The sequence below is a fragment of the Mustela putorius genome, unplaced genomic scaffold, assembly GCF_011764305.1.
Source record: "Mustela putorius furo isolate JIRA1106 unplaced genomic scaffold, ASM1176430v1.1 tig00003869_pilon_pilon_pilon, whole genome shotgun sequence".
NCBI classification, from domain to species: Eukaryota; Metazoa; Chordata; class Mammalia; order Carnivora; family Mustelidae; genus Mustela; species Mustela putorius.
The window spans coordinates 29737812-29809900 of record NW_025422021.1 but is presented as its reverse complement, the minus strand read 5'-3'; the positions used below and the strand labels follow the sequence as shown (position 1 = coordinate 29809900).

Below are 72089 nucleotides of genomic sequence, written 5' to 3'. Positions count from 1 at the left end.
ATAGGGGGTTAAGGGGGTAGAAGAAGAATAAATGAAACAAGATGGGATTGGGAGGGAGACAAACCATAAGTGACTCTTAGGTTGGGAGAAGGGGGGTGGGGTTATGGACATTGGGGAGGGTGTATGTGCTATGGTGAGTGCTGTGAAGTGTGTAAACCTGGTGATTCACAGACCTGTACCCTCGGGGATAAAAATATATGTTTATAAAAAATAAAAAATTAAAAAAAAAACAATCTGAGGGGTTTTAAGTGGTGGGGTGTGGGAGGTTGGGGGAACCAGGTGGTGGGTATTAGAGAGGGCACAGATTGCATGGAGCACTGGGTGTGGTACAAAAACAATGAATACTGTTATGCTGAAAATAAATTAAAAATAAATTAAAAAAAAAGAATTACAACAGATTAAAAGAATCTCATGGTAACTCTAACCATCCAAATATTTTTAAATAATAAAATAATATCAGTAAGAAATCAAACTTTGTGCATATGTCTTTGGACACATGCACATAAATGTCGTTATTTTGTTTTTTAGCGCAACCAGAGCCTTCCAGACCTGTCAAGACTACCATCAATACATTTCTTTCTGATTCATTCATATGATCAATTTCTAAATCACAAATTCTGGTTAAGGTATTTATAATATTCTGGATCTTCACTAAACCATGAAAGTATTTGCCTATGTTGAGCAGGATATGAATTATAAATGATAAAGATCTTTCACTATTTAGGAATCATTCTGGGGGTTGCAATATTAAGAATTTTACTTTCATCTACATTTTATTAGTGGGTCTGAAAATAGTGATCTTCTAAAACCAGAGCTCAATGGCATCTGGAAATTGCAGTTTCCAAAGGCAACAGAACATACTCTGAACAGCCTGCCATATATGCTTGTACCATCATGTCTTCCCATTTATGACCTAAAAAAATATCTAAAAGTAATCATCCCTGAAATCACTTTAAGGGACATTTAAATCACTTCCCATCATCAACAGCCCTTCCTTCCTGTATATTTTAATACAAAAGCTATTTCCAAAAGTGAGACACTTGGCCAGTAATTTTCATAAGGCAATGCAATATGAAAGAAAGGAACTTTCATATTAAACAAACAAACCTGGGTTTGGGATCCTAGCCCATTACTTAAAAACTTTGTGTCCTTAATTTTTATTTTTTTTTCCTGAGTTTGATTTCCTCCTCATGAATTGGAGATAGGATCACTTACCCCATGCCGTTTTTGTGAATATTAAATGAGATGCTTATGTAAATTTCAACAGAAAAAACGTCTGTGCAGAAAACTGTTAATTCTATCCTTTACGGACTTATAAATAGAGTCATCACAATAGACTTGAACAAAGGGTCAACCTTCACAATAACCTAGCAAAATCTCCCCAAAGGGAACTATTTAGCCTCAGGTAGGACTTTTTAAGACTTGGCTACACAAACACACAGCATCTGTCCCTATAAATATACTTTTCAAATCTCCGTTTTCCTTATAACCAGTGTATGTGTAAATCTTAAATATTTGACGTAGAATTCTGTTGGATCCAGTGTTTGTGTGTTGGGTTTAGAAATACTGCCCACCTAACTAAAGGAAAACTATTTAAAAAGGCAGTCAACAATTTCTGACGAATGTCTCTGAGCATGTAATGGCCAAATAAATCTAAAGCAGTGAATTCCATGATTACCTCCGTTAACACGCTGTTTATTAACGGCTGGTGGGAGTATTTCGCTTGTTTTTTGTGGATGTCCTGAATTGTGTGTGATGGTATATTTCCCTCTCCAAAGTTGCAATTAGATTGCATCCCTTGAAGTGATTGTATTAAATTTTTAGGGAAATCCATTTGGGTGATAATTTTTATTGCTTCTATGTCCACAAAAGTGGACATCTTTAGAGATCAGATAACGATTGCAGCTCAAATTTACAGACCTTCTTCATAGGAAGTTTAACAAATGACTTGTGTATGTAATTTCCTCTAAACCTAACAGTGCTCCCATTAGATGGGTGTTATTACAGACAGAAAGTAGCTTGTCCAAGAATGGAAAACTTACAAGTGGCAGAACTAAGATTCAAACTCAGGTGTTGTGCAAAGCTTTTTTTTTTAAAAGCCATGATGCTACACAGTTCTTTGATTTCCCAATGATGTCTAGATTCCTGAACTCAATATTTCGTGGCATGATGTTTGAGATTTTCAGAAGCCTAAAGCAGATTGGAACTTTAAAAATGAGCATGAAAATATCATGAGCCACCTGACTTCCTAGAACCAAATGGAAATGAATATCAATAGAGAGAACAAAAGATAAGTAGACCCTTACTCCCATAAGCTCTGTTGAGGAAGTCTGTGGGCACTATTTCCAATGGGGTTGAAAATCTTTATTGTTTCATTACCAATTCCAACAGGTCCCCCGCCCTGGAGTACAGAAAATCAGTGGGTTAAATGGTAATGTCAAATTCAACAATGGAGAGTTTCAAGGATTCAGGTTAGTTGAGTGAGGTACACCTACCATTCAATTCTGTCTCCTCAGTACTGACTGTTCTCTGAATTCTAGATTCCCATCTCCCCTCCCAGCTAGATATTCCCATTTGAATATTCACCACCATTTCCCCTTCAACACATGTAAAGTTAAAAGGGCTAAAACCCACAAGGGAGTACTTGCTAATGGGACCATCAGGAGAGGCATTAGATTCTGGGGCCAGATCACTGGTATTCCAGTCCTGTCTGTCCCTCATGATTCTGTGACTGAACACATCTGCCAACCTCTTTTAGCTTCAGGTTTCCTAACTGCAATGGAAATACTACTGCCGACGTCATGGGGTTATTATGAAAGCTAAAGGAATTATTACATGTAAAGCTCTTAGACAAGTGCTGGGCATTCAGTAAGCACCATGGAAATGTGGTTGCTATTATTATTGTTAATATTATATCATGGATCATCCAGGCTAAAAACTGATGTCATCTGTTTGGATTGCTAGATGTTGGGAGGATGTGGGAGCATAGCAAGGAAGCAGTCAGCCACCACCTTCTTTTAATTCTCCTTTTGGAAGACTCCTCTCATTTTTAACAGCTACTGCCCTAATTCAGGCCTCTCTTACCTTTGATCTTCTCCATTACAGTAGCAGTCTGCTCATTTTTCTCTCCTACAATTTATGCACTATGCCCGCAGATTGATCTTTTCAAACTAGAGTTTATGGTATTATTCTCTACCCAACAACGTTCAAAGTCTAATGCAATTGCAGGGAGTGCAAACTTGTCATTCTGGGACAGAAAATCCTTTCAGTACATCCCAGCCTAGTTGTTAGCCTCATCTTCCTCCCTTGCATGTCCATTTGAGATTAACTGCCTCTTCCAGGTCACTAATTCATATCCCAGTGTCCCAGGAGAGTTAATTTATTTCCCATCAGTGACCACTTGACTCTGCAAAGGTATTTTAACTCACTGGGGCTTAATATAGGACAAATCTTATTACTATAACTTAGTTATTGCAAGAAAAAAAAAAGTTTCCTGTTTCTTTCCCAGCTTGTTTCCTCTTTGCCAAAATAGAGTCTTCATTTTGACCATACCAGTGATTTGACTCTATTTGAACAGCTTCAGTCTCTGGTCATTTATGTTAAGATTGTGTGACATTTAGATATGGAATTCATATTATTTAAAATAACTGTTATTTTTTCACTCAAGTATAATTAGCATACAGTGTTCTATAGTGTCAGTGTACACTATGATGATTCATCAGTTCTCTGTATTTCTCAGTGCTCCTCCAGATATGTGTACCCATGAACCCTTTGTCTCTTTCACCTAATGGCCCAACAGCTTCCCCTCTGGCAACCAAAGGAGATCTTTGTATTCATAGGTTTGGTTTTTGTTGTTGTTGTTCAACATGACATGTTGTCCAATGACTGGATGAAGTCATATAGTAGTTGTCTTTCTCTGACTGACTTACTTCACTTAGGATTATAACTTCTAGGTCAATCCATGCTGTTGCAGATGGGAAGATCTCATCCTATTTTAGGGTTGAGAAATACTCCATTGTATGTATATACCACACCTCCTTTTTTTTTTTTTTTAAAGATTTATTTATTTGACAGGCAGAGATCACAAGTAGGCAGAGAGGCAGGCAGAGAGAGAGGAAGGGAAACAGGCTCCCTAATGAGCAGAGAGCAAGATGCGGGGCTCGATCCCAGGACCCTGGGTTCATGACCTGAGCCGAAGGCAGAGGCTTTAACCCACTGAGCCACCCAGGCGCCCCACCACACCTCCTTTTATCCATTCATCTATGGATGGACTCTTGGTTGCTTCTATATCTTGGCTATTATAAATAATGCTACAGTAAATAGAAGGGTATCTGTATCTTTTCAAATTGGGCTTTGGGGTGGTTTTTTGGTGGGGGGCAGGCAGGGGTTAACTCCCTAATAGTAAAATTATTGGGTCATTTGGTAATTCTGTTTTTTATTTTTTGAGGAACATCTATAGTATTTTCCACGGTGGCCACACCAGTTTGCTTTCCCACCAACAGTGCATGAAAGTTCCTTTTCCTCCACATTCTTGCCAACATGTTATTTCTTGTGTTTCTGATTGTAGCCATTCTAATAGGTACATTGTAATATCTCACCATGATTTTCATTTTACTTTCCCTGATGACTAGTGATGTGACACATCTTTTCATGAGTCTATTGTCCATCTGTATGTGTCAGTGGAAAAATGTCTGTTTAGGTCCTCTACCCAGTTTTAATTGGATTCATTTGAAATTATTTTGGTGTTGAGTTGTGTAAGTTCTTTATATATTTTGGATATTAACTTGTGTTGGATATATCACTTGCAAATATCTTCTTCCATTCAGTAGGTTGTCCTTTGGCTTTGTTGATGGTTTGTTTCTCTGTGCAAAACCTTTTTATTTTGGTATAGTAGCAGTAGTTCCACTTGCTTTTGTTTCCCTTGCCTTAGGACACGTATCTAGAAACATGTTTCTACAATGGGTGTTAAAGACATTACTGCGTATGTTTTCTTCTGGGACTTTTATGGTTTCAGGTCTCATGTTTATGTCTTTAATTCATTTAGAGTTTGTTTCTGTGTATGGTGTAAGAAAGTGGTCCAGTTTCATTTCTTTGCATGTAGGTGTCCAGTTTTCCAGCACTCTTTGTTGAAGATACTGTCTTTCCCATTGTATATTCTTGCCTGTTTAGTTACAGGTTAATTGACCATGGGCTATCGGCTCTGTAGCACTGTCTAATTGTTGTTTGTTTGTTTGTTTGTTTTTCACTGCCATACTGTCTTGAATACTACAGCTTGTAGTATGTCTTAAATTGTAGGATTGTGTTATCTCTAGCTCTGTTCTTCCTCCCAATTACTTTGATTATTTGGAGTTTTTTTGTGGTTACATACAAAATTTGGACTATTTGTGGAGTGCCTGAGTGGCTCACTGGTTAAGCATCTGTCTTCAGCTCAGGGCAAGATCCCAGATTCCTGGGATTGAACCCTGCATTGGGCTCCCTACTCAGCGGAAAGCCTGTTTCTCCCTCTCCCACTCCTCCTGCTTATGTTCCCTCTCTTGCTGTCTCTGTCAATAGATAAATAAAACCTTAAAAAAAATCTTTTTTTGGACTGTTCTAGTTCTGTAAAAAAAGAAATTGTTGGTGTCTTGAGAAGGATTGCAATGAATTGTAAATTGCTTTGGATAGTATAGACATTTTAGCAATATTTGTTCTTCCAATTCCTGAACATGGAAATCATTGCAGTTGCTGTGGCACCTTCTAATTCTTTCATCAGTGTTTCATAGTTTTCAGAGTACACGTCTTTCAACTCATTGGTTAAGTGTAATTCTTTATGGTCCAATTCTAAATGAGAAAGTTTTCTTTTTTTCCTCTTTCTGTGCTTCATTATTAGTTTATAGCAATGTGACAGATTTTGTCTATTAATTTTCTATCCTGCAACTTCACTGAATTTATTAGTTGTATTTTTCTTGGTGGGGTGCCACTTCCTGATGGTGCACGGGAGAAGAATGAGGCACAAACAAGTCAGCTCCAAGAGTAGGAGAGCAGGGGAACAACAGTAGAAAAGACTGTTGCCCCAAACAACTCCTCAGTCCCACTTTTATTAAATATAGACAGTAATCAGCAGAAGAGCCGAAGAAGGCCAAACATTAATCATATGCCTTGTAGATAAGAAGGAAGGCAAAATATGTCTGGTCAAGCATTATAAAGTTAATAGTTGAGCAAGCACATTCAGAGGACTTCAGAGGACACAGGCTCTCTCAGGGGGAAAGGGGAGATAATGGATTAATGAAGCAGGCGGTGTTCTGCCCTGGGCTAGCCAGGCATCCCCAGCTGCTCGGCTTCAAGGCCATATATCGTCTTCTCCCCCAGAGGCCTGTTGCCAGTCTGTGTTTTTTTTGAGGCTCTATCTAAACGTGCTTGGTAACTAGTAAAACTTCCCATGGGTTGTATTTTAAGCAATACATTGTTCTGAGGGACAGTTACAGTGGAGTCTTTAGGGTTTTCCCTATAATATCTTGTCATCTGCAAATAGTGAGTTTTACTTCTTCCTTTTCAATCTGGATGTCTTTTATTTCTTTAGTTGTTTGGTTGCTGTGGTTAAGACTTCCACTATTATATTGAATGAAACTGGTGAGAGGGATATCCTTCTGTTGTTTTTGATTTTAGAGGGAAAGCTCTGTTTTTCACCAGTGAATATGAAGTTAGCTGTGCATTCTTCTTATATGGCCTTTATTATGTTGAGATATGTTCCCTCTAAAACTACTTTGTTGAGGGTTTTTATCATGAATTTTTTTTTTTTTTGCATCTATTGAGGTAATAATGTGATTTTTGCCCTTTCTCTGTTAATGTGATATATAACTTTGACTAACTTGTGAGTAGTGAACCACCCTTGTGTCCTGGAATAAATCCCTCTTGATCATTTATGAATGATTTTTTTTAAATTTCTTTTCAGCGTAACAGTATTCATTGTTTTTGCTCCATAACCAGTGCTCCATGCAATACGTGCCCTCCTTAATACCACCACCTGGCTCCCCCAACCTCCCACCCCCCACGCCTTCAAAACCCTCAGGTTGTTTTTCAGAGTCCATAGTCATGGTTCACCTCCCCTTCCAATTGCCCTCAACTTGCTTCTCCTTTCCATTTCCCCATGTCCTCCATGTTATTTGTTACACTCCACAAATAAGGGAAACCATATAATAATTGACTCTCTCTGCTTGACTTATTTCACTCAGCATAATCTCTTCCAGTCCCGTCCATGTTGCTACAAAAGTTGGGTATTCATCCTTTCTGATGGAGGCATAATACTCCATAGTGTATACGGACCACATCTTCCTTATCCATTCCTCCGTTGAAGGGCATCTTGGTTCTTTCCACAGTTTGGCGACTGCGGTCATTGCTGCTATAAACATTGGGGTACAGATGGCCCTTCTTTTCACAATATCTGTATGTTTGGGGTAAATACCCAGTAGTGCAATGGCAGGGGTCACAGGGAAGCTCTATTTTTAATTTCCTGAGGAATCTCCACACTGTTTTCCAAAGTGGCTGCACCAACTTGCATTCTCACCAACAGTGTAAGAGGTTTCCCCCTCTCTCCACATCCTCTCCCACACACATTGTTTCCTGTCTTGCTAATTTTGGCCATTCTAACTGGTGTAAGGTGGTATCTCAATGTGGCTTTAATTTGAATCTCCCTAATGGCTCTTGATGATGAACATTTTTTCAAATTTGTATGGAATCAGAAGAGACCCCGAATCGCTAAGGAAATGTTGAAAAACAAAAATAAAATTGGCGACATCACATTACCTGATTTCAAGCTTTACTACAAAGCTGTGATCACCAAGACAGCATGGTACTGGCATAAAAACAGACACATAGACCAGTGGAACAGATGAAAGAATCCAGATATGGGCCCTCAACTATTTGGTCAAATAATCTTCAACAAAGCAGGAAAAAATATACAGTGGAAAAAAGACAGTCTCTTCAATAAATGGTGCTGGGAAAATTGGACAGCTATATGTAGAAGAATGAAACTCAACCATTCTTTTACACCATACACAAAGATAAACTCAAAATGGATAAAAGACCTCAACATGAGACAGGAATCCATCAGAATCCTAGAGGAGAACATAGGCAGTAACCTCTTCGACATCAGCCACAGCAACTTCTTTCAAGATATGTCTCCAAAGCTAAAGGAAACAAAAGCGAAAGTGAACTTCTGGGACTTCATCAAAATCAAAAGCTTCTGCACAGCAAAGGAAACAGTCAACAAAACAAAGAGACAACCCATGGAATAGGAGAAGATATTTGCAGATGACAGTACAGACAAAAGTTTGATATCCAGGATCTATAAAGAACTCCTCAAACTCAACACTCACAAAACAGACAATCATATCAAAAAATGGGCAGAAGATATGAACAGACACTTCTCCAATGAAGACATACAAATGGCTATCAGACACATGAAAAAATGTTGCTGTTGTTTTTGTAGTGTCTCTATCTAGTTGATGTCAGGATTTTGCTGGCCTCATGAAAGAATAGGTATTAGCCCTTTACCTGTTTGGTAGGAATTACCTGTGAACTCATTTTGTCATAGATTTTTTATTTATTGGGATTTTTATTTTTTTACTGATTTAATGTGACTGCTAGTAATTTATTCAAATTTTCTATTTTTTCCTGATTCAGTTATATGAAGGTTATATGTTCATAGAAATTTATACATTTCTACTAGGTTGTCCAATTCATTGGCATATAATCTTTCATAATCTCTCACATTCTTTGTATTTTGAGGTGTCAGCTATTTCTCCTACTCTTTTTTTTTTTTAAAATTTTACTTGAGTCTTCCCTTCCCCCATTTATCTGGGTAAATGTTTATCATTTTTTTTTCATCTGTTCAAAGAAACTGCTCCTGTTTTCTGTCTTCTTGTTTTTGTTAGTCTTATTTCATTTATTTCTCTTCTAATCTTTATTATTTCTTCTACCAGTTTGTGCTTTCTTCATTCTTCTTCTAGCTCCTATGGGTCATTTGAGATTTTTCTTCCTTCTTGGGTAGACTTGTATTTCTATAATCTCCTCCCTTAGAATAGCTTTTGGTGCATTTCAAAGATTTTGGACAGTTTTCTCATTTTCTTTTGTCTCCAAGTATTTTTTGGTTTTCTCTTTGATTTCTTGGTTGATGCATTCATTTTTTAGTAGCATGTTATTGAGCTTCCATATATTTGTGTTCTTTCCAGATTTTCTCTTGTGATTGATTTCTAGTTTCACACCATTGTGGTAGAAAAGATGCGTGTTCTGTTTTCAATTTTTTGGAATTTGTTCAGACTTGTTTTGTCGACTAACATCATCTGTTCTCTTAGGTTCATCTGGTCCAGTATATTGTTGATTTTCTCTTTGGATGATCTACCCACAGATGTAAGTGGGGTATTAAAGTCCTCTTACTAGTACTGGACTGCTCTCAATTTCTTTGTTTATGTCTCTTAATAGTTAGTTGCTCTATGTCTTTAGGTGGTTTCATGTTGGGTGCATATTTACAGTTTTAGTATCCTTTTTGGACACACCCCTTTATGTAGTATCCTTGTCTCATTACAGTTTTTGTTTTAAAGTATACAATATACTTTATAAGTATATTATGGTATACTTAAAAAGTATATTATATTATTATATCTTATAATAAAAGTATATATAAAGTATAGTATATATATAAAGTATAATAAAGTATATTATATAATATATATTATAATATTATAAAGTATGCTTTATAAATATATAATTATTGCTACCCCAGCCTTCTTTTTACTTCCATTAGCATGCTTTTCCATCCCTTCACTTTGAGTCTTCATGTCTTTAGGTCTGAAGTCAGTCTCTTGTAGAGAGCATATAGAGATGTCTTGTTTTTTTTTTTTAAATCCATTCAGTCACCCTATGTCTTCTGATTGAAGCATTTAGTCCATTTACATTCAAAGTAATGAGAAGTGTTATTGTCATTTTGTTACTTATTTTACATTGTTTTTGTAATTCTCTGTTCCTTTCTGCTCATGTTCTTCTCTCAGTTTGATGGCTATTTTTAGTGATTTGCTTGGATTCTTTTCTCTTCATTTTTGGATATCTGTTACAGGTTTCTGATTTGTAGTTACTATTAGCATCTTATGCATATAGCATTAACATCTTATGCATATCGCAATCTATATTAAGTGGTTGGTCACTTAAGTTTGAGCCATTCTAAAAGGATTGCATTTTTGCCTGCCCCCACATTTTATGTATATGATGTCATATTTGACATATTTTGTGATTGTGTTGATTGGTTTCTATATCTATAATTGATTTTACTGCTTTTGTGTTTTAAACTACATACTGGCTCCTAATAGATTAATTTACTAATTTTATTATGTTTGTGTTTATCTTTGAGATTTTTTTCCCTTTCATAATTTCCTTATTCTTGATTATGACCTTTTCTTTCCATTCAAAGAATTCCCTTTAATCTTTCTTGTGTTGCCATCTGAGAAGTTTTTTGGCATTGGGGATGGGTAGTCAGATCGAATGTGTACTGTGGCTGCGGTCAAACTTGTGTATATGGCTATATTCAACTCTCTCCAGGGCACGAGTCACTTTGGTGTGATACCAGCCCCTGAAAGGGCTGCTTGCAGGATGTGATACCACAAGGGCTTCTTAAGAATGACTCCTATTGAATAGGGTGGGTTGGGATAGGAGGAGCCACAAGGTAATGTCAGGATGGGGCACATGTTGTTAGCAATGTGGTAGATTGCTAACCATGTTCCACTGGTTCCCGCAAGTGTCAAGCTATCTAGTGTGGGAAGTGGGGAGTGTGGAGAGAAATGGTGTCTGACAACTTTAGTGTTCTTGTTAAGGTCTAATGATTCTTTCCCCTCCAATACACATTCTGAGATTAATAAATCTCCTTCATATATACCCCATGAGCTTTTCAAATTTGCTTCTGTTCTGTATCTCTGAGGTGTTGTTTGCTATGTTCTTTAATAGCAGGGACTCCGTTGTCTATTGTCCTCAGGCTCCTCCAGGCATGAGCCTGTCAATTTTTAAAGTACCCTAGATCAACTGCACTGAGTGTAAAAACTCAAGAAATTAAGTTTTCAAAGCCAAATGGTATAAAAACTCATCTTCCTGATGTGGGTCCCCTCTCTCTGGGATGCCTGGTGTGCTTTCTGCTCTTCTCCCTTCTCCATACTCATGGTATCCCTCCTGTTTTGGTTAGCCTCACCTGGAGTTTAGTTCTGGACTGTGTCTCGGCCCCTCCTTCTCTTTCAGTGTGGCCCCCTAATATTAACAGTGGATTGTCTCTTCTGCCAGGGTTAGGGTAATTTTTGGGTTCGTTGCACTGATGTGGCTATTATCTAGGTGTGTCCATGGGATGATGTAGGCTTAGGATCTCCCTACTCACCATCTTCCCAGAAGTGCTAAAATAAATTTAAATAATGGCAAATAAAGTCACATGCTGTGTAAGCAAATGACAAATGGATTTCTTGTCCTTCTGCAATCAAATAGAAATCTGGAGAATCAAATTCTTTTTCAAAATGTTATTGTGTCTAATGTTAAGGATGTAACTTAGTTTTTGAAGAAAAATAGGAGAAGGAAAAAAAGAACAATTAATAAACTATAGGAACCATGATCTTTCAAGGCAAAAACCTGGGAAAAAAATGGTAAGTCATGGAAGCATTAGTCAATTCTGAAAGTGCTGGTTATTCAAGGTCATCAAATCTTGTACCCTTTTCAACTCTAGTAAGTATTTGTACATTAAAAAGAAAAACCTTCAGTTTGCTATTCTATTAAATTTCCTCTGTAATCTCACATTACAAGTCACTGTTGTTTGGATATTGTAAATAATGCTGCAATGAGAATGGAGGTGCACATATCTCTTGGATATAGTGATTTAATTTCCTTTGGATATATAGCCAGAAATAGAATTACTAGATCATATGATAGCTCGATTTTAATATTTCAAGACACTCTATACTCTTTTCTATCATGGCTGGACAAATTTACATTTCCAATAAAAGTGTACAGGGATTCCCTTTTCTTTAGATCCTTGCCAGCACTTGTTATTTTTTGTCTTTTTGATAATAGCTATCCTAATTGGTGTGAGGTTTTATCTTATTCTGATTTTGATTTGCATTTCCCTGATGATTAGTGATAGTGAGAACCTTTTCACACTTGATGGCTATTTGAATACCTTATTTAGAAAAATGACTATCAAGGCCTATGTCTATTTCTAAATTAGAGTATCTGAGTTTTTTGTTTTTTATTTGTTTTTTTCATTGGGTTGTATGAATTTATTATGTATTTTGGATATTAACCCCTTATCAGATATGTAGTTTGCAAGTGTTTTCTCCCATTCTATAGGTTGCCTTTATTACTCCATTGATTTTTTTTTTCTTGGTCACTTTTTAAAGTTTTTATTTAAATTCCAGTTAACATACAGTGTGACATTAGTTTCAGGTGTACATTATAGTGAGTCAACACTTTCATACAACATACAATAGTCAAGACATGAAAACCTAAGTGTTTATTGGCAGATGTATGGATAAAGACAAGGTGGTGTGTATATATGGAATATTATTCAGTCAGAAAAGAAGGAAATCTTGCCATTTGTGATAACATGGATGAATATTGAGGATGTGATGCTAAGTGCATTGTCAGACACAGAGAGATGATTTTTGCATGATGTCACTTATATGCAGAATCAGAAATACTGAACTTACAGAAACAGAACAGACTGGTAGTTGCCAGTGAGAGAAATGGGTGAGGGTAATGAAAATGTATGAATTCCAGTTATAAGACATGAGAATGAATTGATACATTATACAGTATGATTATTATAGCTAACAATAATGTATTATTTATATGAAAGTTTCTCAGAGAGTTGAACTTAGAAGTCCTTGTCGCAAGAAAAAATAACTGTGAGGTCATAGGTGTTAACTAAAGTTATTGTGATAATCATATTGCAGTATATTAATATATTAAATCATTATGGTGTATGCCTTAAATTTATATGATATATGTCAATTATATTTTATTAAAACTGGAGAAAGGAAAAATCACTGTTTGATAGCAATGCTGTCCTTCACTTAGGGTAACCAGATTTTGGAAATAAAAACAGAGTACACTCAGATAAATTTGAATTTCAGATAAAAAGTGACTTTTCTTATTGTAAGTAAATACCATGTAATATTTGGGATTTAGACAGTGTATTTCATTAAATGTTCCAAATGTGTTGCAATTGTAAAACTTGTTGAACCAATCTGAAACTAATTGGGGCTCTTTCTACACAAGGTTTTCTGATTAAAATGGACACAAAGACAAAGTTTCAGTTTGACCCCATCAAATCTGAATTACTTTTCTGAATCATCATTAGATTAGCATCAATTTTACAACATCTGTTAGTGAACATTTATGTGACAGGCACTGTGCTGAAGCATTCTTCCAGCAAAAGAACTGGACCTCTGGCAGGCACTTGTTCATGGGGTTTGTGACAAGAATGGCTTTTTACTCTTCAAAACTACTGAAAATTCAACTAGGAAAACAGTCTGGGCTATCAGTACAAACCAGTATTTAAAAAGTTTAAGGCCTATTTTTGTATCATTAAATTGCCACTCATCTTTAATAACAGGAATGTTGCTCTTTATACTAGAATATGTAAGAAGTTATAATTTAAATATAATATTACACAAAACAAAATTAAAGCAGTTAGAGCCTCTTTTTTATAGTATAGTAAGGTCCAAACAGACTATAAAATTGCAGTTTTATCTGTTTTGCCTGTTTTCCTTTTAAGGAAGCAAATCTAATAACCATGGCATGACAAGTAAATACACTGATGTAAAATTGCAAGTGTAACCAAAATGAAACATTTTGTGAAATAATTGGATATGATGAAACAACTGTTAAGTGGATTAATAATTAAAGAGTAAAAATCTATGAGGATGACTGAATGTTAGAAACTCTAAAAGAGAATGATTTAAGTATCCAAGGGTTAACGGTTTTTGGAAAACCCTTAAAGCCCTTAGCAAAATTGATCATGTTATAAAAAATGTAAAATATGTCTAATATAATGGTAATAAAAATGAATTGGTTTGCCAACTTGTTGCTTTATTTAATCAAAGAATTGATGGATAGTTGAACTTATACCTAAATATTTTAAAAGAAAAAACAGTTTTGGTTTCACCATTTTTTCAGAGTTAACTTTAAATTTTAATTCCTTTTTAAAAAACTATATTGCCGAAGGGTATTTTTATGGTACCAGTTATCTTTGGGTAGGCTCACACTATTTTTAAGAGTAGATTAGGTTGTATATTTAAAAACTTTCTATTAAAGTTGTAATATGCATACAAAAAAGGGTACATAAATGTACCACTTATTTGCACAGCTAAATTACCTAGGCAGTCAATACCCAAATTCAGAAAAGAGTATTACCAACACCTGGGTGTCACTCCAGTCTTTCTTTCCAGTCACTACCATCCACTCTCAAGGGTAAGCATCATCCTGATTTCAAGAAGCTGTTTTATTTTTGTACTTTATATGCATGTAAATATATAGCATGTAGTCTTTAGTATCTGGCTTCTTTCACACAACATTGTTTGTTAGTGTCATCATTTTGATGTGAATAGTCATAAAGCATTCATTTTCATTACCATAATGTATGCTGTTGCACGACTATTCCCCAATTGATATATCCATTATAGTGTTGATGGGTATTTGAGCAATGTCCCTTTTTTTTTAAATTTTTTATTTTTTATAAACATATATTTTTATCCCCAGGGGTACAGGTCTGTGAATCGCCAGGTTTACACACTTCACAGCACTCAACAAAGCACATACCCTCCCCAATGTCCATAATGCAATGTCCCTTTTTTCGTTATTATATATTGTGGTGGTATAGACTTTTATAGGAGTATTTGTCTTTTGTTGAACAGATGTGTGCATTTCTGTTGATCTATACCTTAGGGTGGAATTACTAGGTCTTAGGTATATGGTAAGCTTTAGAATGGCCAAACTGTTTTCTGAACTGTTTGTATCATGCTCGCTTCAGCAGCACATACACTAAAATTGAAGTGTTTGTTTCATTTTCCAACAATCTGTGCTTGCTGTACATCTGTCAACACTCGGTATCTTCATCTTAGCCATTCTGGGGTTATGCACTGATGTGGTACTGGGAGTTTAGTTTGCATTTATTTTTTTTTAAAGCTTTATTTATTTATTTGACAGAGATCACAAGTAGGCAGAGAGGCAGACAGAGAGGGAGGGGAAAGCATGCTCCCCGCTGAGCAGAGAGCCCATGCGGGGCTCCATCCCAGGACCCTGAAATCATGACCTGAACCAAAAGCAGAGGGTTTAATCCACTGAGCCACCCAGGTGCCCCTAGTTTGCATTTCGGATGATTAATATAGTAAGAGCAGCTTTTCATGCTTACTGGCCATTTGGATATCTTTCTTTGTAAGTGTTTATTTCTTTATTTTTTCCTCACAGATTTTAGAACTTCTTTATATATTTTGGATATGAGTCCTTTGTTGGATAGGTATGTCTGTATATAATCTATATGGCTGGATTGTTGTATATGCATATCTTCAACCATTGTTTGCCTTCTTTTTCATTATGTCTTTTGATTAATTAAAAATTCTTAATTTTAATATAACAAAATCAACTTTCACCCTGTATAGTTTTGCGTCTTGTTAAAAAAAAAAAATTCCTGCCTACTTACAAGGTCACAAGGACCATTATTTTCCTCTCCTTTTTAAAAGCTTTAATTTTTCACATTAATGAATTTTTTTTTAAAGTTTGAGTATAGTTGACACATGATGTTTCATCAGTTTTAGGTATACAACATAGTGATTGAACAACTCTATATGTTATGCTCACTGCAAGTGTAGCTATCATATATCCCCATGCACTGCTATTACAATACCATTGACTATATTCTCTGTATTGTGCATTTAGATTTACAACCCATTTGGCAGTGATTTTTTTGCATATGGTATGAGGTAAAAGCAAAAGTATATTATCTCCCTATATGAATATCCAGTTGACTCAGCCACACATATTGAAAAGATCATCCTTTTCCACTGCACTGCAATGTAGTATTGATCATAAATTGAATGACCACTTATGTATAGGTCTGTTTCTTAGATTTTTCCTGTTCATCAGTCAGTTTGTCTATTCTTGGGCTGTAGTCTTAATTACTACATTTTATAGTAGCAACATAGTTTTAAGTGGTTTTAACTTCCAGTAACATGATTGGAAGTCATATGTTCAAAGCCTGAATTTTAATCTTCTGGATAATTAAGTTATGGCTTACATATATTGTATTGACACAAAGTGGGGAGGGTAAAGAAAACTTATGAAAACATTTAAAATACCCTGGCTAGTAACAAGAAGATGAGAATGAAGATTATTACTGCATGTTTAGTGCTGTGTCTAAATGTAGTAGGGAGTTGTATCCCTACTTATCAGGTATGAGAGGAACAATTTAAGACAACAAAAAATAACCAAAAAAAATTGTGTACAATTTGTATAATCAAGCACAAGACGATGTAGTGTAAACAAAGTGATACACAGATGAAGGAAAAGAAAGGACCAGTGAGGGATGGAGTTGTTAGGAAAGGCTTCATAGAGGAAGTGTGGCTTGAATAAATGCTTGAGTTGATTTGGACCTGATTAGGTCACACTTTAAGTTTTTTATTTTAATTCCAGTATAGTTAACATACAGTGTTATATTAGTTTCAGGGTACAATATAGTGACTCAAGTATACTATACATTACTCAGTGCTCATCATAATAAGTGTATACTTTATCATCTATTTCACCCATCTCCACCACCACCTCCCCTCTGGTAACCATCAGTTTGTTCTCTATAGTTAACAGTCTGTTTCTTGGTTTGTCTCTCTTCTACCTCACCCTCCTACTTTTGCTCATTTGTTTCTTAAATTCCACAAATGAATGAGATCCTATGGCATTTGTCTTTCTCTAACTGGCTTATTTCACTTAGCATTATACTCTCCAACTGCATCCATGTTGTTGCAAGTGGCAAGATTTCATTTTTTATAGCTGAATAACATTACTGTGTGTGTATGTGTTCTTTGTTCATCTATTAGTAAACACTTAGGGCTGCTTCCACAATTCGGCTATTGTAAATAATGCTGCAATAAATATATCATTACATGTATCCCTTTCAATTAGTGTTTTGTATTTTTTTGAGTAAATATCCATAGTGTAATTACTGGATCACATAGTTCCATTTTTTACTTTTTGAGGAAATTCCATACTGTTTTCCACAGTGGCTGTACCAGTTTGCACTCCTGCCAATAGTTCATGAGGGTTCCTTTGTCTCCACATCCTCTCCAACACTTGTTTTTTGTGATTTTTATTCTAGCCAGTCTGACAGGTATGAGTTGATATCTCATTGTAATTTTCATTTGCATTTCCCTGATAAGTAATGAGCATCTTTTCTTTAGTCTGTTGGTTATCTGTATGTTTTCTTTGGAGAAATGTCTGTTTATGTCTTCTGCCCATTTTAAAAATTGGATTATTTGGTTTGGTGGTATTGTTTTATAATTTCTTTATATATATATTGGATACTCTTTTTTGGATATGCCATTTGCAAATATTTTCTCCTATTCTGTACGTTGCCTTCTAGTTTTCTTTTAAAGATTTTATTTATTTGACAGAGAGAGAGAGAGAGATATCACAGTAGGCAGAGAGGCAGGCAGAGAGAGAGGGGGAAGTAGGCTCCCTGCTGATCTGAGAGCCCGATGTGGGGCTTGATCCCAGGACCCTGAGATCATGACTCGAGCTGAAGGCAAATTCTTAACCCAGTGAGCCATCCAGGCACCCTAGTTGCTTTCTAGTTCTGTTGATTTTTGTTTTTCATTGGGCAGAAGCTTTTTATTTTGATGTAGTCCCATAGTTTATTTTTGCTTTTGTTTCTCTGGCCTCAGGAGACCTATCTAGAAAAAAAGGCTTTATGTCTGATGTTAGAGAAATAACTGCCTGTGCTCTCTTCTAGGATATTTATAGTTTCAAGTCTTACATTTAGGGCCTTAGTCCATCTCGAATTTATCTTTGTGTATAGTGTAAGCCATTGTTCCAGGGCCAGTCTCATTCTTTGGATGTCACCATCTAGTTCTCCCAATACCATTTGTTGAAAAGGCTGTCTTTTTCTCCTACTGTGTATTCTTTCCCCCTTTGCCCAAGATTAATTGACTACATAATTATGGGTTTTCTGGGCTTCTTATTTTATTTCACTGGTCTATGTGCCTGTGCTCATGCCAGGACCATGCTGTTTTGATTACTATGTGTAGTATATCTTGAAAGCTATAATTGTGATTTCTTTTTCAAGATTGTTTTGGTTCTTTGGGGTCTTCTGTGTTTCCATACAGATTTTAGAGTTTTTTTCCAGTTCTGTGAAAGTGTTGTTGGTATTTTGATAGATCACATTAAATCTGTAGACTGCTTTGGATAGCATTTTTTTTGTTTTGTTTTGTTTTTTTTTTTTTTTCTCTCTTGTCTTTTTTTCCTGAGAGAGAGAAAGCAAATGATGGGGAGGGACAAAGGGAGAGGGAGAGAATATTAAGTAAGTTTGATGCCCAGAATGGAGCCTGATGCAGGGCTTGATCTCGTGACCCTGAGATTATGACCTGAGCTAAAATCAGTCAGATACTTAACCGACTGAGCACGTAGGTGCCCCTGGATAGTATGGAGATTTTTTTTTTTATTTAATTTTTTTTTCAGTGATCCAAAATTCATTGTTTATGCACCACACCCAGTGGACATCTTAACATTTGTTTTTCCAATCCATCAAAATGGAATATCTTTCTACTTGTTTGTGTCCTCTTCAGTATCTGTCATCAATGTTTTATACTTTTCAGAATATAAGTCTTTCACCTCCCTGGTGAGGTTTATTCCTAAGTATTATCTTTGGTACAATTGTAAATGGGATTGCTTTAATTTCTCTTTATTTCTTTATTAGTAGCAATACAATGCCACAGATTTCTGTATGTTAATTTTTTATCCTGCAACCTTACTGAACTTATCAGTTCTAGTAGTTTCTCAGTGGAGTCTTTAGGGTTTTCTATATACAGCATCATGTTGTCTGCAAATAGTTTTACTTCCTCCTTACCAATATGAATATCTTTTATTCCTTCTTCTTGTCTGATTGCTGCATCTACTAGGAATTCCAGTACTAATTAAATAATAGTTGTGGGAGTGGACACCTCTGTCTTGTTCCTGACCCTTGGGGAAACACTGTTTTCTATCAATTGGTATGATGTTAGTTAGGGTTTTTCACATATGACCTTTATTATGTTGAGGTATGTTCCCTGTAGTCCTATTTCATTGAGGATTTTTATAATGAATAGATGTACTTTGTCAATATTTTTTTTTTGCATCTATTGAAATGACACAACTTTATCCCTTTTGTTGATGTGATATATCATAATTGATTGACTTGTGACTATTCTATTGAATCAGCCCTCTATCCCAGGGATAAATCCCACTTGATTGAGGTAAATTATTTTTATTTACATGTATCATTAGATTGAGATCGATAGTTTTGTTGAGGAATTTGCATCTATGCTCATCAGAAATACTGGCCTGTATAATGGGTGTGTGTGTGTGTGTGTGTGCATGTGTCTTTATCTGGTTTTGGTATCTGAGTAATGCTGGGTTCATAGAATGAATTAGGCTTTCCTTCCTCTTCTCCTTTTGGGATAGGTATTAATTCTTCTTTAAAGATGTTTGGTAGAATTCCCCTATGAAGCCATTTTGCCTTGGACTTATGTTTCCTGGGAGTTTTTTGACTGATTCAATTTCACTGCAGGTAATTGGTTTAAATTTTCTATTTCTCCTTGGTTCAATTTTGGGGGTTATATATTTCTAGGAATGTATTTATTTCTTCTAGGTTGTCCAACTTGTGGGCATATAATTTTTCAGAATATTTTTACAGTCTTCTGTATTTCTGTCCTGTCATTTGATATATCTCTTCCATTTCTGATTTTGAGTTTTTCCCTATCCCCAACACCCATTTATTTAAGAGTCTGGCTAAAAGTATATCAACTTTGTTGATCTTTCAAAGAACCAGCTCCTGGTTTCATTAATCTGTTCTATCGTTTTTATTAGTTTCTATTTTATTTCTGCTGTAATTTTTGTAATTTCCTTCCTTCTACTAGTTTTGGGTTTTGTTTTTTTTCTGGTTCCTTTAGAAGTAAAGGTAGGTTGTTTATTTGGGATTTTTCTAGTTTCTTTAGGTAGGCCCGAAGTGCTATAAACTTCCCTTTTAGAATAGCTTTTGAGGGGGAGGGGCCGGCTCCCGGCAAGCGGCGGAGCAACCGCGCACAAAATCAGGACTTTTAAAAGTCTGTTCCGCTGAGGGACATCGCTCCAGAGGCTAAACCGGGGCGAAGCCCACGCGGGGTCAGCGTGGCCTCAGGTCCCGCAGGGTCACAGAAGGATCGGGGGTGTCTGAGTGTCGCAGAGCTTGGGGGTATTGGAACGGGAAAGCCGGCTACAGAGACAGAGCTGACAGTAAGCTCGCAGCTCCGTGTTACCTTGAACCGGTCGCAGGCTCGGTGAGCTCGGAGCGCGGCCGGAGGTCAGGCAGACGGGAGTGACTGGGCGCTGTTCTCTGAGGGCGCACTGAGGAGTGGGGCCCTGGGCTCTCGGCTCCTCCGGGCCGGAGACCAGGAGGCCGCCATTTGTATTCCCGTCCTCTGGAACTCTACGGAAAGCGCTCAGGGAACAAAAAAGCTCCTGAAAGCAAACCCGAGCGGATTACTCACCCCGGCCCCGGGTAAGGGCGGTGTAATTCCGCCTGGGGCAAAGACACTTGAGAATCACTACAACAGGCCCCTCCCCCAGAAGATCAACAAGAAATCCAGCCGAGACCAAGTTCACCTACCAAGGAGTGCGGTTTCAATACCAAGGAGAGCAGCAGAATTCCAGAGGAGGAGAAAGCCAAAGCACGGAACTCATGGCTTTTTTCCTGTGATTTTTTTTAGTCTTGCAGTTAATTTAATTTTTTCTTTTTCATTTTTTTTTTCTTTTTTTTTTTTTTTCTCGCCTTCGGGTAAAATTTTTTTTTTTAACTGTTACCTTTTTTTTCTTTTTTAACGATTTTTTTTACTAGTTTATCTAATATATATATATATATATATATTTTTTTTTTTTTTTACATTTTTCTTAGGTGTTTTCTTTTTTTAAAATTCTTTTCTTTTTTTCTTTTCTTTTTTTTTTTTTTTTTTTTTTTTTCTCTCTTCCTTTTTGAACCTCTTTTTATCCCCTTTCTCCCCACTCACGATTTTTGGATCTCTTCTAATTTGGTTAAAGCATATTTTCCTGGGGTTGTTGCCACCCTTTTAGTATTTTACTTGCCCCTTCATTTACTCTTATCTGGACAAAATGACAAGACGTAAAAATTCAACACAAAAAAAAGAACAAGAGGCAGTACCGAAGGCTAGGGACCTAATCAATACAGACATCGGTAATATGTCAGATCTAGAGTTCAGAATGACAATTCTCAAGGTTCTAGCCGGGCTCGAAAAAGGCATGGAAGATATTAGAGAAACCCTCTCGAGAGATATAAAAGCCCTTTCTGGAGAAATAAAAGAACTAAAATCTAACCAAGTTGAAATCAAAAAAGCTATTAATGAGGTGCAATAAAAAATGGAGGCTCTCACTGCTAGGATAAATGAGGCAGAAGAAAGAATTAGTGATATAGAAGACCAAATGACAGAGAATAAAGAAGCTGAGCAAAAGAGGGACAAACAGCTACTGGACCACGAGGGGAGAATTCGAGAGATAAGTGACACCATAAGACGAAACAACATTAGAATAATTGGGATTCCAGAAGAAGAAGAAAGTGAGAGGGGAGCAGAAGGTATACTGGAGAGAATTATTGGGGAGAATTTCCCCAATATGGCAAAGGGAACGAGCATCAAAATTCAGGAGGTTCAGAGAATGCCCCTCAAAATCAATAAGAATAGGCCCCACCACCCCGTCACCTAATAGTAAAATTTACAAGTCTCAATGACAAAGAGAAAATCCTGAAAGCAGCCCGGGAAAAGAAGTCTGTAACATACAATGGTAAAAATATTAGATTGGCAGCTGACTTATCCACAGAGACCTGGCAGGCCAGAAAGAGCTGGCATGATATTTTCAGAGCACTAAATGAGAGAAAAACATGCAGCCAAGAATACTATATCCAGCTAGGCTATCATTGAAAATAGAAGGAGAGATTAAAAGCTTCCAGGACAAACAACAACTGAAAGAATTTGCAAATACCAAACCAGCTCTACAGGAAATCTTGAAAGGGGTCCTCTAAGCAAAGAGAGAGCCTACAAGTGGTAGATCAGAAAGGAACAGAGACCATATACAGTAACAGTCACCTTACAGGCAATACAATGGCACTAAATTCATATCTCTCAATAGTTACCCTGAATGTGAATGGGCTAAATGCCCCTGTCAAAAGACACAGGGTATCAGAATGGATAAAAAAAACAAAACCCATCTATATATGTTGCCTCCAAGAAACACATTTTAAGCCCGAAGACACCTCCAGATTTAAAGTGAGGGGGTGGAAAAGAATTTACCATGCTAATGGACATCAGAAGAAAGCAGGAGTGGCAATCCTTATATCAGATCAATTAGATTTTAAGCCAAAGACTATAATAAGAGATGAGGAAGGACACTATATCATACTCAAAGGGTCTGTCCAACAAGAAGATTTAACAATTTTAAATATCTATGCCCCCAATGTGGGAGCAGCCAACTATATAAACCAATTAATAACAAAATCAAAGAAACACATCAACAATAATACAATGATAGTAGGGGACTTTAACACTCCCCTCACTGAAATGGACAGGTCATCCAAGCAAAAGATCAGCAAGGATATAAAGGCCTTAAATGACACACTGGACCAGATGGACATCACAGATATATTCAGAATATTTCATCCCAAAGCAACAGAATACACATTCTTCTCTAGTGCACATGGAACATTCTCCAGAATAGATCACATCCTCGGTCCTAAATCAGGACTCAACCGGTATCAAAAGATTGGGATCATTCCCTGCATATTTTCAGACCACAATGCTCTAAAGCTAGAACTCAACCACAAAAGGAAGTTTGGAAAGAACCCAAATACATGGAGACTAAACAGTATCCTTCTAAAGAATGAATGGGTCAACCGGGAAATTAAAGAAGAATTGAAAAAAATCATGGAAACAAATGATAATGAAAACACAACGGTTCAAAATCTGTGGGACACAAACAAAGGCAGTCCTGAGAGGAAAATATATAGCGGTACAAGCCTTTCTCAAGAAACAAGAAAGGTCTCAGGTACACAACCTAACCCTACACCTAAAGGAGCTGGAGAAAGAACAAGAAAGAAACCCTAAGCCCAGCAGGAGAAGAGAAATCATAAAGATCAGAGCAGAAATCAATGAAATAGAAACCAAAAAAACAATAGAACAAATCAACGAAACTAGGAGCTGGTTCTTTGAAAGAATTAATAAAATTGATAAACCCCTGGCCCGACTTATCAAAAAGAAAAGAGAAAGGACCCAAATAAATAAAATCATGAATGAAAGAGGAGAGATCACAACTAACACCAAAGAAATACAAACTATTATAAGAACATACTATGAGCAACTCTACGGCAATAAATTTGACAATCTGGAAGAAATGGATGCATTCCTAGAAACATATAAACTACCACAACTGAACCAGGAAGAAATAGAAAGCCTGAACAGACCCATAACCAGTAAGGAGATTGAAACAGTCATTAAAAATCTCCAAACAAACAAAAGCCCAGGGCCAGACGGCTTCCCGTGGGAATTCTACCAAACATTTAAAGAAGAACTAATTCCTATTCTCCTGAAACTGTTCCAAAAAATAGAAATGGAAGGAAAACTTCCAAACTCATTTTATGAGGCCAGCATCACCTTGATCCCAAAACCAGACAAGGATCCCACCAAAAAAAGAGAGCTATAGACCGATATCCTTGATGAACACAGATGCGAAAATACTCAACAAAATACTAGCCAATAGGATTCAACAGTACATTAAAAAGATTATTCACCACGACCAAGTGGGATTTATTCCAGGGCTGCAAGGTTGGTTCAACATCCGCAAATCAGTCAATGTGATACAACACATCAATAAAAGTAAGAACAAGAACCATATGATACTCTCAATAGATGCTGAAAAAGCATTTGACAAAGTACAACATCCCTTCCTGATCAAAACTCTTCAAAGTGTAGGGATAGAGGGCACATACCTCAATATCATCAAAGCCATCTATGAAAAACCCCACCGCAAATATCATTCTCAATGGAGAAAAACTGAAAGCTTTTCCGCTAAGGTCAGGAACACGGCAGGGATGTCCATTATCACCACTGCTATTCAACATCGTACTAGAGGTCCTAGCCTCAGCAATCAGACAACAAAAGGAAATTAAAGGCATCCAAATCGGCAAAGAAGAAGTCAAATTATCACTCTTCGCAGATGATATGATACTATATGTGGAAAACCCAAAAGACTGCACTCCAAAACTGCTAGAACTTATACAGGAATTCAGTAAAGTGTCAGGATATAAAATCAATGCACAGAAATCAGTTGCATTTCTCTACAACAACAGCAAGACAGAAGAAAGAGATATTAAGGAGTCAATCCCATTTACAATTGCATCCAAAACCATAAGATACCTAGGAATAAACCTAACCAAAGAGACACAGAATCTATACTCAGAAAACTATAAAGTACTCATGAAAGAAACTGAGGAAGACACAAAGAAATGGAAAAATGTTCCATGCTCCTGGATTGGAAGAATAAATATTGTGAAAATGTCTATGCTACCTAAAGCAATCTACACATTTAATGCAATTCCTATCAAAGTACCATCCATCTTTTTCAAAGAAATGGAACAAATAATTCTAAAATTTATATGGAACCAGAAAAGACCTCGAATAGCCAAAGGGATATTGAAAAAGAAAGCCAACGTTGGGTGGCATCACAATTCCGGACTTCAGGCTCTATTACAAAGCTGTCATCATCAAGACAGCATGGTACTGGCACAAAAACAGACACATAGATCAATGGAACAGAATAGAGAGCCCAGAAATAGACCCTCAAATCTATGGTCAACTAATCTTCGACAAAGCAGGAAAGAATGTCCAATGGAAAAAAGACAGCCTTTTCAATAAATGGTGCTGGGAAAATTGGACAGCCACATGCAGAAAAATGAAATTGGACCATTTCCTTACACCACACACAAAAATAGACTCAAAATGGATGAAGGACCTCAATGTACGAAAGGAATCCATCAAAATCCTTGAGGAGAACACGGGCAGCAACCTCTTCGACCTCTGCCGCAGCAACATCTTCCTAGGAACAACGCAAAAGGCAAGGGAAGCAAGGGCAAAAATGAACTATTGGGATTTCATCAAGATCAAAAGCTTTTGCACAGCAAAGGAAACAGTTAACAAAATCAAAAGACAACTGACAGAATGGGAGAAGATATTTGCAAACGACATATCAGATAAAGGACTAGTGTCCAGAATCTATAAAGAACTTAGCAAACTCAACACCCAAAGAACAAATAATCCAATCAAGAAATGGGCAGAAGACATGAACAGACATTTCTGCAAAGAAGACATCCAGATGGCCAACAGACACATGAAAAAGTGCTCCATATCACTCGGCATCAGGGAAATACAAATCAAAACCACAATGAGATATCACCTCACACCAGTCAGAATGGCTAAAATCAACAAGTCAGGAAATGACAGATGCTGGCGAGGATGCGGAGAAAGGGGAACCCTCCTACACTGTTGGTGGGAATGCAAGCTGGTGCAGCCACTCTGGAAAACAGCATGGAGGTTCCTCAAAATGTTGAAAATAGAACTGCCCTATGACCCAGCAATTGCACTATTGGGTATTTACCCCAAAGATACAAATGTAGTGATCCAAAGGGACACATGCACCCGAATGTTTATAGCAGCAATGTCCACAATAGCCAAACTATGGAAAGAACCTAGATGTCCATCAACAGATGAATGGATCAAGAAGATGTGGTATATATACACAATGGAATACTATGCAGCCATCAAAAGAAATGAAATCTTGCCATTTGCAACAACATGGATGGAACTAGAGCGTATCATGCTTAGCGAAATAAGTCAAGCAGAGAAAGACAACTATCATATGATCTCCCTGATATGAGGAAGTGGTGATGCAACATGGAGGCTTAAGTGGGTAGAAGAATAAATGAAACAAGATGGGATTGGGAGGGAGACAAACCATAAGTGACTCTTAATCTCACAACAAACTGAGGGTTGCCGGGGGGAGGGGGTTTGGGAGAAGGGGGTGGGATTATGGACATTGGGGAGGGTATGTGATTTGGTGAGTGCTGTGAAGTGTGTAAACCTGGTGATTCACAGACCTGTACCCCTGGGGATAAAAATATATGTTTATAAAAAATAAAAAATTAAAAAAAAAAAAAAAAAAAAAAAAGAATAGCTTTTGATGAATTCCACAGATTTTGGAACATTGTGTTTTCATTTGTCTCCATGTATTTTGTGATTTCCTCCTTGATTTCTTAGTTGACCCATTCATTGTTTAGCAGCATGTTATTTAACCTCCATGTATTTGTGTTCATTCCAGGCTTTCTCATGTGGTGGATTTGTAGTTTCATAGCATGTGGACTGAAAAGATACATGGTATGACCTCAATCTTTTTAAAATTTATTGAGACTTGTTTTGTGGCCTAATATGTGATATGTTCTAGACAGTGTTCCATGTCCATATGCACTTGAAAAAAATGTGTATTGTGCTCTTTTAGAACAGAATGTTTTGAATATATCTGGTTCCATGTGTCCTTCATAGCCAGTTTCCTTATTGATTTTCTTTTTGGATTATCTATCCATTGATGTCAGTAGGGTGTTAAAAGTCCCCTACTATCATTGTATTACTGTTGATTACATCATGTTTGTTATTAGCTGCTGTATTTGAGAGCACCCATTTTGTGTGCATAGTTTTAAAAAAAATTTACATTTGTTTTATCTTGTTGGATTTTACGATTTATGATTATATAGAGTCCTTTGTCTCTTGTTACAGTTTTTAAGTCTGTTTTGTTTTATAGAAACATTAACAATGCTTTGTTCCTTTTCATTTGCAATGATAAATGTGTCCTCATCCCTTCACTTTCAATCTGCATGTTTCTTTAGGTCTGAAATGAGTTTCTGGTAGGCAGCATATAGACAGATGAGTCTTGCTTTTTTATTGATTCCATCACCCTGCCTTTTAATTGGAGCATTTAGTCCATTTTCATTCAAAGTGATTATTATGTGTGCTTTTACGGTCATTCTGTTACTTCTTTTATGGTTGTTTTGTAGTTTTTCTGTTCCTTTGTTCTCTTGCTCTTTTCTCTCATGATTAGCTGGCTTTAGTGAAATACTTGAATTCCTTGTTTTTAAAAAATATCTATTACTGTTTTTGATTTGTGGTTTCCATTTAGTTTATATATAAAATCTTCTGCATATAGCAGTCTATATTAAGCTGATGCTTGCTTAATTTTGAACTCATTGTTTACTCCTCTCCTGTGTTTCAGATATTTGGTATTATATTTTGTATCTTTTTAAAAAAAGATTTTTATTTATTTGAAAGAGCAAGAATGTGCACACATAGGTGGGGAAGGAGGAGCAGAGGAAGAAGCAGAAGCAGACTTCCTGCTAAGCGCCACCAGGCTCACCCATCCCCCTACCTCCCTCCCTTCCAAAACCCTCAGTTTGTTTCTCAGAGTCCACAGTCTCTCATGGTTCATCTCCCTTTCTGATTTCCCCCAATTCACTTTTCCTTTCCTTCTCCTAATGCCCTACATGTTATTCCTTATGCTCCATAAGGAAGTGAAACCATTTGATAATTAACTGCTTGACTTATTTCTCTAAGCATAATCTCCTCCAGACCCATCCATGCTGATAACAAAAGTTGGGTATTCACCCTTTCTGATGGAATATATATACTCCATTGTATATATAGACCACATCTTCTTTCTCCATTCATCTCTTGAAGGGCATGTTGCCTCTTTCCAGACATTAGCGACTGTGGCTATTGCTGCTATGAACATTGGGGTACAGATGGCCCTTCTTCTCACTACATCTGTATCTTTGGGGTAAATACCCAGTAGGGCAATTGCAGGGTCACAGGGTAGCTCTATTTTTAATTTCTTAAGGAATCTCCACCCTGTTTTCCAAATTAGCTGCACCAACTTGCATTCCCACCAACAGTGTAAGAGGGTACCCCTTTCTCCATGTCCTCTCCAACTCTTGCTGTTTCCTATCTTGTTAATTTTGGCCATTCTAACTGGTATAAGGTGGTAACTCAATATGGCTCTGATTTCAATTTCTTTGATGGGTAATGATGATGAACATTTTTTCACGTGTCTGTTAGCCATTTGTATGTCTTCTTTGGAGAAGTGTCTGTTCATGTCATCTACCCATTTTTTGACATGACTTTTTTTTGGGTGTTGAGTTTGAGGAGTTTTTAATAGATCTTGGATATCAGCCCTTTGTCTATAGTGTCATTTGCGAATATCGTCTCCCATTCCGTGGGTTGCCTCATTGTTTTGTTGACTGTTTCCTTTGCTGTGCAGAAACTTTTGATCTTGATGAAGTCCCAAAAGTTCATTTTCGCTTTGCCTTTGGAGACATGTCTTGAAAGAAGTTGCTGTCGCCGATGTTGAAGAAGTTACTGCCTATGTTCTCCTCTAGGATTTTAATAGATTTCTGCCTCACATTGAGGTCTTTTATCCATTTTGAGTTTATCTTTGTTTATATGGTGTAAGAGAATGGTCGAGCTTCATTCTTCTATACATAGTGGTCCAATTTTCCCAGCGCCATTTATTGAAGAGATAATCTTTTTTCCACTGGATATTTTTTCCTGCTTTGTCAAAGATTATTTGACCATAGAGTTGAAGATCCATACCTGGGCTCTCTGTTCTGTTCCACTGAACTATGTGTCTGTTTTTCTGCCAGTACCATGCTGTCTTAGTGATCACAACTTTGTAATATAACTTGAAATCAGGCAATGTGATGCCCCCAGCTTTGTTTCTCTTTTTCAGCATTGCCTTAGCAATTCGGGATCTCTTCTGGTTCTGTACAAATTTTAGGATTGTTTGTTCCAGATCTTTGAAAAATGCTGGTGGAATTTTGATTGCGATGGCATTGAAAGTATTGATTGCTCTAGGCAGTATAGACATTTTGACAATGTTTGTTCTTCTGACCCATGAACATGGAATGCTTTTCCATGTTTTGGTGTCTTCTTCCATTTCTTTCATGAGTGTTCTCTAGTTCCTCGAGTACAGATACATCCTTTATCTCTTTGGTTAGGTTTATTCCCAGGTATCTTATGGTTTTTGGTGCTATAGTAAATGGAATTGATTTTCTAATTTCCCTTCCTATATTTTCATTGTTAGTATATAAGAAAGCAACTGATTTATGTACATTCATTTTGTATCCTGCCACATTACTGAATTGCTGTATGAGTTCTGGTTGTTTGGGGGTGGAGTCTTTTGGGTTTTTCATATAAAGTATCATGTCATCTGCAACGAGAGAGAGTTTGACTTCTTCTTTGCCAATTTGAATAACTTTTATTTCTTTTTGTTGTTTGATCACTGTTGCCAGGACTTCCAGTACCGTGTTGAACAGAAGTGCTGAGAGTAGGCCTCCTTGTCACGTTCCTGATCTCAATGGGAAGGCTGTCAGCTTTTCCCCATGGAGAATGATATTTGCTGTGGGTTCTTCATAGATAGATTTTATGAAGTTGAGGAATGTTCCCTCTATCCCTATACTTTGAAGAGTTTTAATCAGGAAAGGATGCTTTATCTTGTCATATGCTTTTTCTGCATCAGTTGAGAGGACCATGTGGTTCTTCTCTCTTCTCTTATTTATTTGTTCTTTTACATTGGTTGATTAGTAAATGTTGAACCTCCCCTACATTCCAGGGATAAATCCCACCTGGTCCTGGTGGATAATCTTTTTAATGTACTGTTGGATCCTATTAACTAGGATCTTGTTGAGAATCTTGGCATCCATACTCATCAAGGATATTGGTCTGAAATTCTCCTTTTTGATAGGGTCTTTGCCTGGTTTGCGGATCAAGGTAATGCTGGCTTCCTAGAAAGAGTCTGTTAGTTTTCCTTCTATTTTTTGAAACCGCTTCAGGAGAATAGGTGTTATTTCTTCTTTGAATGTTTGATAGAATTCCCCAGGGAATCCGTCAGGTTCTGGCCTCTTGTTTTTTGGGAGGTTTTTGATGACTGCTTCAATCTCATTACTAGATACTGGTCTTTTCAGGTTGTCATTTTCTTCCTGTTTCAGTCTTGGAAATTTATAGGTTCCCAGGAATGCATCCATTTCTTCTAGGTTGCTTAACTTATTGGCATATAACCGTTGATAATAATTTCTGATGATTGTTTCTATTTCCTCGATGTTAGTCGTGATCTCTCCCTTTTCATTCATAATTTTATTAATTTGGGTCCTCTGTCTTTTCCTTCAGATTAGTTTGGCCAGTATTTTATTGATCTTATCGATCTTATTGATCCTTTCAAAGAATCAGCTTCTGGTTTTGTTGATGCGTTCTAGTTTCTATTTCATTGGTCTCTGCTCTAATCTTGATTATTTCCCTTCTTGTGCTTGGGGTTAGCCTAATTTATTGTTGATTTTCCAGTTCTTTGTGTAAGGAGAGTTGGTGTATTTGGGATTTTTCAATTTTTTTGAGCGAGGCTTGGATGGCTGTGTATTTATTTCTCCCTTAGGACTGCCTTTGCTGTGTCCCATAGGTTTTGGACTGATGTGTCTTCATACTCATTGGTTTCTATGAATTCTTTTAAGTTCTTCAGTGATTTTCTGGTTGATCTAACATTCTTGAGCAGGATGGTCTACAGATACAGAACATTCCACCCTAAAACAACAGAATACTCATTCTTCTTGAGCAGACATGGAACTTTCTCCAGAATGGACAACATACTGGGTCACAAATCAGGGCTCAACCAATACCAAAAGACTGAGATTATTCCCTGCATATTCTCAGACCACAGTGCTTTGAATCTGGAACTGAAACACAAGAAAAACTTTGGAAAGAATACAAACACTTGGAAGCTATCTTTTTTGCCATTTTAATTACGTGTCTTGGTATGCAGTTCCTTGGGTTGAATTTGTTAGGGAAATCTCTCTGCCTCATGAATCTGGATTTCTGTTTCCCTCCCCAGATTTGGAAAGTTTTCAGCTTTAATTTTTTTTTTTTTTTAAAGATTTTATTTATTTATTTGACAGAGAGAAATCACAAGTAGATGGAGAGGCAGGCAGAGAGAGAGAGGGAGGGAAGCAGGCTCCCTGCCGAGCAGAGAGCCCGATGCGGGACTCGATCCCAGGACCCCGAGATCATGACCTGAGCCGAAGGCAGCGGCCCAACCCACTGAGCCACCCAGGCGCCCCACAGCTTTAATTTCTTCAAAGACATTTTCTGCTCCCCTTTTTCTGTGATAGTCCTATAATGCATATATCCTTAGATTTGATGGTGTCACTGAGTTCTCCTAAGTCTGTTCTCATGTGGTATCGTCTCTCACCTGTTCAGCTTTAATGTTTTCCATTACTGTATCCTCTAGGTCACATATATTTTCCTTGGCTTCTTGTAGCTATTTATTCATGTATTGAGTTCTCTATGATGTTTTTTAACTTGTCAAGGGTCTCATGCATTTCCTTCACCCCTTTCTGAAGTCTAGTATCTTTATGATCATTACTTTAAATTCTCTTATCAGGCATATCACTTATTTCAATTTTGCTTAGAACTGCTATGATTTTGTCCTATTCTTTCATTTGGGACATATTCTGTCTCATTTTCTCTACTTGTTTCTCTGTTAGGAAGGTCAGTTACATTTTATGCTCTTGAAAGTAGGTGCTTTATGGGGCACCTGGGTGGCTCAGTGGGTTAAGCTGCCTTTCACTCAGGTCACGATCTCAGGGTTCTGGGATTGAGCCCCCACATTGGGCTCTCTGCTTGGCAGGGAGCCTGCTTCCCTCTCTCTCTCTCTGCCTACTTGTGATCTGTCAAATAATAAAATAAAATCTTAAAAAAAAAAATAGGGGCTTTATGGAGGATAGTTCTTATAGTGCCCTGCAGTGCAATGTTCCCTGTTCACCATAACCTGGCAATCCAGGGAAGTGTCCTCTGTGCTACTTGCATCCTGCTATTGTGTCTGGATCATTTTTCTTTCAGTCCAGATGTCTGCCCTCTCTGCCTGTCGTGGGCTGTCCTTGCTCTTTGTGGTAGGAGACCCAGGCAGGCTGGCTCTGAGGGAAATAGCCACAAGAGGGCTTGAGGGCAGGGTAGCACTGTTATCTAAATTTGTGCTGAGCTGCTAGTCCTGGGCAGAATTCCACAAAGCATGGTGGCCACCAGGGACATGGTGGGTGGTGGCTGTGTGGTGGCTGTGTGTACCCAGTGTTTGTGCATGTACTGGCTGGGCAGGGTGTGTGTGGGGTTAACAAAATTTGTGCTGAGCCCAGTAGGCTTGATGTGTGTGTGTAGGGGGGTCTTCAGAACTCATGGGTGGGGCACATGGCCAGCATATTAGGTAGCAAGTATTTGTGCAGGGCTACCAGAGCCGGAGTGGCTTTATACTTATGCCCGGGAGGCAGAGGAGGAAAATGGCACCTGCCAGCCTCTTTGTTCCTGGATAAGTTCCCCAACGCGTTCCAAATTCTGTAAAAAAAGATCTCGTTTGTCCCAGGCATTGTGCAAACTGTCACTTTTGTGGTGCCCCTCTGCAAGATGCTTAAGTATGGGGACCCAGCTATCTACATGCCTTTGCTGGTCCAGCTCTAAGTGAACTGACTTTTAAAGCTCCAACTCCTGTTGGTTATACACACTCATGGAATTAAGCCCCTCGGGTTTTCAAAACCAGTCATTATGGGGATTCCTCTTCCCCATGTGGGCTCCCTGATGCTTTCTCTTGTCTGTGCCTGCAGCTCTGTCTCCGCAGTTTCTGACCTCCGTTTTTGCTTTCCCTAACCTCTCAGATGTGGCTTCTCTACATTTTATTGTGGAATTTGTTGTCAGTCTTCAGACTGCTCTCGTTTATTTACTCAGATGTGAATGATACCTAGTTGTAAATGTGGGAGATGTCTTCCTCTCTGCCATCTCTACTAAGTGATTAGGTCACTCTCAATGTAGCCTTCATCTTTGTTTCCTGCACCTCCTTAATACATCAAATCCGCTATTATATCCCACTCTTATTTCCTTAGATGCCTCTTTATTAGTTTCAAATACTAATAAAACTAATAGTTTAAGGCTGACTGCACACCTGAAGCACCTGGGAGACTTTAAAAAATACTGATGCCCAGGGCTCATCGGACTAATAAAATCAATCTGTGGGTGTGGGTGCCAAATCCACAGCATGTTTAAATATCTTCCCAGGTAATTCAAATGTACAAACAGAACTGAGGAACACTGAAGTAGAATGTGCATTCAGTAGTACTCAATTGGGGACAGGCTTATTGCAATAAATTTAGGACACTTTGTTAATTTTTTTTTCCAGATAAACATTCAGTGCCCACCCCCCACTCCCCCACCCCCCCCACCCCCCACTCTAGCAATGTCTTTAGATATTTTTGCCATGACCACGGGTTGCATCTATTGGCATCTAGAGAGTAGAGGCCAAGAATGCTGCTAAACAGCATACAATGCACAGGAGAGCTTCCCCAACAATTACCAGCCTCAAAATGTCCACAATGTAGAAGTAGATAGATCCTGCTTTGGAGCAACATTAACGAGTTTAAGAAGAGGAAACAGAGGGACGCCTGGGTGGCTCAGTTGGTTAAGACGCTGCCTTCGGCTCAGGTCATGATCCCGGGGCCCTGGGGTTGAGTCCTGCATTGGGCTCCTTGCTCAGTGGGGAGCCTGCTTCTCTCTCTGCCTCTGCCTGCCACTTTGGCTGCTTGTGCTCTCTCTCTAACAAATAAATAGATAAAATCTTAAAAAAAAAAAAAAAGAAATAGAATTAGAACTAAGCACAATTCTGTTTACATGTAAGGATTATACTGATGTTACAACTGACAGAAGTCTAAAAAAAGTTTTATACTTGAAGCCAGAGAACTGCAGTTTGAAGTGTAGTATCTATAACTGAATTTTTAAGATAGGCTTCAGTACATTTTCAATGAAATTCAAAACATGCAGAGTTCAGTAGAATGAACGTCGAAATTTCTTTCATCTATGAAATGTGGCAGGAATAGTAGTTAACCTGAAAGTTCTTTCAGTTTAAATTCTGCAACCCGTTTTGATATTTTTAATCACAAACTTTTTGACAATGATCACAAGGAGTCAAACAGAAACATATGTGTATATATATATACACACACACACACACACGTATACATATATGTATTTTTATATATCTATGTATACATACATATATACATATGAAGATATAGATTTGATTCTACACACACTGGAATCAAACCAAATTCCAGTGCTGGGTCTTAACACTAGCTTTGTAACCAAAGCATGCACCTCTGTTTCCCATTTTGTCTACTACAAAATGAGGGATGTAGGTCAGATGATCTGAATGGTCTCTTTCACAGTTAATGTCCATACAGTAATTCCTAAGCTCTTGTCAAAATACAAATTCCACAACAAAACCTATTTCTTAGTGATAGGTCAAAATTAATTTCAATGGCTCAACCTTATTTTAAAAGGTAGAAAATTTATGTTTAAGATGGATAATTTTATGTAGGATTTCTTTATGGAGTCCTGAGTAAGTATGAGAAAAGTGATACCTATGTTTTCTTACTATAGTACATAATCAACTACTTTCCACTATTATCATTAACAGTCCCTTGGATCATGTTTTCTGAACCTGAATCTTGCCGTAACATTTCATAGAAAATATTTTAATTGGCAATTACGGCTTCTCATGTTGCTTCTGATTCTGTTAATGGTAAAAGAGAGCCCTGCCACCATGTACCCTAGCTCCCATACAATAACACATAGCCATAGCCATTTTTGGGACTAAGTATCCTTTTCAACCTGTAGGTGGCACTTCAGAATTGTTAAAGCCAACATTGAAATTTCAAGGGAATAAGGCTCAAACAGTAGGGCAAGGTAGCAAATGCCTGAATAAGCAACACGTATGGTAGAAACGAGAGTACTGCAAGACCATGGACCAAATAATTTTTTGGTGGAGCTGTCCTTTGCATTGTAGAATGTTTAACAGCACCCCTGGTCTCTACCTTCTGGATGCCTAAAGCACCACCCTTTTCTCCTCAGCCCCATGCTGTGCGGAAAGTATGGCCAGATATTGCTAAATTTGTTGTGGGGCAAAACTGTCCTCTTTCAGAACGACTGAGAAGGAAAAAAGAAATAGGCAAACAGATTTATAATTATACACAGTAGGACTGATCTCTCTCACACTGCTGAGTGAACAGGAGTGAGACATAAAAATGAACATACCATATACGGTTTCATATAGCATAAAGCATCAAAACAAACCAACCATATTCATCGCAGCAGGAAATCAGGATAATGGTTACCCTCGGGAGGGACAGTGAGGGGAGAAGTGCCAGTAATGTTGTCTTGAGATGGGTGCTGCTTACATAGAAGAAAATTTATTGAGCACTTATGATACGGGGTATATATTTGGAAAAGTGCACTTATTAACTTTGTAGTTTTCATAGTGAATGAAAACTCTGCACCCATTACTCTCTGAATTATTGAGCAACACTTAGCTACATGTTAACTAAGCAAAGTTTTAAATCAAGCTGTGAGCTAATTATCTCCATGTGTTCCTTTTAAAAAGTCACTTAACTGAAAAATACAGGAAAAATCCATTTCTTTAATTCATTTCTAAGCAGTTACTTGCTCTTCTGAGATTCCTACTGGCAAAAGCCTCACAAATCTAAGATGATTCTTTTTAAGCTTAAAAACTATAGATAAAAGCTATAAAAACAAGGTCTGTCACAAATGAGGCATTTCTGTAAAGTACCATAGTTTTTATCTCTTACTAAAATGGAGAAATATGACTTAGCAGCTGAGGCACTGTTTTGTCAAAATAACCTATATTTATATGCCTCAATCCAGGAGTTAAGGATCCTTTTTTGAGATCCATATTCTTTTACATATATAGTATTAGTCCTTATTTTTCTGCACAAACATTACTTCAAAGTAATACATGCTCCAACACTTAGCAAGTAATAAAATTGAAAGCTACTGAATCTAGAATTCGACTGCATTTTAAAAAAATGCTTAAAAATAAGAAACTACATTAATCTTTTTAAAGAACTCTATTTTAAACATATTGCAATGAAAAAACACAGATCCAAATAGGTGATTTATTTTTAGAGAAAAATAAAACAGGTTTTTCCAATAAAGGGAAGAATAACAATATGAGATCATGTCCTGATTACATGTCAATTACCACATTTCATACAATGTGGATGTGATCAACATGTATTCAATGATAGTATGAATAAACTGTTGAGATTTAAAAATTACATACCACTTGCCAATGCTGTAAATCAGTAAGTGTCGAAATAAATACCCAGAAATAAGTAAATTTTAAAAACTGAAGCTTTTGACAGTGTTTATAGATCAACCCAAATGGTACATACAAATAGTACAGCTGATAAATTGACATTACTGTTAGTTTCCACCTAATTTTTTTATAATATGGCTGTCTGGTGTTGCATTAGTGAAGATGCTTCCTACAACCACATGGGTACCCCAGAGCCTATGACGAATCACTTTGCAGCAGCCAAGATCATCCACAGAGAATCCTAAATGTCGATAGCGTTCATCTGTTTCAAAAAGAGTGTTGTTTGTATATGGTCCAAAAAACTGGAGGAGATAAAAGTGATATTCATTAGCAAGAAAGACAATGATGTAATAGTTTTTATATTAACATGAATACACACCTATTTTGATATTTCAAATATTTAAAAAATCAGAACCTAAAAAGGGCAGTTTTTAGGTACTGCATGTGACCAAGCACTTCCTCTTAATCCAATACCTGTGCTTCTGGAAATGTGAAACCAATAATCTAGCAGATTACATGCTATCCTGAACCAAACACCTAACATTATACAATCTTTCTAGATTTTGACTTCGAAAAGAAACAGTATATAGTTTCATTATTATTTGTAACTGAAAGCTATGCCCAGAATTTAAAATGCGACCACAACAGTGGTTCTTGTTTTCTTCAAAGTATAGTGTCAGAGACATACTTCCTGGAAGTTAACGTTTATAAATATTTAACACCCATATTTTCTTAATTCTAAAAAGTCTTCTTTCTTAAACTATGACTGCTAATTTGTAACTACGAAATTCATTAATGTAAAAGTATTTACTAGTGAGAATGAAAACTAATAAAGACAGAAAAACTTAATTGTCAGTGACTGGTCCCTCAAAGGTTGTGAATGGAACTGATTCAAACTGGTACTTCTTTGGATAAAGTTGTAAAGTTTAAAAACTGTTAAATAATAACTTTGTTAGAAACAGATCATTTAACAATTTTATAATAAAAAAAATTCCTACTTCAAATTAATCTGGTTTTCAAAATGTAATTACTCACTGCCAAACCAGATGATGGGTCAATAAAGTCAGCCCAATAGCCTTCTGCTCGAAGAGCATAGCAAATTTCCTTAGCACCATTAATGAACTGCAGAGAAAAAGGAAAAAATGTTCTGAAGATAGCATCCTTACATACTGTTGAAATATAAAACATTTTTAAATATCTTTTGCTTCAGAGAACTCAGTAAGATTAATAAGGAAATACAACTAATGATAAATTAGATATAAAGTCATAAATTATTTATGCCAGTCCAAAATATAGTTCATTTAACACTTTCATTTCCTTCAGAAAGTCTAACTTGTGTATTTTTTCTACTAAATTATTCCTTATTTTAGGAACAATTTCTAATAAATTCTCTGCTATTAACTCCCAAATTTGCCACAAATTGGAAAACACAGTTACTATTTTTGTATTATAAAAATAAGGTAAGAAAACAAAATACAATGAAAAGATATGAACCATTCATTTGAATGTTGTTTAAAAATGTTATTTGTGGGGTGCCTGGGCAGCTCAGTTGGTTAAACAACTGCCTTCAGCTCAGGTCATGATCCCGGGATCCCGGAATCAAGTCCTGCATCGGTCTCCCAGCTCCACAGGGAGTCTGCTTCTCCCTCTGACCTTCTCCCCTCTCATGCTCTCTCTCTCTCAAATAAATAAATAAAATCTTTAAAAAAATGTTACTCGTGTTACAAAAACACATCTATTCATGATACATAATTTTCATTATACACCCTATTTTTTGTACAGTATTTATTACAAACCATGCATCTGTATCACCTATTCAAAATCTTGGTCTCACCATTCTACTTTGTAATTCCTATGATGTTTTTACTACCTTTCTCAGAAGTCTAAGCAGTGAAAAAGACAGTAACAAATATTAGGACCAGATTATTGTGTTTAAAAAAAAAAAAGACAACAACCCATAAATGTTTAAAAACAAGGGTACAGATCCATTTCTGGTCATATAGAATAACAGCTATCAAGCTTGCCATCTGCTGAAAGCTGTAAAACTGACTAAAATATATGAGACAATGGTTTTAAATCCTGAACAATAGTGAGCCAAAACTGTAATTTTGGAGAGAAGGGCAACAAATTAGGTGATGCCCATATTTGTTCCAGCTGTCTGGAACACTGTCATAGGGCAAAGGAGAAGATTCCAAGCAAAGTGATGGTGTCACTAAGCTAAGGAGGTAGAAAGGGAAGAGTTCTACTAAAGCATCTGAAATTTGTGGGTTAGGGTACTAGAAGAGAGAGGCATAAATCGGATTCCCCAGCAGAATGCAAAGTAATTCACACTGGTACAGTAACCAAGGGTAGAGCTGTGCACTCCCCCAAGCCAAGATTCCTTGAGGAATTGCCCTCACAGAAGAGTGCTAACTGGCATCTGAGAGGTCAGTAGTGTCACCAGAGGTGGTGCACAGCTAGGTAACATGAATTTCTGGTTCACACAAAGCGCTAAGACTTCACTGAGCATGATGGGCATTTAGCTGAGATCCCCCAAAGTTTATGCCTGAGGAAGATGGGCCCTATCCTAAATTAAGAGGTTAGCAGCTTGCAGCCTGAAGGTCAAATCCAGCTGGGTGCCAGTAAGTGCAATATGGTTTCAATGGAATATATCCATGTCTGTTCATTTATATATTGTCTATGGCTGCTTTAACAAAATGAGGGTTGAGTTGAGTAGTTAAGACCCTATAACCTATAAAGCCTAAAAATTTACTATGTGGCTCTTTAGCAGGGATCAGCAAACTTTTTCTATATAGAGGAAACAATTTAAGCTAACTTACTTTCTCCCAGCACTTCCTTGTAAAATAATGAAAAACATTAATATTGTATTCTTTAGTTTATCTTCATACTTAATATTTATACTTATTGTTGAATCTCATTAATCTTAATTCTTAAATAAGAAACCAACTAAATATGGTCTAGAAAAGTCATTAGAAAATACATCAATTTAATAAACAGAAACAAAACTAAACTACAAGAACAAAACAATACAAATATTGGTAAAAGTATTTCTTTTAAGATTTCTGCTCAACAGCAAACACTGATATGTGGTGGAAAAAACAACAATAGATTTAAACTACAGAACATAAAACATCTACTGACAGTAAACTACAGGTGGTTCTAAAATAATCACTAACATACTAAAATAGATCTTCATCCCTTTAGTCATTTATAAAATTAAAAACAATAGGACATTTCAAAACCCTGAAATTGGTTATAAAAAACTGACATTTATACCGGGGTCAGTATCAAATGAGGTTCAGAATGTTTAACTCATTGGAAATTAGGACCAATAATGCGATGCACATTTGGGAGTGCTCTAGTGACAAAATGATAGCAATGGTAAGTATATATGTATTAGTAAATACTGCCTTAGTTGGTAAAGAGAAAAGGTTTGAGTTACTGCCTGAATTTCAACTCTCTAAATTCAGATCTCTTTAAAATCAGACAGTTCGTACGCCTCTCTGTAACTTCCTTATTAACTAGCATGCACCCTGCTCATGATCATGATAACATGGGATTTTTTTTTTTAAGATTTATTCATTTGACAGACAGAGCTCACAAGTAAGCAGAGAGGCAGGCAGAGAGAGAGGGGGAAGCAGGCTCCCTGCAGAGCAGAGAGCCCGATGCGGGGCTCAATCCCAGGACCCTGGGATCATGACCTGAACCGAAGGTAGTGGCTCAACCCACTGAGCATTCAGGTGCCCCTATGTGGGATATTTTAATATGAAGTCAAAAGTCATCATCCTAAGAGATTCTGTTCAGTATATAAATGATAATTTACAAATGCAGAGAACCATATATCCAATCCTAAAGAAAATATTTAAAAATTCCTAATATTACTTTACATGGAAATTAGCTAACTATATTTGAAAAAAATTCCCTTAACTAAAATACCCAAGTGAGCTAATCTTTACCTGACACACAGGCAAAGGGATATTTTCATATCTTACAGAAACTCATAACCCAATATCAAACTCTTAAGACAATTATATGTTTTTGTATTTTTTTAAATTGAAGACTTTAATTTACCACTTCACATTACTCAGGTTGGTGAAATAGAAAGAAATGCTAATAATATCCAGGGTAAGTAAGTTATGGTGACAACATATATACTAGGGCCATCTAGGCAGCATCCATCAAAACATAAAGTGAATATACAACCTGGATTCACCAATTCCCTATTTAGAAATCTACAGATGTAAGTGTGCGCATAAAAATATATGCACAAATATATTCACTGCCTATAACAGCAAAAGTTTTTCAACTTACAAATTACTCAGGGAATTTTTAACATAAAAAATTTATGGTTTGCTCATGAAATATAATACTATACAGATTTTACATAGTATAAAATCTGTAATGCTATGGAAAAGTGTCAAAACATTTTTTAGTAAAAAGCAAAGGACAGGAAAAAAGTGGGTATACAATACATTGTTACTGTACTGTAAACTGTTAGAGTTTATTCCTTGAAGACTGGAGTAGTTTTCACTTTTTACCTGACTTGCTTTAAGAAGAGAGAGTGACAGGTAGGAAGAGTTAATTTTATTTTTGCCATTTTTATTGTATTTTCCAAAATTCAAAAAAAATCTGAGGAAAGTACTAGAAAGAATCTAAGTTTTTTGAAGATATTAAAAACAGAAAATGATGGCATTTTTATTTTAAGATGTATGTCCATACTAAGGACTTTTACATTAGCAGAGAATTAATAAATGCTAAAAAGATACCCATCATTTAAAAATGCTGGTTCACTGGTATTTAAACATCACAAAATTTAAATTGTCAGCAATGGAAAAAATTACCTTTTCTAAAAGCATTTCTCTTTCATTTTCTACCTCTTCGCTCCAAACAGTCATATCATTCTTTGTTTTCTGTGTTATAGTCAGAATCATTAGTTTGTTGGTAGCTCCTTCTGGAAACAGTGACTCAAAATCTATATAAAAGAATAAAATTCCAGAGAGCAAATAAGTTTTTTTTTTCTTTTAAAGAAGCAGTACATAAAAGTAATTCTTACAAAAGTGATGGGTAAGTTTAATTATTGTGGTACATGTTAGGTTGATAAACGCATAATATTTTTGAAAAAATTTGAAGAGAACTTTTGGTTAACTTCTGCTCTTGTTGAACTGAAATACTGCTGTCAACAATTCTGAAGAGCAAATAAGGTTACTTGTTATTGGTCTTGTAATCTTCAGATGAAGTATTAAAATTTTCTCAGTATTATGTATTAGTTCATGAAATTATAGCTACACTAATCACCGAGAAGTAGAAGGATTTCAGGGAAAAAGTACTGACAAGTCTATACAGCTATGAGGGGATATCTGAAAGACCCTACCTTGGCCATGTAATCTTTTCAGGCCAGACATATTACAGTATTAAGTTACAAAGTAATGCAATGCCTATGGAGTCCATTATTTAACATTTAAGAAAATTAGTGACATTATATAATACAGATTAGTGTAAATGTATGAAGCACACTGTACCTCTTCGCAGCAATTCTGGACAAGTCTGGATTGCACACTCTACTTTGGCGTTTTCAAAGTAAGTTTCTGCACTGCTGATTTCTTGTTCAACAGGTGCATTACTACCCTAAGAGGAACAGAACATAAATAAATGCTGGAGTTCAAATAAAATATCTGATCTGTTACAAACCTGTATTCCCTGAAAAGTTTAAAAAATAATTAACTGGAGGTGGGGTAATAAAGATTTAAAAATTTCAGAATGAACATATAAATATACTATATACATATGTACATAGATATATATAAACATACATATAAATATACTAATATTCTAAGACTTGATATGAGAAGTTGGCTAAGCAACTAAAATGCCTAAACTAAAATATATATTATATATAATATATATTAAATATATACCCTTTCCTACAGGACAAGCTTAGAGGCTTCTATTCAACTGAAAGTTATACTATATATTAGACACTATGACAAGAGCAGCCCCTCAATGGTAAAAAATCTGGCCTTTACCCTTAGGTTTAAAAGAGTGAGTAGAAGAAAACATAAAAAGCATGAACAAATAAATGTAATCCAACATGAAAAATGCTTCAACATTACAAAGAAAGTCTTCTGGTAGTATAGATGGGGAAACATCATATTTAAACTATATGTGAATTAATGTGTATATTTGGTGTATAATGAATAGGTAGAAAGGAGGTTAGAAACTTAGGAGGAAAAACAGTCCAGCAAGAGACAGAAACAGTGCAAGCACATGCAATGGTCAAAGAATATGGTACAATTAGAATAAACAAATAAAAAATGAACCAAAAGGTACACTGTAATTTGAGTACAGAGGGAGCAGAGAATTACAGGAGGCGAAGTGGTAAAGATAAGGGATCAAAATTGCGGAAGGTCATTTATGCCACATGAAAGAATTTTGACTTTAGTCTACAAACAACGAATAGCAAGATCAGACATAAAAAAATGCCAGTATTATTGTGCAGGCAATAGACCAATTAACAGCCAATATTTACTGATCACACTGTATTTAGGTGGTTACATTTAATACTCATAGCAATGTTGTGTGTTAGGTATTATTATCCCATTTTACATATAAAAAAACAGAGGCTCAGAGATATTAAGTAGCTTTCTCAAGGTCACAAAATTAAGTAAAAGGCAGAAAGAAGTAAACTTTGAAGCAAGATTTATCCTAGCCTCATAGTCCAGCTTACTATAATGGCTCTAAGAACTGAGGAGAGCTACAGAGGTCTTGAACTCTGGCTTTATTAGTGGGAAATGAAAGGACACAAATAATTTAAAATTTACTTCAAAGGGGGAAGTCATGCAATTTTGTCACTCTGTATGGTGATATGATGGAGAGAGAAGCCAAGTTTGGCCGTATAATTTTTGTCTTGGGGCAGTGGGAGAATGACTAAGTCACTTATGCTACTGATAACATGGGAGTAAGGGCAGATTTTGAGGCATGGGAGGCTAGGGAACCTAAGTATGAGACATATAAAATCAAGGGACTTTTAAGACATTCAGATAATGATGTCTGGTGAGCAGACAGAAATATAGAATCAGAAATGTCAGAAAAAGTTAGGAAGCCAAGGAATTAAGTGACCAATGAGTAATTAAATAAGATGGACAGAAACACATAGGAAATCACATAAATGGCAGACAGAGAAGCCAAGAAGACAGAGAAGAAATTATCGGAGATAAAATGTCAGGGGAGGATGGGACGCCTGGGTGGCTCAGTTGGTTAAGCAGCTGCCTTCGGCTCAGGTCATGATCCCAGCGTCCTGGGATCGAGTCCCATATCGGGCTCCTTGCTCCGCAGGGAGCCTGCTTCTCCATCTGACTCTGCCTTCCACTCTGTCTGCCTGTGCTCGCTCTCGCTCGCTCTCTCTGACAAATAAATAAAATCTTTAAAAAAAAAAAATTAAAAAAAAAAAATGTCAGGGGAGGACAGCTGTCTCCAAATGTTAGGTTATTGGATATAAATCATTAGAACTATGAGGAGCTGTTGCTATAAATATTATGGCTTTGATAAAAAAAAAAGCAGAAATTAAGAAAATGATACAGATTAGGGGTTTGATATAAACTCTGAATTGCATGTAACTTTTCATTTTGGTGAGTAACACTGGTTTATTTATTTTTACCCCCCCCCTTTTTAATTAATTAATTCTTTTACTCATTCATTTGAGAGAGTGTGCTAAGGAGAGGGTGAAGCAGACTCCCTGCTGAGAAGGGAGCCAGCTGCAGGGCTCAATCCCAGGACCTGAGCCAAAGGCAGACTTTAACCTTAACCTACTAAGCCACCCAGGTACATTCCCCACCCCCCTCTTTAAAGTAAGCTCTATGTCCAACAGGGGACCTGAGTTCACAGACCCTAGATCAAGAGCAGCATGCTTTACTGACTGAGCCAGCTAGGCATCCCTACAATACCAGCTTAAGAACTCATTAAAAAAACAGAACAAAAGCAAAAACAAATACTCAAGACACTTTTTTTTTTTTTTAAGATTTTATTTATTTATTTGACAGAGAGAGATCACAAGTAGGCAGAGAAGCAGAGAGAGAGAGAGGGGGAAGCGGGCTCCCCGACAAGCAGAGAGCCCGATGCGGGGCTCGATCCCAGAACCCTGACATCATGACCTGAGGCAAAGGCAGAGGCTTTAACCCACTGAGCCACCCAGGCGTCCCAAGACACAGTTTTTCTTAAAAAACAAAAAAACAAAAAAAACTTTTTAAATCTTTTTTAGTTTACTGTGTCTGAAGAATTTCAGAGATATCAAAATTTTCTAAAGTTTTAAATGCCTAGAGGAGTGTAAAACTATAAAAGCAAACAATCTAAATTTTTAGTAATACAGGTATTAAATTATATTTGAAATAAGCAGTTATTAAACAATGTATTTATGAAGAATTATTTACCTACAAGAGATTATAATGTAAAGTAAAAAAAAAAAAGGGGGGGTAATCTGGGTGGCTTGGTTGGTTAAGTATCTTTGGCTCAGGTCATGATCTCAGGGTACTCAGATGGACCGAAGTCAGGCTCTCCAGCTGGTGGGAAGTCTGCTTCTCCCTCTTCCTCTGTGTGCTTACTCTCTTTCTAATAAAAAAAAAAAAAAAAAAAAAAAAGAGGTACCTGGGTGGCTCAGTTGGTTAAGCATCTGCCCTCCGCTCAGGTCATATTCCTGGGTTCCTGGGTTTGAAACCCACATCAGGGTTCCTTGCTCAGGGGGGAGCCTATGTCTCCCTCTCCTTTGCCACCCCCCCAGCTCCTCTTCCTGGGTTCTCTTAATAAATGAACAAAATCTTAAAAAAAAAATTATATAGCAAACATGTATAGAACAATGCCAAGTTTTTAAAAGTTATACATGTTGTTTCTGAATATGCTGGAATTAAGAAGTTTTTAAACTTTTTTGATTCAAATAATTTGCCCACAATTATCAGAAATTAATACAGTATTAATGATCAGAAAAACAAAATAAATGATATTAATGATTTACCTGAAATTCATTCACATACTGTGCCATCACAAACTCGTGTCTTTCACTTGATAATGGCTCTGCTAGAATATCAGGTAGAGTTTTATGAACCTGGCTTTTCTTCTGTGACATGGTCCCATTGAGATGACAATCAAAACCTATGTTCCCAGGAAGCTGGAATCTCTGATCCTGAGGTCCAAATGGTCCCATAGTTTCATCAGGCCAAACTGTTCGAGAGCCTGAAGAGGAACACCAAAATGAATCCATTTTCTCCAATAGTCAAGTGCATTGGTGGACTGAAAGAATATTCTTCTAATTAGGTATTTTTTATAAAACCAAGAGATCTTTGAAATTTACTTTTTTGTATGAATGTAAATTAGTTTTGTTATTAAAAAAAAACAAAGTAACCAGTTTTTAGCTCAAAGGCAAGTCTGTTATAAGGAGAAGAATATAATAAAGTACAGTAATCCAAACTATGTAATGCCTGATAGTCATTAAAAAGAATACAGTAAATTTTGGAAGGAGCCTGGGAAGATAGCAGAGTAGGAGAATCCTAAATGCACCTCATTAACACAGAAACCCCTCGGTAACCACAAAGGTGAACTAACACAGGAAATCTTTGGGTTAATCAAAGAGAAGAGGCCAATCAGAAAAGATAGAAGGGGCAGATATAGTTTGAAACCAAAGTTCCCTGCAAGACTAACCACAAACAGAAGGGACGAGTACAGAGAAGGGAAAGGAAAAGACCCCATACCAGGTATCCCAGACCTGAGGGAGCTCCACTGAGAAGACAAGTCCCCATAATATCTGGCTTTGAAAATCAGTGGGGTTTAATTTCAAAGATTTTTACAGTTAGTTGGTTTAGCTCTCGGAGAGCCAGAGGGTAATAGGAAACCGAATTCCCACCCTTAAAGAGAGAGCAAAATGAACAATCCCACCCAGATATAGCTTAGAGGCAGAAGTCTGAATAGTGCCTGGGGTAAAACATCAAGAAGGTTGTTTTTTTTTGGTAAGTTATTTCAGTCTGTACTGAGAAGAATCTGTGTTGAAGAAGCAAGGATCTGTAGGAAATTTCTCCAAGAACAAAAGGGCTGGCAGGTGCAATTTATCTCCCTCCCACCTCAGCCTATGTACCCAGACATTTGTGGAACCAATGTGAACACTATCCACATAACTTGCTAACACTGTGTATGCACTCCCACATTCTCCTGTTGAATCACTCCATTCAAGAAGCCACACTGGGCAGGAGTCCCTGCAAAGCAACTCCAGACAGGTCTCATCCTACAAGCGGCCCTGATAGTGAACACTATCATTCCAAAATAACTCTTGCCCTGGGGAGTGGGGAAGATAACCATGTACACCTGCCTGACTGCAGCACCAGCAGACTGACTTGGACAGACATCTGATCTCTTGGCCCCACTAATCAACAAAGCCTCTCTAGTGAAAGACACAGATAGGGCACTGCACTTCTGTACAACTGCAGCCCCTGTTAATGGGCTAAAGGCAGGCATCTGGACTGATTACGGATACTGTCCAACTATAAGCTCTTCTCTGCCCCAAACAGGCCCTTAATAGCAAGGGACCAGCCCCTGCCCACAATAAGAACATAGACATTTGGAGCTGACTAAAGGTAAATGTGGCTGAGCCACAACAGTATGGTGCACAAAACTCATATAAAAACCCACAGGCACCTGGTTCTGGAGAAGAGGGGACAGTGTGCTACAGGGCACCACAGGACTTCTTATTCATAAAGCCATGACTTTCAAGAGATACATATTACTTTCTAAATAGGAAAAAAAAGAAAAACAAAATGAGAAAGAGCAATGTCCCAAATGAAAGAACAGGTTAATACTAACCAAAAGAGTTAAATGAAATACAGATAAGCAATATGTGTGATGAAAAAAGAGTGGGGGACCTTTGCGAAAACTTCAACAAAGAGATAATATAAAAAAAAACTAGTCAGAAATGTACTCCATGATTAAAATAAAAAATATACTACAGGGAATGAATAACACATTTGAGGAGGTAGATGAATGGATCAGCGCCTGGGAAGACAGGGTAATGGAAAGCAACCAAACTGAATAGGAGACAAACAGAACTCAGCAACATGACAAGTGTAATAAGTCATAGGGATCCCAGAAGGAGAAGAGAAAACAGGACAGAAAATTTATTTGAAGAAATAACAGCTGAAAACTTTCCAAACCTGAGGCAGTAAATACATTATCTAGATCCAGGAGACAGAGAGCCACCAACAAATTCAACCCAAAGAGGTCCACACTAAGACACATAATATTTAAAACGGAAAAAGGATAGAAAATTTTTAAAGCAGTAAGAGAAAAGAGAGCGGTCACACAGAAGGGAAATCCCATAAGGTTATCACTTGATTTCTAAGCAGAAACACTGCAGGCCAGAAGGGGGTGGCATCATATATTCAAAGTGCTGAAAAGAAAAAACCTGCAACCAAGAATACTCTATCCAGCATGGCTTTCATTCAAACAGAAGGAACCATAAAAACTTCCCAAACAAGTGAAGAGTTCATCATCATTAAACCAGCCTTACAAATAACACTGAAGGGAATCTTTGAGTGGAAAGAAAAGGCCATAACAAAGAAATTAGGAAAAAATTTTATAGATAAATACAAACAAAAAAAAATAATATATTAATTATTTACAAAATCAGTATGGAGTTTAATACACAAAAGCAGTAATATCAATTTTGTCTATAATCAATAGAATCAGAAAATAAAAGGATGTAAAGTGTGACATCATATACATAAAATGTGGGGACAGGTATAAACTTAGTGCTTTTAGAATGGAGTCAAACATAAGCAACCATAAATTTCATATCCATTGCTATACACATAAAATATTATATATGAGTGGTTTTGGTGGACTCAGCAGGATGGTGGAGAAGTAGAAGACCCTCTTTCAACCGGTCCCCTGAATTGAGCTAAATATCTACCAGAACACTCTGAACACACATGAAATCAGCCTAAAATGTAATACACTTCTGGATTTCTATGAAGGCAGAAGACGTCAATGGAGAGGTAAAGCAGAGTGGGAGCACTCGGGACTCCTACCAGAAGATACACAGAAGGGGAAGAGAGCCACAAGAAAGGACTCACTGGAAAAGTAATACCCCAATATGAAAGTGCCCTATGTTTGGAGACCAGCATTAACTTGGAGTCTGGTTAAAAGCACAGAAAAAGAACCAAGGGTCTTCAGGGGCAATTGCCGGAATCAGGTGGCCACAGGCACAGACTAAACCCACGGTCCCAGGGTGGTTACAGCTGGCACCCACCAGTACCTGAGAGAACCCGGAGGAGACTCCTGCTGAAGGTCCCTGGACCCCCAGCATTCTGAGACCTGAGCTGCAGCCGGGTCGGAGTGCATCCGGTGTGGGCGTGGACTCCAGAGAGCAGTCGCGGCAACGGCAGCCACTGGGATCCAGCTCGCCTGGACCAGTATTATTTGCGGTTTTAGTGGCACTGGAGTGCAGAGACAAGCAGATGCCTTGGGCGACCACTGAGACGGTGGCTGGAAGTGCGCACCACCTGTGGGAGGTTGTGGTGTTTGCAGAGGGGAAGGCACCACCCAGAGGGGAGCAGACTAAGGCTTCTGAGGTGGAGGTCTGGGTATACTTGCATTAACCCTCCAAAAAGCCGCCAAAGAACAAAAGCCGCCAGAGAACAAAAGCCTGAAAAAACGGTTTCCACAGAACCCAGTCCCTTGTTAGGAGGCAGGGTGACTCAGTCCGAGCAAGAATGACTGAAAAACAATGCCCCTCCCCCAGAAGACAAGCCAAAAGAACAAGAGGACAATAACCACAGGGTCCCCATAAAACTGTTACAACCAAACATCAGGGGAAAACAATATATTAAGCCCCATGTATTGCCCCAAAACCTGTATATTTCATAGATACAACTTTTTTGTTTTAAATTTGTTCTCGTGACTTTTTTTTAACCTACTCACCACTACAACTAGATGTTTAATATGACACATTACTTAATAACTTTTTAACTTGAACTCTTCTCATACATATACCTGTGTTTTTCTTTCCTTTTTAAAAATTAATATATATAGATATAAGCTTCAAGGTAATCCTTTTTCCCTATTCAATACTATCCCTATGTATAAAACCAGTTTTAATTTCCCTATATCTCTGGAAAGTTGAGTCCTTTAACAAAGATAACAACATTCACCCAGGAAGAACCAAACTAATCTTCCTCACTCACATCGAGGGTTTATAAGCACCTATTCTTCTGTGAGTGTTTCTGTGTATTTGCTTTTGTACTTTATAAATCTTATTCTTGGAGTTCATTTTGGCTGGGTTTTATCCCCCACCCCCCCACCCCCGGTCTTTAACTTTTGAGTCTTTTTGTTTGTTCTTTTTTGTTTATGTACCTTATAAATCTTACTTTTGGGGCTCATTTTGCCTGGCTTTTTTCTTTTCTTTTTCTTTCTCTTTGGTGGTGACTTCCGATTGCTCCAAAACTTTTCCAAGGTGCACCTTGACTGGACTGTGGTCCAGCCTCTCTCAAAAACTGTGATATATTCAGCTATACATTCCCTCAACCACCCCTCACCAAAATGATGATGATGAGGAACACCCAACAGAGGCAAAGTTCAGAGAATGTGTCCTCTGCCACAGAACTACTAAATATGGACATAAATGATATGTGAGAAATGGAATTCAAGGTAACAATTATCCAGGCAATGGCTAGGCTGGAGAAGACCCTTAGTGGCAACACAGAATCTCTAAGGGTGGAAGTGAGGGCTGATTTGGCAGTACTTAAAAATGGTATCAATGAGATCCAATCTAATCTAAATACTCTAACAGCTATGGTAACCAAGGCACAAGATCCAATTAGTCATCTAGAAGACAAACTGATAGAAAAGAAGGATCAGGAGGAGGCCTGGAACAAACAGCTTAGAAGCCTTGAAAACAGAATCAGGGAAATAAATGACACCATGAAACATTCCAATGTCAGAATTATTGGGATCCCTGAGGGGGTGGAAAAAGAGAGAAGATTAGAAGATAGAGTTGAAGAGATACTGGATGAAAATTTCCCTAATCTGGAAAATGGAAAAGTGTTCATGTCCTAGAGGCAGAGAGGACACCTCCCAAGATCAACAAGTCTAGAAAGACCTCTGGACAAGTAATTGTGAAATTCCCCAATCAAATTCAAAGAGGAGGTCTTAAAGGCAGCTGGGGGAAGAGATTCCTTACATACAGAGGAACGACCATCAGAATAATGTCAGTTTGTCCACAGAAACCTGGCAAGCCAGAAAGGGCTGTGAAGACATATTCAGGGCACTAAATGAGAAGAACATGCAGCCAAGAATACTTTATCCAGCAAGGCTTCCAAGACCAGCAATGTTTAAAAGATTATGTGACCACTAAGCTGGCACTACAAGACATATTGAGGGGCGTTCTATAAAAGAAGAAAGAGCCCAAGAGTAACACAGAACAGAAATTTAAGGAGACAATCAATAGAAACACAGACATCCCAGACAACATGATGTCAATAAAAACTTCTTTCAATAATCACTCTCACCATAAACAGCCTAAATACTCTCATAAAATGGCACAGGGATGCAGACTGGCTAAAGCAACAGGACCATTCATATGCTGTCTTCAAGAGACACATTTTGAACCTAAAGATACATCTAGACTGAAAGGAAAGGGTGGAGAAACATTGTTCATACCCATGGGCCTCAGAATAAAGCTGGGGTAGCAATTCTCATATCAGATAAATTAGATTTTAAGCTAAAGACTGTAGTCAGAGTACAGAAGGATACTACATCATTCTTAAAGGGTCAATCCATGAAGAAGAGCTAACAATTATAAATATTAATGCCCCCAACATGGGAGCAGCCAACTACATAAGCCAACTGTTAAACAAAATAAAGAATCATATTGATATGAATTCATTAATAGTAAAGGATCTTAACACGCCACTCTCAGCAACAGATTAAGCAGAAACTCAAAGAAACAAGAACTTTACATGACACACTGGACCAGATGGATCTCACAGATATATACAGAACATTACAACCTAAAACAACAGAATACTCATTCTTCTCGAGCACACATGGAACTTTCTCCAGAACAGACCACATACTGGGTCCAAATAAGGGCTCAACTGATACCAAAGATTGAGGTTATTCCCTACATATTCTCAGAATACAATGCTTTGAAACTGGAACTCAACCACAAAAAAAGTCTGGAGGGAATTGAAACACTTGGAAGCTAAAGACCAAACTGCTTAAGAATGTTTGGATCAACCAGGAAATCAAAGAAGAACTTGAACTATTCATGGAAACCAATGAGAATGAAGACACATCAGTCCAAAACCTATGGGATACAGCAAAGGAAAAGGATAAATAAGATCAATAAAACACTGGCCAAACTAATCTGAAGGAAAAGACAGAGTACCCAAATTAATAAAAAAAGCTGATTCTTTGAAAGGATCAATAAGATCAATAAAATACTGGCCAAACTAATCCGAAGGAAAAGACAGAGTATCCAAATTAATAAAATTATGAATGAAAAGGGAGAGATCATGACTAACATCAAGGAAATAGAAACAATCATCAGAAATTATCAACAGTTATATGCCAGTAAGTTAAGCAACCTAGAAGAAATGTATGCATTCCTGGGAACCTATAAACTTCCAAGACTGCAACAGGAAGAAATTGACAACCTGAACAGACCACTGTCTAGTAACAAGATTAAAGCAGTCATCAAAAACCTCCCAAAAAACAAGGCCAGAACCTGATGGATTCCCTGGGAATCCTTCAAAGAAACTTTGAAAGAAGAAATAATACCTATTCCCCTGAAGCGGTTTCAAAAAATAGAAACAGAAGGAAAACTTCAGGATTCTTTCTAGGAAAACCTGCATTACCTTGATCCGCAAACCAGGCAAAGACCCTACCAAAAAGGAGAATTTCAGACCAATATCCTTGATGAGTATGGATGCCAAGATTCTCAACAAGATCCTAGTTAATAGGATCCAACAGTACATTAAAAAGACTATCCACCAGGACCAGGTGGGATTTATTATCCCTGGAATGTAGTAATCCCCATGCTTTTTAAATAATCAGCCCCACTATATGTGCACTCTGACTGAATAAAGTTCAAATTTTTATACTGATGCCCTTAAGTCTGCTCTAATTCATTGAGCTTACTACATGACTAGTCTTTGGAGGAGACAAAATTCGTGCTGGCCCACGAGGCAGGGTGGATTTGAATAGTGAGAAAAGAATACTCCAGGCCCTAGGAATGTTCTGTGAAGAACATATGGCTGTGAGTGCACTGCTTTGCCTAGAGCATCCTCAACACACAAGGGAGGAAGAGGAGGCTAGCAAAATAAGCTGGGGCTGGACTGAAAGGATTTTCTGTCCTAGAGTAACAACTTTGCATTGCCTGTGATAGCATTAGACTTTGAAAGTTGTTGGGTAGAATACTTCCATAAGCTCAAGTTTGAAAAGATAGATCTGCTGGCATAGGGCATAATTGTAAGAGAGAAGAATGAGCAGACTGCTACTGTAACAGAGAAGATCAAAGGTAAGAGAGACCTGAATTAGGGCAAGAGCTGTTAAAAATGAGAAGAATCTTCCAAAAGGAGAATTAAAAGAAGGTGGTGGCTGACTGCTCCCTTGCTTTGCTCCCACATCCTCCCAACATCTAGCAATCCAAACAGATGACATCAGTTTTTAGCCTGGATGATCCATGATATAATATTAACAATAATAAATAATAGCAACCACATTTCCATGGTGCTTTCTGGATGCCCAGCACCTGTCTAAGGGCTTTATGTGTAATAATTCCTTTAGCCTTCATAATAACCCCATGACATCAGTAGTAGTATTTCCATTGCACAGATAGAAAACCTGAAGCTCATAGAGGTTAGTCACAGAATCATGAGGGACAGACAGGACTGGAATACCAGTGATCTGGCCCCAGAATCTAATGCCTCTCCTGATGGTCCCATTAGCAAGAACTCCCTTGTGGGTTTTAGCCCTTTTAACTTTTTATGTGTTGAAAAGGAAATATTCAAATGGAACATCTAGCTGGGAGGGGAGATGGGAACCTAGAACTCAGAGGTCAGTACTGAGGAAACAGAATTGAATGCTAGGTGTACCTCACTCAACTAACCTGAATCCCTGAAAGTCACCATTACTGAATTTGACATTAGAATTTAACCCACTATTTGGCTATTGTGGACAATGCTGCTATGAACAGTGGGACGTATATGGTCCTTCTTTTCACTACATGTGTATCTTCAACAGACAAATGGATAAAGAAGATACAGTCCATTTACACAATGGAGTATTATGCCACCACCAGAAAGGATGAATACCCAATTTTTGCATCAACATGGATGAGACTGGAGGAGATTATGCTGAGTGAAATAAGTCAAGCACAGAAAGTCAATTACATATTGTTTCACTATTTGTGGAATATAAGCAAAAGCATGGAGGACATTAGGAGAAGGAAGGGTAAATGAAGGGGGAGATATCAAAGGGGAGACAAACCATGAGAGACTGTGGACTCCAAGAAACAAACTGAGGGTTTTGGTGGGGGGGGGGTTGGCCCTGTGATGAGTATTAAGGACAGCACATATTGCATGGAGCGCTGGGTGTTATACATAAACAATGAATCCTGGAACACTACAACAAAAACTAATGATGTTACTATATGGTGACTAACATAACATAATAAAAAAATACAGAAATAAAGAATGAATGAATGTAATGCACTGATTTTCTGTACTCCAGGGGAGGGGACCTGATGGAGCTGGTAGTGAGACAATAAAGATTTTCAGCCCCATTGGAAATAGTGCCCACAGACTTCCTCATCAGAGGTCGCAGGAGTAAGGGTCTGCTTATCTTTTGTTCTCTCACACTGCAGTTCTGGTAATCTGCTGTTGGATCAAGTACTATATTCATTTCCATTTGGTTCTAGGAAATCAGGTGGTTCATGATATTTTCATGCTCATTTTTAAAATTCCAACCTGCTTTAGGCTTCTGAAAATCTCAAACATCATGCCATGAAATATTGAGTTCAGGTATCTAGACATCATTGGGAAATCAAAGAACTGTGTAGCATCATGGCTTTAAAAAAAATGCTTTGCATAACACCTGAGTGTGGATCTTAGTTCTGCCGCTTATAAGTTTTCCATTTTTGGACAAACTACTTTCTGTCTGTAATAACACCCATCTAATGGGAGCACTGTTAGGTTTAGAGGAAATGACATACACAAGTCATTTGTTAAACTTCCTATGAAGAAGGTCTGTAAATTTGAGCTGCAATCGTTATCTGATCTCTAAAGATGTCCACTTTTGTGGACATAGAAGCAGTAAAAATTATCCCCCAAATGGATTTCCCTAAAAATGTAATACAACCACTTCAAGGGATGCCTGACAGGATATTTTAGTACTTAATCTAACTGCAACTCTGGAGAGGGAAATATCATACCATCACACACAATTCAGGACATCCAAAAAAAACAAGCGAAATACTCCGACCAGCTGTTAGTACACAGATAGCATGTTAACGGAGGTAATCATGGAATTCACTGCTTTAGATTTATTCGGCCATTACATGCCCAGAGACATTCGTCAGAAATTGTTGACTGCCCTTTTAAATAGTTTTCCTTTAGTTAGGTGGGCAGTATTTCTAAACCCAACACACAAACACTGGATCCAACAGAATTCTACGTCAAATATTTAAAAAGATCTACACATACACTGGCTTTAAGAAAAACAGAGATTTGAAAAGTATATTTATAGGGACAGATGCTGTGTTTGTGTAGCCAAGTCTTAAAAAGTCCTACCTGAGGCAAAATAGTTCCCTTTGGGGAGATTTTGCCAGGTCATTGTGAAGGCTGGACACTTTGTTCAGGCCTATTGTGATGACTATTTATAAGTCAGTAAAGGATAGAATTAACAGTTTTCTGCACAGACGTTTTCTATTGAAATTTACCTAAGTATCTCATTTAACATTCACAAAACCAGTATGGGGTAAGTGATCCTATCTCCAATTCATGAGGAGGAAATCAAACTCAGGAAAAAAAATAAAAATTAAGGACACAAAGTTTTTAAGTAATGGGCTAGGACCCAGGTTGTTTTTTTTAAATATGGAAGTTCCCTTCTTTCATATTGCATTGCCTTATGAAAATTACTGGCCAAGTGTCTCACTTTTGGAAATAGCTTTTGTATTAAAATATACAGGAAGGAAAGGCTGTTGATGATGGGAAGTGATTTAAATGTCCCTTAAAGTGATTTCAGGGGAGATTATTTTTAGGTCATAAATGGGAAGACATGATGGTACAAGCATATATGGCAGGCTGTTCAGAGTATGTTCTGTTGCCTTTGGAAACTGCAATTTCCAGATGCCATTGAGTTCTGGTTTTAGAAGATCACTATTTTCAGACCCACTAATAAAATGTAGATAAAAGTAAAATTCTTAATATTGCAACCCCCAGAATGATTCCTAACTAGTGAAAGATCTTTATCATTTATAATTCATATCCTGCTTGACATAGGCAAATACTTTCATGGTTTAGTGAAGATCCATAATATTATAAATACCTTAACCAGAATTTGGCGATTTAGAAATTGATCATATGAATGAATCAGAAAGAAATGTATTGATGGTAGTCTTGACAGGCCTGGTGGAAGGCTCTGGTTGCTCTAAAAAAAAAAAAAAAAAAAAAAAAAAAAAATAACGACATTTATGTGCATGTGTCCAAAGACATATGCACAAAGTTTGATTTCTTACTGATATTATTTTATTATTTAAAAATATTTGGATGGTTAGAGTTACCATGAGATTCTTTTAATCTGTTGTAATTCTATGTGTCTTTATCGTATTTTACCTGGTATTCAAACTAGACTTTTAAAGTTTGAAAGCAGAAACCCTGTTGTTATAAGTTAAATAATCATCTCTACATTGAAAAAATATATTTCAAGGTGTTTATTTATTCATGCCATGGGCCTCCTTTCAAAAAAGTTTTTAAAGGAATAAAGTATATATTTTAAAAAACTGATTAGTCATTTTTAATACATATATCAAAACATTTTTGGAAGTTGTGATAGAATATATGTGCTTGTTATGATGGTTTAGTATTACAAGATCTATAGTTCTGAAATATTGACAGTATAAACGGTATTGATATGTTGGCAATACTTAAAGTGTCCCCAACTAATGATGATTCACCCTAGGATTTTGGACTTTACTATGGCTCAAGAGTGACACGCATTCAGTAGAGACCACACGTCAGCGAATTCTGAATTTGGAGCTTTCTCTGCGCTAGGGATAGGCAGTAAAATCCTCTCTCATGATGCTGGCCAGTAGCAGTGACCCCCAGCTCCCATATGAGGACTTGATCATGAGGACAAACAACCGATCCACTTACAGCTACTCTGTACCCATACAGCTATTCTGTGTTTCACTTTCAGCAGAGCATTCAAGCCATCACATGACGTACACAAAAATTCGTTATACAACAGGCTTTGTGGGAGGATGATTTTGCCCAACTGTGGGAAAATGTAAGTGTTCAGAGAAAGTTAAGGTAGGTGAGGCTAAGCTGTGAAGTTCAGCAGGTAAGGTGTATTAAGTGCACTCTCAGTTTATACTATGTTCAACTCATTCAACTGTGCTCAATGGACTTATCTGGACATAATGCCATTGTAAGCCAAGGAACATCTTTAATGTGATAGGACAAGATCTGTTCTCTGTTGGCGACAAGTCCCAGCAACTGCTAATCACACTGGACGTGTTGCATATATCCACAATGAAAAGACATGCTAAACTTCAGCGGAATGTTAGTGAAAAGGTAAATGTAATTTTTTCCACCCAAATTCATCCTATGCATGGACCCCACATCCAGAAAGCCTGTTAAGTAATCGGTTTTCTAAAAGTTTGTATCAACAATGATTATTTGCTGTTATTGTATGCTAAGGGGCCTCTACTATAATATCTTCAGAACATTTAAAGTAGACTAAACATTTTTAAAGAACAAGCAGACACATGTTTTGGTGTCTAATGTGGTGGAAGGCTTATTTCTCAGGCACAGAACACTAAGGCAGGTGGCTCTCCTCCGTAATGTAATTCAAGGACCCAGATTTCTTCCAGCTGTGTCTGCTTTCGCATCTAGGGCCTTGCTGTTGTCTAAATTCTGCAGATAGAAGGGAAAGAGGATGTGAAACCAGCACTCTGGCTTCTTAAAGAGCTTTGCCCCCACCCCCCCCCAATATTTCCCTTGGCAAGAATGAGTCACATGGTCCCATCTGGGCATCACTTCTGCTAACAACTCTATACACTGGAGTGGAGAGCACAAAATTTGGGTGGACGGCTAGCTGTAGCTCCCACAAGTTTTCTCTTAGAGCCTTTGCATGGTAGAGCTGGGGGAAGTTTTCCTAACACTGTACCACCCTTCACATTCCTAGATGAACCCTACTTGGTTTTGGTGGGTGGTGGTTTTTCTAAATTGCCAAGCTAGAGGAGACGAAAAACAAACAAAAGCAACTGGCAGGTCTTGCTCTGCAAATGGAAGCACCTTAGCTGCAAACCTAGGAGTCATCTTGAGCTGTCCTTCTCTTTCCTCCACAAAGGTCATCTATCTGCTGCTCCCTCTTTTACCTCCTGAGTACTACTTAAATCCGACTGCCCCTGCCACAGCCTCACTTCAGAGTCTCATCAGTTCTTTCCTGGATAACGTCTACAATAGCCTTCTGACTGAACACTCGGTCTACAGCTTTGTCCTTCCAGGGCCATCCTCTCTAACAAGGTTCTCAAATTCTGAAAACTTCATACCTCTCTCAATAAACAAACTGAAAACACATCTCAACACATGCACTTTGACTTCCTTAAGTCATGCTTACTCTTTCACCATGACATTTGTCCTAAAATGCTATGATTTTAAAATGGAGAGATTAAAGTATGTCTAGATTCAAACCCCTCAGATTGCGTATCTAGAAATAGGGAGTTTTAACATGATCTTCTCCACCCAGTGGATTACTTGATACACACCTGTATCAGTCTGGGTTCTGTCGGGTCTCTTAAGACACTACAATATTACAGGACTGAGGAGTTCACAGAAGAATTACCGCTCACCTGGATGAGGTAGAAGCTGGGAAATGAAGGTCTGTCTGCAAAGGGGTAGTCAGAGCGACGGAGAAACAGTCACTGTCTCAACTAGAAGCATAAAACCTGGGGTTTACAGGAGTCTGAGGAGCAATGGGTCTGACCACGACAAGGCATGGGAAATGAGCGCTCCCACACAGGGCTCCCGTAAACACTTATAAAGAACTGTCCCCATGACTCCCACAACCTTCTGAGTATAATGGCCTGCGTTTCACCTGGGCCTGCTAAATCTCCACAAGCTCCTCTCATCACAGAGCTAATGCATAACTACTGGAAAGGCAATGAAAGGGAAATCTTCCCAGCCTTAGGAGAGATGACATGTGGTCAAAACCAGTTGACAATAAGCATTCCTATACAACATACTTGGAACACGGCCACCTCGGGATGGGGACGGATAGTCTAACCTGGACTGAGATTTTTCTGAAACACACCAGATTTTGTCTTACCCAGTTTTAAAATAAGTATGTAATGGGGATTAAAATACAGCACAGGGAATATAGTCAGTGACACTGCAGTAAAGTTGTATAGTGACACATGTAACTACACTTAACATGGTGAGCACTGTGTAATGTATAAAATTAATGAATTACTATGCTGTACACTTGAAACTAATGTAACACAGTCAAGTATATATGCTTCAGTTAACACAGCCAGTAATGTCCTGGACACAGGCTATGGAAACAGTTTTCCAGATAATATTTGTTCTCTGCAAGAGAAAGAAAAGCAAAATTAAACTACTGAGACTATACTAAAATAAAACGTCTTTGGACAGTCAAGGAAACAATCAGCAACAACAAAAAGGCAACCTACTGAATGGGAAAATATATTTGCAAATGCTATATCTGATAAGGGGTTAATATCCAAAATAGATAAAGAACTTAAACAACTCAATACCAAACCAAACCAGTAACCTACTGAAAAGATGGGCAGAGGGCATCAGCAAACATATCTCTAAGGAAGACATATAGTTGGTGGGCACATGAAAAAATGTTCCATATCACTAATAATCAAGGAAAGGCAAATCAAAACCACAATGAGCTTATCACCTTATACCTGTCAGAATAGCTAAAACAAATACAAGAAATAAGAAGTGCTGGCAAAGACATGGTGAAAAATAAACTCTTGTGTACTGTTCGTGGGAATGCAAACTGTGCAAACACTGTGCAAAACAGTATGAGATTTCTTAAAAAATTAAAAGACAAAGTTAGCAAATGATCCAATAATTACAACACTGGGTATTTCCCTAAAGAAAATGAAAACACACACAAAAAGATATATGCACCCCTGTATTTAACACAGCATAATTTAGAATAGTCAAGATATGGAAATAATCCAAATATCCATCCACAGATGAATGGATAAAGATGTGGTATATGTACACAATGGAGTATTACTCAGCCATAAAAAATACTGAAATTTTGCTATGTGTAGTAACATGGATGAATGTATAGGGTATAATAGTAAGTGAAATGATTTAGTCAGAGAAAGACAAATACCAAAAGAATAAATTCATATAGAGTTTAGGAAAAAAAGAAAAAGAGGACAAACAAAAACAGTCTTTAATACAGAGAATAAACTGGTAGTTGCCAGAAGCAAGGTGGGTGTTTTGCGGCAAGTAACATAATTATGTTTACTTACATATATCTGGAGGTGCAGGGGCCACGTGAGACTCATCAGAACCTGAAGATCCTGCAGTTGAAAAGGCTTTGGGACTGACAACCCTTTTAACTAAAGAGCAAAATCCTGGGAGATAGGAAACCAGTCTGGCTCTATTACAGAGCACCTAAGAATAACACAAAAATTAACATTATTTGTTCTGGATTTAAGTGTTATACTTACACAGACAATCTTTCGCAAATCCTCACTCTGCAATCTATCTTTCAAAACAAGTCTTAACTCTATTATTGAGCAACTACCATACAACAAGCATTCTGTATTTAATTTTAAAAACAAAACAAAACAAACAATAATTTACTCTGTGTAAAAGTATACGGCCTTTCCAATAAAGGCTAGAATCAAGAGTGCCACACAAGAGAGAATAGGAACCTCTAAAACTTGCCCTATTTGGAACAACACTAAAAAGGTAGTATAAATAAATTTTTCTATTATTTTTTATTTTTTTTAAAGGTTTTATTTATTTATTTGACAGAGAGAGATCACAAGTAAGCAGAGAGGCAGGCAGAGAGAGATAGAGAGAGAGAGAGAGAGAGAGAAAGCAGGTTCCCCACTGAGCAGAGATCCTGATGTAGGGCTTGATTCCAGGACCCTGAGATCATGACCTGAGCTGAAGGCAGAGGCTTTAACCCACTGAGCCACCCAGGCGCCCCAAATTTTTCTATTATTAAGGAAACTTCAACACCTTTAGTACACGGCTTTGTGCTGAATTTTTTGCTCCTTTGTTCATTTCCTGGACTCTGAGGTCAGTTACAACAGGTGACTGTGTAAATGTCCTTCATGCATAAACATCTAGCAAAGTACTTGGGTCAGATATAATTCATTCTTTTATTATTTTTTAAAGATTTTTTTTGAGAGAGAACGTGGGGGCACGCACGCACGCGCGCGCGCGCACACACACACACACACACACACACAGGAACACACAGGGGGAAGGTGCAGAGGGAAAGAATGACTCTGCAGCAGACTCCCCACACATAGCTGGATGCAGGGCTTGATCTGAAGACCCTGAGATCATAACCTGAGTGGTAACCAAGAGTCTGATGCTTAACTGACTGCCCCACAACAGAATGCAGGAGTTGGCAAAGTACAGTTGAATACACCCTGCTATTTTAGTAAATAAAGTTTTATTCTAACATTGCCATACCTATTTATTTATGTACTGTGGCTGCTTTCATGCCATAATGGCAGTTAAGTAATTGCAGAGACTATATGGTACAGAAAGCCTAAAATATTTACTTATCTGCTCCTTCACGTTAAAAAACAAAAATGCCAACTCTTAATTCAGTAGAAAATATGTAAGAACAAATACTGTATTATCTGTGAAATGCTATTAAAGGATTTAAAAAATTAAGAGATCCTTGAGAGAGGAGGAAAAAGTTTCATAGAGAATATACTAGGTTTTGAAGAAACAGCAGAAATTTGAAGAGGAATGGGGCATTTCAGTGAGTGACTTTCTGGAACAAATGTACAGTCATAAAAGGTATATTCAAAAGGTGATAAATTCAGTGAGGTTAGATATTTAAGGGAGTGCAGTAAAAAACAGACTTAAAAGTTAAATTGTGGGCAATTATAAAAAGCTTTACATCTGACATAGCAAAAGTCTTGTTACAAGACAACAAATCAGAATTTTAATCTGGAGGCAGGGAAGAATAGAGGGGCAGAATGTTTCAGAAATGTACCACTTAGGGCAGGATGGACTGGAGTGGGATTAGAGAATGGGGATTGGTGTGGTATGAAAATGAGGTACCACGATGTTGACTTAGTCCAGCCATTTGATACTTTAGCATCATTCCTTTTCCCTTTCACAAAGTAGTCTGAATTCCAACCCATGTGCTCCAACTTTTATCGTAAGTAAGAGAGAACATTCTAACTTGTTTTTCTACCTCTCTGGCATTTCTTACTAACTTTACCACCTTTTCCTTTTCAATTTTTTAGTCACATAAAAATACCTGCAACACTTCCCACATTTCTCTGCCTTCTTTTATACTGCCCTAAGATTTCTTCCACTAAAATGTCCTTTTCCCTCTCCTTCTAGGTCTAGCAAATTTCAACTCTATCTTCAAGACCTGGATAAACAGAACCCTCTTTATGTATCTCTGAAGTACAAGGTCTGTCTCCAGAAAATGGCCACCCGAAAATTTAAGCATCTTTCCTTGGGTCAGGACCCAACATGCTCAAAGAGATAAATGTGATAATTATTACACTTTAACCTAGACAAACTTAGACTTTTGGGTGTTTCTATAATTTAAATTTACATTTACAAATGAAGACATTTACATTTAATAGAATATGGCTCAGGATCTAAAGGCAATATAAAATTTTAAACTCCAGAAGTATTTTGGGCAAGTCCTCAAAATAGTAACAGGCTCAATAGGAGATTATCTGAAAGGGGCAATATTAAATAACAAATACTCAACAGATGTTAGTTACTGTGGGCTAGGTTCTGTGCTAAGTGCTTTACATGCACTGTTTTACTAATCTGCACAAAATACTTCCATATACCATTAAAATTAAAGTATGATTATCAAAATATTATTTTTGATAATAAATTGCTTCACAAGCAAAAAGGAAAAGAAGTATTATCCAAGTTATTTTAAAAACTTCCCAATATTATTAAGAATTATTTTAGTCCGTGAATGCCAAGGCCACTTTTAGATTTTTTTTCCTTGATGGTTTAACGAAAGTTATAATAAAATGTGAGTTTTGTTGCCAACCTAAGAAAACCGAATCGTTACTTTATTTTTATTTCATTTTAATGGCAAAAGAAGCCAGTATCTAATTTGTCCACTGAAAGGAATAGCTGATGACAGTGTTAATGTGTTTCAAGTTTCCCTTTTAACCTATAGGATCCTCAAATTTGTTACTTGGCAGATTTTATGACATTGGGTCAGCTGGTAAATATAACAGCCAATAAATAATTCAAAAATTAGTATAGCCAGTTTATTTTAGTATGAGGATAAGTACGATTTTATATATGACTACTTCAAACCTAGGTTTCTAGACTTGGGAAGATGACAGGTTATCAAATATAATTTTAAAATCTTTATTAGTATAAATACAGAAACTGTCTTTTAGACACTACTTTAGGATTAAGTCCTGCTTTTGGTCATGTGAGTAGAATATAGGATCTATACCAAAGACTTAGAACTAGTTATCTAGGAAATTCATCTATATCCATCAAGGAAATTCATTCATACCCAGCTACAGACATTTTTGTGTAGTCCACACTACTATAAAAAAAAATCTGAATTGGGTCTAAACACTGAGAAATTACAGATTTCACACAAAAAGTCCAGATTTTTGGCTATTCTTGAAATCTCAGAAGTGCTGGCAGCAGTATTCATATTCCCAAATGGCATTAGTTAGCAATAAATCACCGTAGCTAAGGAAAGGCTGCTCCTGTTATATCAGAAATGAGAATTTCAATTTGTCAAAGTTCCCACTGAGGCATCTTGATTTACCTGTCCAGCTTCTGAAGCGTGGACATTCATGACTCTTGCTATGTATGCTAATTAAATAGGTGAAGACACACATACTTGCCTATTTCCTAACTGACATTCAGTATTTCCAATGCATATAAACACAAATTTTTAAAGTATATTTGAATATTAAGATTTATTTTGTATGAACTTCTTTCTAACAATAAAAGATTTATGAAAGCATCTTTCAAAATATTCACCCTGCTGATCTAATTCATTTAAATAAAAATAAAGCCAGGTTGAACATTAGTATTCTATTCTAGTTACTCTGAGAGTACCCATGCTTCTATTACAACATTCCCTTTCTGGGGTTCTGGCTAAGTAAAAATTCAAGTTAAAATGGGGTCCAAAACTAGTGGTCTACTTTTATGAACTGACCCTACCCAAACCACATCATTAGATTCTTAACCTATCATGTTCAATTACACGAATATTATCCTGACTAATTGTTGCCATATTAATCCTCCTAACACAGCTTTGGTTAAAAGATCACAATGTAAAGAATCAGATCTAAATACCGAGTGTGACATTCAAGCTATTACTCAATTCCAACTCCACAATACAACCTTATTTCCCTCTAATCTCTTTCATATATCTGACACTGCAGAATGCAGAAATGACTTTGAGTTTTGAAAGGGAAGATGTCTCTGAATACATCAGATTCTTCCCTTCAAGTCTTCCATTATCTAAATCCTACCATCTTTCAAAACTCAAGATTAAATGTTCTCTGATTAAGTGATCCCAAACCCCTTGTTTCTCCTCTTCACAAAGCTTTGAATCTGGATGTACTTTTGTGTAGCTTTTAAGAAATAATTACTTTACACCTTTATGGTAGCTATTTCATGTACTACTACTGTCCCCTACTATACGAAGTCCTTACAGTAGCATGAGTCTAAACACAATCAATATTTCTGGTCTATGAGAATCATATCTCTTGCTCTCATTTTGTACGATTTGGAAGGTTACTCACTTGACTGAAGCTGTTACAAAACCTTCAGTTTCACTAACAAAAGAAAAAAATAGTTGAAAAATAGATTCTAAATAGTTACTCAAAAGGTCTTTTAAAAATATTGAAAGGATGTTGGCACTGAGTTCGTTTCCAAAAACGAATTTGTAGAAACAAGTACACGCGTGTTGTAGGAAACCTTTGTGTTCCAAACTACCTTCGAAGCGTACCAACATAATTTCACACCTCTTGCTTCCCCTGACATGCTTCATACAACTACGTCTAAGCACAAGAAACCTGCCACCGATGTTACCATAATTAAACCCGTCCCTCCGTTTTCTAACAAGTACCCAAACCACTACACTGCTTAAGAGACTGTTTACTCACAGTGGCCATTTCCAGCGGGGCCGGCAGACGCAAATTATCTTCCCTTTCGTAAAGTTATTCCTGAGAACGTACAAAACAAAACAGGCCAGTGTGCGATTAAGCTGGACTAACACACAACTCGGGGAACGTCCACTATCTTCTACCATGTGTTGCTCCACCACGACCAAAGTCCAAGCTCCCCCTAAAATCCAAGAAGGCCAGAGTTGGCCTCCAGTCCCCACAGGGCACAGATCCCTGCCCAGAGGAGGCCGTGCCGTACCCAGCCCTCCCGGTGTGTGCCCCCACCCCTCAGCCCCCGCTCCAGCAAGCAACTCGGATCAGATGAGGGCGGGGAACGAGGAGCCGAAGGCTTAAACAGAGTTCCAGGGTCGAACCGAGCATTTTAACACAGATTAGGGGGGGGTCTGACCACAGCTCCAAAAAAAGGGTTCGAACGGAGCTGACGGTGAGGAAGCGAAAACAGCCTGCAGACGGAGTGACAGAACTAGGGACACCGACAGGGACCCTGTCGGAATAGGGGCAATACCGAATGCCGTGGCACCAAGAAGGCGGCGAATCTGGAGGGGCTATAGCGGGCGGAAACCATCCGTACCAGTCCCGCCGCCGCCGCCTCCAACCGTCCCAGACCCTCACTCTTTGCGCCGTCAAAATGGCGGCGGCGACGGCCGCAGGGGTAGCGTAGACGCTGGCAGTGACCAGGCTGAAGAAGTTGCTCCTGAAAGCATCGATGGGAAGGATCGTCGAATTAATGATGCGCACGCGCACAAAAGGACCATAGAGCCTACCTCCTATTGGATAGCCGGGGGCAAACATGTAGGAGGAGAAAAGGTGAGGTGGGGTGACGTGGAAGGAGGAGGCTTCCTGATCTGGGTTGAGGGCTCTTTCTGTTTCCTTCATTAACTCATAGGTTCATTTGCTAGATTCCTCCACCCCAAGGCTTTCTAACTGCCACCAAGAGATACAATCTTAACTTCTTTATATCATAGTTACTGGTTTTTCACGAATCACTGTGTTCGTGATTTTCTGTTTATGTCCCAGGCCCTTAATAGGCTCAATAGGTATTTATCAAACAATTTATTTAGAAACATATATCATTTTCATTTATCAATTGTTTTTTAATTAACTGAAGTCCATACTTTCTTCATACCAATATTTCTGGGTAGGTAAGGTTAGGTAAGTTGGTCTCTGTTTCTGTTTCCTCACCTGTAAAAGGAGAATAATAGTGCTTGCTCCACACACTGTAAAGATCAAACGAATTTATATATAGCTAACACTTAAAGCATACACATGCACACAGAGCTCGGAGCTTGGGAGTCACAGAAAGGCTTCTAAGAAAGGACCACTGAGCTGAGTGTTGAAGTTACATAGAACCCATTTTTTCATGCCTTGGAAATTTCTCTTCGGTTTACTTGTCCCCGTTATATAATAGGATTTCTGGTTGAATGATGATTGTAAGCTTTTTGATATCAGGAAGCATATGCTATTCATCTTTGCCACGATAGAAATCATTTGTCAGGTTCAGGTGGGAGATAAAAGGAGTCCGTGATCAACAGTATGGCAGGAAGCTGTCAGGAGTAACATCATAGCACATATGCTTGTATGTGTTTTGAAAGATGGATGGGTGTTTACCAGAATGCCAAGAAAAGATGTGGAGGGGTGAGGATACTTCAGGCAAAGGGAGCAGTGTGAACAGAGTTGTGGAATCTGAAACACTGTGCACATTTGGGGAGATCTACAGGTAGTCAAGGGAATGGGTTTGGCATGGACAGGGGCCATGATCATAGTCATTCTTCAGTGCAGTACTAAGATAGATGTAATCTTGGAAGCAATGAGAAGCAACTGGGAAGACTGAGGCAGAGTCATGGCGTTACCAGATTTGTATCTTGGGAAGGTCCTCTGGCTGCCATTTAGAGGATGGATTGGAAGGGTGTGTGAGGATAACTTCTAAATTTTTGACTTAGGATATTTGGTGAATAGAGTTGCTTTTGTTTTATTGGGAATTCAGTAATATTAGTATTTGTGGAATGTATACTATGTGGTTGCACTTGGATAAGATTTTTCACATTATTTGTTTTAATTCTCATAACGATATGGAAAATAGAGCTTTATCCTCATGTTAAATATGAAGAAGAAATGAAAGAAGAAAGGGGCTAAGTATATTTCTGAGGCTTCCAGGGTTGGACTTAAATCAAGGTCTGTTAGGTTCAAAATAGTGTTCTCTCTCCCACATGTATTGTCTTCCAGAAGAACAGATGTTTGGAGAATGATGAAGAGTTTGGTTTGGGATAACTTCAGTTGTAAGATGCTTAAGGGACATTCATATGGAGTTGCCAATAAGTCATTTGAAAATAGGCCTATTGCTCAGGAAAGTGGTTTATATAGGAGACAGAAATTTGAGGGTCCTTGACATATGGGTAATTATTCAAGCCATGGGAACCTCTTATCCTGAAGTTCGACAATAGGCTTTATGAGAAGGAAGTGTCTGTGACACTTCTGAAATGTATGCACATTTTTGTATATTTGTAAATAGATTCATTTTTTTTCCATAGGGAGAGGGTACATACCTTTTTCAGATTCTTGAAGGAGTTCATGACTCTGAATGTTCAAGAACTTCTAGTGTAGAGTACAAAAGAAAAAGGGCAAAGTCAGAATACTAAGAGATATTAATTAAAGGGATAACAGAAGAAAACCTGGCAATGGAAACTGGCAAGTTTCAGTCAGAAAGTAGAAGGAAATCAGGAGACAGGATTCTAGACATCAAGAATTACTGTTATTATTGCTCCATATTATTAGATGTTACAAAAAGTTCTTATTGAGGTTCATCTTATTTGATAAATCCAGCAACAGTGACTTTTCCAGAGGAATTTCAGTGGAGTGGGGTGTGGGGAGGTGGAATTCTGATAACTTGGTATTCAGAGGATGAAACAGAAACTTCTTGAGGACGGAGACTTTATCTGTTTGTTCACTGTATTCTGGGACTTTACTGTATTCCTGCTACAGAGAGGTGATCAATAAATGTTTGCTGAATATGTGAAGTTGAATAGATGAAGAAGTGTGGGTCACTAATAACAAGCTACCGTTAACAACAGCTGCTTTTTGTTTTTCTGTTTCCAGCCTCCATACCTTCATGACATCCATCTATCTGACAACTGGGCTGGGAGAGTAGTGGTGTCTATACTGCATAAGTGAAGAAAATGAGACTCAGGCTAGGTACACTGCTCGATGATGTACAATTACGTGTAGTGGTGAATGTGAGATTAAACCTTGGATTTGTCTGGCTCCGACATCTCCATGCCTTCCACAACAGTAAAACTCAGAAGACAGAGAGGTAAGTAGCTGTCTCTCAGATTATTTCAGTTTACTCTTATCTATTTTCCTTCTCCCTTCCCCTTTCTCTTGGATTGTTCTTATTCTACAGAGATGAAGGAGGACCATCGAAGAACTGTAAAAATTGATCCATTCACCACATTATGAGATTATTCAGAGGCCAATATGTAATTCTTGGGGGTTTTCTTTCTCATCTGACTTTTATAGCTGCCTGCTTTGATGTTTTTTGGTAAACATCTGGCTTCCCTTTTATTCTAGAAACACCAATTCTCAATAACAAAAGATGTATACTTATGCAAACTAAGAAACATATAGTAATCACTAAGTTCTCAACTTGGCAAGACTGTTCTGTTGCAGCTGGTTCTTTCTGTAAAAACAGTAGGATTATAAAAGCAAAAGACAAAATGGACTTTTTTCTGCTCAGCCATGCATATCTAAAGCACATTAGAAGTTTGAAGACAATATCTCGTGTTATTTTAAAAAATACTACATGGAGCTATTACCTGGTTGCAAGAAAACAACATGTAAAATGATAATAATAGAAATTTAAAAAGAGTGTGAATAAATGTAAAAATCTGTGAACACTTGGTTTTTATTATTTAACTCAATCATATTACTATTAAGAATACATCTTTTTAAGTTGCCTACATCAGTGATGGACTATCTCTTTAGTATTTGATATGTTAAGATAGACATATATTTTAGTCATTTCTAGAAAACTAAAGCTTTTCCTGGAAGCACCTTGTATGTTCTAGCCACCTATTGCTAGGTGGCAACACATGAATATTACAGAGAGTGAATGACCTGTATCTCTAGGACGTAATGGAAGAGAAGCCTTTTATTTAATATTTTGGTTTTTAGTTTGAATGTGATACATACAATCATTGGACTTTAATTGTAATATTAGATATAACAATTATCTATCTGGTCATCTTTCTGCCTCCTTGTCATTAAAATGGAGACCATAATATTATCTACTTTTTTTAAAGGACTTTATTTGTTTACTTGAGGGGAAGAGAGAGAGTGCACATGAGCTGGAGAAGGAGCGGAGGGATAGGAACAAGCAGACACTGTGCTGAGCCTGGAGACATGGGGCTCAGTCTCAGGACCCAGAGATCATGACCTGAGCTGAAATCAAGAGTCAGACACTTAACTGACTCAGCCACCCAGGTGCCCTTAATATTATCTACTTTATAGATACATTTAGAAGATTATATGAGATAATCCATGTAAAGGATTTAGCACAGTGCACAGCACTTAGTGTGCAATAAATGTTAGCTGAGATCATCTTTAGTATGTGCTGCCGAAGTGAGCACTGAGATCATCTTTATCGTTATTATCAGCATTATCATCAGTGAACTCCTCTGAACTTTATACTTAAACAGCTTTGGTTTCCATGTATGTGCACAGTGTTTGTGGGGGTGATACAATAATGTTCTCTTACATGAGATTGACCAGGAGGAGGAAAGGAATGGTGGCATTGGGGCTTGAATAGTGTACATTACCCCAGATATGTATAATCAGAATCTATGAGGGTTTAGGAAGCTGCATTTTAAGAAATTCTCCAGGGAATTTTTATGAGAACTAGAATTTGAGGACCATAAGTAAAAGATAAAAAAAAAAAAAACTGTGCTAGGAAGAAGTGTAATACACACTATGAACACCAGCTGTCACTACTCTACAATTTAAAAACAAACTTGATCCTTAATAGCCAATGGGACTATTACAAGAACATTCTCTAAATTTCAAATGTAAAGATCCAGGGAAAGTGAACTGTGAGTTAAACAAATTTGGATTTTATTAAGGGTCTCTAGGACATATAAATGGCTCGCAAAGTGTAGTGGTTGTGTCTGTGTGAATAAACCTACATCAGGAGAATGATACCTTATCGTACTTGGGGAAATGAAGTGAATGCTCTGTGCTTTAAAAAATCAAATGGGGGGCACCTAGGTGGCCCAGTGGGTTAAGCTGCTGCCTTCGGCTCAGGTCGTGATCCCAGGGTCCTGGGATGGAGCCCTGCGTCAGGCTCTATGCTCAGCAGGGAGCCTGCTTCCTCCTCTCTCTGCCTGCTTGTCATCTCTCACTGACAAACAAATAAATAAATAATCTTTAAAAAATCAAATGGGACTCTAGTCTGAAAGTATGTAAGACTGCTCAGTAACTGAGAATATCTTCATTTTCCTGGCCTTATGTCACAATGGAAGGTCTTGTGTAGTGTCCATACAAACATTTTCTTTATTTGTAGACATTGTACCATACTGGGAGATTTGGATTCAAGTTCTGCTTTTTTGTACAGTTTCCTTTGGATCACCACGACAATTCCTTAATATCTATAACCTTTGAGACAGGCAAAAAAAATAACCGCATAAAGATTGTCATTAGGAGAATCCAGATAATGTAATAAATGTGAAATGTTTCATGAATTTTGAAGCATTAAACTAATACAGAATATTATTTGAAGGCATACAGTGTTGGGCCTTTGCTTTGATACTGGTCTCTGGAACCCCACCAAAGCAGCCATTTTCATAAAAATGACTCTGGTTCTGCTAGGAGCCTAGTTATTTTCTCCACCAAGGTCTTTTGTTTCATTCCAAGGAGAGTTGCCTGATTAAATACAGGACACTCAGTTGAATTTGAGTTTCAGATAAACAAAGAGTAATTTTCTACTGTAAGTGTGCCCTAAATTTTATATGACAATCTAGCACATCTAACTCCAAGACAAACTAAGAAAGCTGTCCTGTATTCATGTGTCTACAGCCATCTAATTGCTTGCATCTTCTATTTTTCCTAGTACAAGAAAAGTCTGATTCAGACCGTAATGTAGGTCTAAAATGCTTTGAGAGAATTTATTGCCATCTAATAGCTCCTATCTTTAAAAATGTGTCATACTTCCTGTCTAGAAATGGCTTGCTTGGGCTTATACTCTAAAGATTGGTTGGAAAGAAGTGGGGTCTCTGAAGTAAAATAATCTTTGTAATTATTTTAATTTTGTTATATTCTGTTATCATGTTTGGTTTTGATTATTCATTAACATCTCTTTCTCTTTCGCACTGTGTGGTTTTTGGAGTAGAGGGAGGGAAAAGGTGAATCTACAAAATGAAACAATTCTAAAGCCATTGAAATGTTGGTATTATGAACAATGGGATGCATTTCTGATACAGCCCTCTCTTTCCACTTATATCTCATCCAGCAGATAATGCTATCAAAATGTATGTACTCTAGAGACATCCATTATAGAGTGTACAGCCCAATAATAGAGAACAGTAAGAAGGAATTGTGAGGAGTCAGATGTATGCTAAGTGTCAAGGAAGAGTCATCCTGGGGCGCCTGGGTGGCTTAGTCGGTTGAGCTTCTGACTCTTGATTTTGGCTCAGGTCATGGTCTCTAGGTTGTGAAATCAAGCCCTGGCTGGGGCTTTGTGCTGGACGTGGGGCCTTCTTGGGATCCTTGTCCCCCTGCCCACCTCTGTCTCTTAAAAAAGAGGAGTGGAGTGGGGAGAGAAAGTTGTCTGGAACTGAGAACTTCGCAGTTTCAAAGTATTTGGGGACAATCCACAAAATAG

At 37.5% G+C, this 72089-nt stretch overlaps 1 protein-coding gene across 5 annotated transcripts; it reads right to left on the bottom strand.

Annotated features, from left to right (window-relative positions):
• Window positions 1–36359: 36359 nt before the first annotated feature.
• Window positions 36360–65926, bottom strand: MMADHC (metabolism of cobalamin associated D). Of its 5 annotated transcripts, none has more exons than XM_004743823.3 (8): window positions 65793–65926; window positions 65201–65260; window positions 60350–60494; window positions 45578–45795; window positions 42096–42201; window positions 41418–41548; window positions 37612–37698; window positions 36360–36878 (listed from the first exon to the last, which is right to left on the bottom strand). In XM_004743823.3, the coding sequence occupies exons 2-8, from the start codon at window positions 65207–65209 to the stop codon at window positions 36684–36686; spliced, it is 891 nt and encodes a 296-aa protein (XP_004743880.2). In that variant the 5' UTR covers window positions 65210–65260; window positions 65793–65926; the 3' UTR covers window positions 36360–36683. The 5 variants fall into 5 exon arrangements, with proteins under 5 accessions (XP_004743880.2, XP_004743878.2, XP_004743879.2 ...); XM_004743821.3 differs by having other exon boundaries at window positions 65201–65381; window positions 65793–65901; XM_004743822.3 differs by having other exon boundaries at window positions 65727–65877.
• Window positions 65927–72089: the final 6163 nt, after the last annotated feature.

Coding starts and splice junctions, on each gene's coding strand:
- MMADHC (XM_045066618.1), bottom strand. CDS start 65,786: ATGGTTTCCGCCCGCTATAGCCCCTCCAGATTCGCCGCCTTCTTGGTG. Junction 60,495..65,726: donor TCTTGGTGCCACGGCATTCG/GTATTGCCCCTA, acceptor TGTTATTCTTAG/GTGCTCTGTAATAGAGCCAG. Junction 37,699..41,417: donor GAGAAATGCTTTTAGAAAAG/GTAATTTTTTCC, acceptor TTTTCTCTGCAG/TTCATTAATGGTGCTAAGGA.